The following is a 72,089-nucleotide window of genomic DNA, read 5'->3' on the forward strand; positions in this document are numbered from 1 at the left end:
GACACTAGATGAGGTCTCATGGTAACCGTTTGATGGTTCGGAGATGGTAGAAGGAACAACGTACTCCTTAGGGGTTCAAAGGCAGTGCCCCCAATTTTGGGGGTCTCACGGCAATGCCCCTAGTAGGGGTTCAAGGGTAGCATCCTTGATGGGGGTGTGGGGGCAATGCCCCCAACGGCAAGGTTCGGGGCATGTGCGCGAGCATTCGCGTGTGAATTTGCTTACGCATGCTGATCGATGGTCGATGGTCAATGGTCAATGGTCTTTGGCCAGTGGTGAAATTCAAGCAAACATGTGCCACCTCCCTCACACTTAGTCACACAATGTGCTAAGTCAATATGCATGTGCCACTACCAGCCCACCAATGTGGTGGAATTAGTCTACTATGAAGGGCTATATAAGGAGGCCACTTCTCAAGCCTCAACATCAAATGCCAGTACCCCTACCTCAAGTCCTTCTCCATCTAGAGTGCTAGATGGAGATCGCCATCGAAGCTCTACTGGAGAGCATAACGGTGGACAACACCATCAGTTGTATATTATTTAGTGATACAAAATTTTATTCTTCTCTATTGTGTTTATTTTTTGGTTAGTGTACTATCGTTGTCAAATGATATCTCCGCTACATCACATTTTTATAAAACAATATGCCCACATTACTACATATTCATATTCATATTCAAAACACAAGTAATGTAGGATTAACCATGAAAGTAAACATGCCATATTTGACAAGCCCACTAAAGGACAACAAGAACACTCAGGCATGCCACATCCAGCTAACTCCTATTACAAGTGTTAGTTAATAGAGCTCAATTTGCTATTCATAGATAGCATAAAATGAAAACTAGTCTAAAATTCCAATTAATATAATAAGGACTTCCTTCATCCATTAAATTCTTCAATTCTCGTACCACAGTAAGATGCTAGATGTACTGTACATCCCTCTATTAGAACTAATTAAAAAAAACTGCCAATTTTATTAAGTACCAAATACCAAGAAGATAATTTCAATGCTCTAAAGTTTCTCACACATCTTCAAATAGACTCTCATCTTCTTCACCCATCAGATTTTCAAGTAGTTGGCTAACATGAAATATTGGATGTTCGATTGAGAAGTCTTGTACAGTTTCTTCCTCAAGCCCTACAAACATTAGTGCCCTAGATTGTGTTGAGGGTAGGAGCATAGGAATAAAGGGACAGTATGAGTAAAGGTATGAAGGCAAGGGCATGTTGCCTTATGTCAAGGAAGCATTGTCCCACATTTGAGTAAGCAATGCTTTTTGTCCTATTACTACTCTCTACAAATCTTGAAAAAGTAGTAGGTTTGGTGGCTTCCATGCATGATCATGGAGCTCGTGCATGTTCCATCTCATGGGGAGGAGGGGGGGTGGAGAACAAGGTGCTCCTATTGGTGGATCCTACACAACAATCATGGATCTTTGTGATTTTTGCAGAGGTTTGGGGAGGGGAATAATCCTACACAGTGTGGCGGCACATCAGAGGCACGATGGGCTCAATGGCTACCTTTTGGGCCCACTTCATCATGAAGGGAACATTTGCCCCCAACATGCTATCACACTGTTGTAACGTCTAACATGTAGTTAGAGAGAGTTGAACCTCCATCCCCACCTAGAGCACCACTACTCATAAAACTAGTCCAAGTCTATATAATGGTGAGAAATCCAACTACTCTTGTAAAACCAGTAGAATGGTGAGAAATCCACTACTCATAAAACTAGTCCAAGTCTGTATACCAGTGTCCCCGTGAGTAATCCATACCCTACCCTGAGGTCCCAATCCCTCCTCCATCCAATCTCTCATCATGAGATCAAATAAAACCAAAGTCTACTTCTAGAAAAGAAGACCGAATAGGGATAGTTGGGGGAGCCAATAACCCCAATGGAGCCCTGTTTTTGGGTCTACAAGAACATTGTCATCATCTCCAGGGTGTAGGTATAATCATCAAGGATACCAAGGTAATTACAGGGACCAAACCTCTAGAACTCCCTTGGGAGCAAGATGAGGCCTTAAACCAAGCAATTGAGATAATGAGCCATTTGCCTCTGCCTACTTTATAGGAGTTGCTTGCTATGGGCTCTGACTGCAAGAGGAAGCCTGTGGTTGAGAGGACGAAGCCTCTACCTTGCCCTTTCCCAAAACCTTAGGCATTGTAGGAGGCTTAGAATTTGGAAGGGAGGGTAAGAAGAGGAGGAAGAGGAGACTACTGTGGAGAGAGGGCAGGGGGGGGGGGGGGGGGGGGCAGTTGAGACGAGGAGGGCAGGGGGTAGGGGTACGTGTGACTGCAATAGAGGAGGGGACGGAGGTGTGAGGAAAGTGAAGCAGGAGAGAAGGTGTAGAGGGATCCAAGGGGGAACTAGGGGCATGGGTAGCGCTGAGGCCTATTGAGGTACAGAAGCTTAAGAAGTATGGACCTCTACATTGGTGGGTCCAATGGTGCAGAATACCTCATGTCAGGATTCTAGGGGCATTTTGAGGGGGAGCTATCTAGCCTCTCCCTCTAAGGAGGGGACGTTGTTGCCCACTTTGTTGCCTCCCACTGTTTGAGTCTAGCACACCACCTATGGTTTTTCACAGCCTTCTTCTTCTTCAACCTAGTTCACATCCCCTCTGATGGTTCTCCACCCAGGGGGTCTAGGAATTCTCCCATCCTAGGAGGATGTTGAACTATATTCACCTGAGGCTCTCTTTGTTGCTCTTGTCTAGCCTAAGGAAGGGGAGCCCGTCCCTTCCACCTAGGGAAAGCATGCACCAAATGACCCATCTATCTGCATCAAAGACACTGACTTGGTAGTCTAGAGACCTCAATCCTATGACAAACTCTCCCCCATCAAGGGTCTCGAGGGTAATCCCCTTCAAAGGGAATCTAGACTCTCTACGATCATCCTTCAAAGGGAATCTACGATCATCCTGAGTCGAGGCACCCTATCATTTACCACAATCGAGGCTACTGAAATTGGTAGGGACTCCAACCCTATGCCTAAAGCTTTTTTTATGAAAGAGAGGATGGTTTGTTACTCCCACAAGGTCCTCAAGAAGCGAAGCATCATTAGGAAGCAAGACATGTGATGTGGCATGTTTATCTCCTCAACTCGAAACCCATGATACTAGGGGATGAAGTACAAAAGACTAGGGATGAGAAAGCTCTGCTCCACTAGGGCCTGTGTGGTCTCAAGAAAACTCAGCTAGAGGAGAAAAAATCCCTCTTGAATGTGGCCATTTGCCAATGCTAAGACCACCTAGATCCAATCGCACACATGGTTCCTCATGGGAGTGAGTCCAACTGTCTTGCCCACCACTGCTCTATCCTAAAGTGACTGGATTGCATTCCTAATCTACTACTTTTCTACCAGAGAAAGTAGAACCTTAATGCCTTGGAGAGTCAAGGGGGCTACCATGTAATCTCCTATTGCAATGGTCACCACCAAGATTTGTCTTCAGGAATTACAAAAATACTAACATTGCACTGCCAAAAGTGAAGGGTGGCAAAAAAAGGGAGAAAAGAAGATGTGAGACAAGACCAAGATCCTCACAAAGGCTTGCTGGAAACAATCATCACAACAAAAGGATCTTGTAGCAGAGAAAAGAAGCTCGGGCCTTCCAAAACGCTACAAACAAACTGGAAAAGAAACCAAGTTCAAAAGATCACTTGGCAAAGGGCTACTCCCAAACAAAATAAGCTCACAAATTGATAAAAAGCCCACAATGGCTGCTCCCAAAGCCAAACAAGAAGCATCAAAATGCACCATGAGAGACCAAATCTTCAATCAAATCACCAAGAGAACCCTAGGCTCAAAACTTTGTTGTTTAGAGAACCCAAACAAGTCAAGGAGATCAAAAAGGAGTTCATACAGTAAGTGCAAAGAACCTAGTGGTTTCAAGGGATCAAATGCAAGCCACAAAAGACACCAAATGATTGTTCGTGAGCAACCAAAACCTTAGAGATAGTCAATCATGGCAATAGAATTAGATATGCTAGCCAACTAGGGACTCTGGCCATGTCCAAAGAGCAGACCAAGGGCTAGCAAGGAGACCAAGAAACAGCTACGAATAGGTGTGGCTTCAAGGAGTTGTATAGTTGTGAAAAAGATGAGTCACTATTCCAAAACTTCTTGAATGCCTAAGGGGCTAAACATAGGTCCAAAGTGATGGCACACTTAGGAACCAGCTCAAACTCATGAACTCTAACAATGGGTAGCAAATCTAATAGGGGAGGCTCACACAAGATTTTTGAGTTGTTGGAATGTGGGCAAATTGCTAATAGCCTATTCGAGGGGAGGGCAATTGAAGAGGAAGGAGGAAACTAAAGAGATCAATGTGTCAAAATTGACAAATCAATAGGATGCTTAAGTGTTAAGGAAAAGAATTTTGTGAAGCTAGGTCATTACTCAACTAGTTCACAGCATTTTGGTATTGAACTCCACTCTATCTTTTTAAAGTTTGTGGTGGAAAACGGCAATGGGAAGACAACTTATAAAGTAGATGCAGAGAGTTTGAGAGGGGGGTTGAGACCTTGAGAGTCAAAGATAGATGGAAATATTATATGGAAGAGAGCAAGGATGTGTGGATGATATCAAGCCTTAAAGGAGGGCTAACAAGATCATCACTATACATGTATGGAAAAACTTTCACACTTCTAGTTTTTACTGGAGAGTCCCGCCTCCTTTAGGCTAACATGGCTCCTAGTAGGATTGATAAGTGGAGGTCAAAAATCATTTAAAATCATGTGAGTTTTGAATTCTTTGTTAAAGTTATGTGTTTTGGTGATGTTGTTTTTGTAGCTATGTGGGGCTAATACCAATGGTATAGGCTCTGGTATTTGCACCGATATAGGACATGGTCATTGGCATCTATTTCGATGGTAATGTCGACATCTATACTGACACTAAGACTGCTAAAACATTTATGGATGTTGAAAGGAAAAAAAATATAAAAATGTTGTGAACTACCACACCCAAGTTGTGCAAGTCAATCCCCTTGGCATAGTCTATCGTAGTAGCACTTTAGGTATCGAGATGGATGCTCCTTTTTTTATCATTGCTTTGTAGGCCTCCCATAGGGATTCAAAGCACTAAAGGAGTGAGGAAGTGCTCCTAATCCCTCTAGGTTTGTGGCTTTTATTTTCTCTTGGGGTCTGGAGAATTCAATCCTATAGGTGTGCCAAGTAGCATGCTCACCCCCATGGATAGGATCAAATCACCAACTACTTTCATGTGGGCTATTGAATTTCCAACTAGTTCCTTTGATTTTTGTGGACACTTAGAGTAAAATCGTTGATTAAACTTTCTCCCACTCCATTCCTAGGAGGAAAACCATCGATGTTGGATGACATTAGGGACAATTGTTGATCCTTGGGCTCTTCCTCATTCAACTCCTTGATTTTGACCATTGACATTCGATGCTCTTGTAACCTGCACTCTAAATAGTTTGTACATACTACCCACGAAGATTCAATGACCATATCATCTTTGATTTGGGGAGATTGTTCATATATCATAGAATTTTTAGGAAGATGATGATTGACATTAGCTCTCTAAAGTTGACATTAATAGTGATTTCCTTTCCTCCTTAGACCATGCTCATTATTTGTTTTCTCTGATTTTGCAACTATATATGTGCAGTTGGTCTTGTTTAATCTCTATGCTTTGGCTTGACCATTTCCTTTGGGGTAGCAAAAAGTGGATTCATGTGGACTAACAAGAACTCTATTATTTGATAGTGGATGGCGCATTCACCAAATAAGCGCCTTTATCGCTCACTATCTCCAAATGACAACAAAGCCTTACAAGGATATTTTAACACACAATTTGGCGGCCCCATTTTATCATGTGCTTTGCCGTCACAACTATGAATATCTAGCTTCGGTGCCTCTAGTTTCCAAATGAATCAGTCTTACATATTCAAGATCCATTTCTGAAACAGTTGCAATGAGATGACTAGATTGAGGCAATCTGTCGCACAATAGATAAGATGTCCTTTGGCAAATGTCGCACCTCTTAGCATATTCATTAGAACTCCTATATCTTACAGGCCACCAAATTTCTTCTTGTAGTATATGTTGGTGTAACATTTGTGGCAAAACAGATGGCCTACCATGCCACACTAGGCCATCATATGTAAGATTGGTTCCATCTCATCTTCCATGATGTATCTTTTCCTGACATCATCTTTGCTTTTGATATAAATGGCTTTGGCTATTAAATAATAGGGGAAATTTTTCTTTATCAAACTACTAGCTTCTAGCTTATTGAAATTTTGTTGTAGCCAACCAATGATCATGAAGTCAAATACATCTTCACACCACATTAGAGAGTAAACTAGTTTGAAAAGAGAGGTCATTTACAACTCTAGTAAGCTCTTCATGTATGGTTAGGTTATATAAATGATCATCCATCTAATGTCTCTTTCCTTTGAACTACACAACTATGAAGGGATGAACTCCATCGAGATAAATGGCCGTCTTGAAATGCTTCCAATGTTACATGGCTTATTGGATAAATAAAGAAAGTCCTAAACAGCTTATTAGAAGCTTGATCTTTTTCTATCTTACAAGGCTTCATATTTCTTATATAGTTCATGTTCTGAGTTGGTTTATGTAGAATCTCAACAAGGCTCATCATCAAGAGTATTGATATATTTAAAAGGCATTGGTATTGTAATTTGAAGTATGATAGATTATCATATCTTGATTTCTTTTTCTACACCAATTTCAATTGGGCATGTAATATATATTTAAAAGGCATTGGTATTGTGATTTGAAGTATGATAGATTATCATATCTTGATTTCTTTTTCTACACCAATTTTAATTGGGCATGTAATCTTGATTATAAAAAATGCACAAGTGGTATAAATTGATCAATCATGGCAAAGAAAAAAGGTGAACTGATATTCAAAAGGAGTTGAATACAAAGGATCTACCAACTTTATCATCATATCATTCTCATTTAGTATTCATGGTAAGTCAACACAAGATTGGTCCACTGTTCTTTGGGTTGCTCAACTCCAATTGAAAAGGAGTTTAAAATGTGAGCCAAAATTAATGAGACATGTAGGATCGATGGCTAAATTCATTAAATACAAGTTTGCATCAATTTTCAACATATTGATACATTCTATAGTTTTACAAGTGGCTTGCTTTTTTGACATGCAATCAATGAAAGATTGCTCAACTTGCAATATATGCTTTATTACTCTCTCTTACTAAAATTGGGAAGTCTTATTCCATAAATGCAACCTCCTCACAACTAGTATAAAGCTAGGACCAACTATAGCATTTGACCCTGAATGGTTGGCCAAACACCATTGCCACATCCCAATACCCATCTCATGATATCTCCCATACTATAGCATTTGAACACGAATGGTTGGCCAAACACCATTGCCACATCCCAAGACCCATCTGATGATATCTGACATGCAATGCTTTCTCCTTGACACAAGGATTTTGTAGCTCTTAATTGCCAACAAAAATCCCTCACTAAAATTTTGATGTTATTGAGCAACTAAGTAATGTACTAAAGAGAACCATGTAAATAAATGCACTCCACATTTCATTATGGCATCTCGCAGGCAAGTAGCATGCAAAACCAGTTATACTTTCACTTGAAATTAAGCTTTTACTTTAAACACTCACTTTGTAATGTTGAGAAGAGGCAACAAAATCAGAAAAGGGCTAGGTAGGGATACAAAGGATTAAATCCAAACCTTTTCTAGAAAAAAAAAACGATAATGCTCAAAATGCCAAGACTACAAGAAGAGATTCGAGACAATTCATCAATGAATGGAAGAAGAAACCTAGGAAAAATAAAGGATGTAGATTTCTTATTTACATCCATCATAGGATAGATCTTAAATTATATGTAAAGCAAAACATTTCAATAGCCAATGTAGTTCAATTCAACAATTTTCATAATCTATATTGCTTTCTGACTTTTTTACAATCTTTAATGTCATTTTTGTTCATTGTTTCATTTTTCACTAGAATAGCAAGTAGCAAATCATAAGTATGTTGCAAAGATACTTTCTACAAGGAGTGCTTCTTTCACTCCAACCCTAAGACTTCACATTCTACAATACTTGATATACACGGCGGAATGCAACCATTCATGATTATTGCATATGCATACTTCCTTTTTTTCTAGCTTGCCTTGCTTTCCAACACCTTTTGCTAATCCTTCTATACAATTTTCATAATCTATATTGCTTTTTGACTTTTTTACAATCTTTAATGTCATTTTTGTTCATTGTTTCATTTTTCACTAGAATAGCAAGTAGCAAATCATAAGTATGTTGCAAAGATACTTTCTACAAGGAGTGCCTCTTTCACTCCAACCCTAAGACTTCACATTCTACAATACTTGATATACACGAAGGAATGCAACCATTCATGATTATTGCATATGCATACTTCCTTTTTTCTTAGCTTGCCTTGCTTTCCAACACCTTTTGCTAATCCTTCCTTGAGGTCATAAGGAGGGAAACGTAGACCATCGAGGTCCTAAAGTTCGATGAGGGTTATAGGAATCAAGAATGTAGATGATGCCATGGACTTAATGATTTCCACACTAACAATGCACATATTGCAAGATCTCACACAAAGGAAGAGATGAAAGTACAAGGTGGCATTGGGTATCAAGAAAACCAAATAGCTAAGTAGCAATCCAAGTAAATTTTGGAAAAATAAAAAATTATCAATCAGCCAATATTGTGGACATTACACCAAAGCATATGAAGGCATGTTATAATAAAATGAAGCAACCAAATACCCATAGTCAAATGAGATGTCTATAGATGCCCACAATGTCAACAAAAAGCATGTGAAAAGTACCAAACCGCAAGGGTCACAGAGCTACAACAATTTTATGTAGAGATGCTTCTACGGGCAAGGATAGAAGCTTCTCAAATCTGCAACATATCTAATTCAATTATGCATTAACTAAATCAAAGAACTGGATCCAGTGACTCCATAGAGCAAGAGACAAAAGCATTCTATGTAGCTAGAAAATCATTTTCGCTACAAATGATGACCAAGCTATTTGGAACAATAAAAAACATTTAAAGCAACCAATGGGATTAGAACAATTAGTACTACGAATTGAATAAACACTCATTCGATACAATTCATCACAGCTATGCCATTATATGGGTACGTGGCTTGGGAGGGAAGCCTCTCACAAGATACCTAGAATGAGATGGAAAATTTTTTAACAAGGTTTTTGATGAATTTCTGGGAGTTGATGAAATTATATCATACTCAATCCTCCTATCGAAGACTAAAGTCTGCCTTTGGAGGATCTTGGATGGAGAGAATAGTCAAACACGTGTGAGATGCACTGACATCCCCACTATAAAGATAACTCCTTGAGCATATACCTAGATGAATCCAAGAACATTCCCAAACTCATCCTCTAAAAACACAACAGTGTGCAGTTTCAATCTCATGATAGTCACAAGGTTGAAAACCATAAAATCCATCATGCATAGCAAGGACTAGCTACTATGACATCCCCACTGACATCATCAACGCCCAACAGTGGGTGTAGACCATAGTATAAAATATGCTCTCACACATACAAATCCACACACCCACACATACTTGAGCATCCATTTATACAAAGTCTTCGTACTGAGTTTCTATCGGCACTCCGGAGGTGAAGGGCAAACTCAGCCATGATGAAGGCTAGCACTAAAGGAGAAGGCTAAACAAAAGGTAGTCCAAATTCTCTTCATTCAAGCTAGAACTGCTTGTGAAGTAACATTTTCATTTTAGTCTCTCCCCAACGAGCATCTAAATCTAAATCTACCTGATAGGGCAACGCACCATTTAAGATAGAAAGAATTATCACAATACCAACAGGCCGCAACTTGGACGAAAACTTCACCAGGTGAAATTTGCATGTCCACTAATACGGCAGAAGCATATACCTAGATGAATCCAAGAACATTCCCAAACTCATCCTCTAAAAACACAACATAGTGCAGTTTCAATCTCATGATAGTCACTCACAAGGTTGAAAACCAAACTTCATCATGCATAGCAAGGACTAGCTACTATGACATCCCCACTGACGTCATCAACGCCCAACAGTGGGTGTAGACCATAGTATAAAAATATGCTCTCACACATACAAATCCACACACCCACACATATACTTGAGCATCCATTTATACAAAGTCTTCGTACTGAGTTTCTGTCGGCACTCCGGAGGTGAAGGGCAGACTCCTTGAGCATCATCATAGCGACAAGGGTTGCTTTCGTTTCATTTTCATTTTCTTATGGTTGCAGAAAACTCCTTGAGCATCATCATAGCAACAAGGGTTGCTTTCGTATCATTTTCATTTTCTTATGGTTGCTATTTTACTGCTGTTTTTATGGTCCCATAAGTTGCATAAGGTCTCCAATGGCCGTTAATATGACCATCACCATCATCTCTCTCTCTCTCTCTCACACACACACACACACAACACACACACAAAGAGTCAAAACTTCTATCTCATTTTGCAACACGAAGAACCTCACAGATCTTTAGAGTGATCAAAGGCAATTCAAATTGCATCATTTTAGATGAAGACCTACCTCCGAAGACGGGAAGAACCAAACAATAGATGCTTAAATTTCCTTTCAAAATTGACTTAACCTCAAGGGAGAAAGAAATTAGACCCACAAAGCCTGCGCTCTTCAAAAACCGATTGTCTACCTTGAAAGTTGCTCTATAGCAAGGATACAATTGACACTAACAAATGAAGAATCATAAAATGCCCATCCGATTTCAGCTGCAGAATTTTTTTCCCTTACATCCCATTCCACTATTTCAGTAGCGACCTTGCCAGATGCTCCCTTGCCGTGGCAAGTGCTTGCGAGATAGTCTGCAGGAAGAATTTCAGGTCAATAAAGTAAATCCACAGATTTTCCTTAGTCTGAAACATTCAATGATACAATCCTTGCTTTACATATAAGGACCTCCATCAATTGATTAGAAAAGGTGCATTTGGCAAGATACAGCAACCTCAAAACACCTTTAACCATACAAAGAGGAGAACCCATATTGCTGAGGATAACAAGACATTCTCATTTGCAAACTGCTTCCCATCAGGGATGAAGGGAACAGAAAGCAAAAATAAATGGAAAGACATACGAAACGTATCAACACAGCCATGTGGAATTTTGACATTTATACTTCATAACATGCACACAATGCACATGCAAATAATAGGGGAGCAAGAATATGATCACAACTGGTCATAAACTTCAATGAGCTCTCTATCTGTTCTTAAACCTCTACAGCTATAATAGCACAGGTCCCTCTCTGAGATGATAAAAAAAACCAATGGGTTGTTCCCATTGGTTTTCTTACTCAAAGGACATGTAAAGAGAAACCAATGAAGCAATGATGCACTCAAGAATCTTTTTCCACATTTTGGTTATAAGGGGTTTAGAGTCCAGAGACTTCTGCTAACCTCAGTTTTTGAAGTTTTCATGTGGCCTACACCACCCAACAATGCCTGTGCCCAACCCCAACGCTTCAAAAACACACCCCTCCTTTTAGTGATCATTAGGTGTCTGCATGACACACTGACTCTTGCCAGAAGAGCTCAAAAATTAGTTTTAAAAAGCATCTCCAAAGGTTTAGGCAAGTATCAGTGTGAGCTTTGCTGTAGCTATCGTCTATCATACCTTTAGTTCTGTTCCAAATTATCTGTAGCAAAGACTCCAAAATGCTAGAAACTCTATGCCAGAATTAACTAGCCTAGCAGCATGACATCTGGCCTGCCTCGCACACATTCATGAGACATTTGCTTTTGGATTTCAACCAACACACCCATAAATAATACCTCAGGATTATAAATGTAGTTTGTTTCCCCAATGTGAAAGGAACAGAGTAGCAGTGCTTCCTTCTCTCTCTCTCTCTCTCTCTCTCAGACTAGCAGTGCTTCCTCTCTCTCTCTCTCTCTTGTGCCCACGCCAGAATAGTTCAAAGTGGCTATCAATCACTCAGAGAAAATCTTGACCCACACCTTGATGGACCATTCAATAGAAGAATTAACAAAATGGTGAAGATACTGAACAAGGTTCGCATTCCACATTCTCATCATATAACCTGACTCACACTTATATTACAAGAGAGTTTAAATAACAAGCTTCAATATGCAATGTGCATTGCATGGACGACAGGGCCTAGACTGTAAAAATTAATCCTTTTCAAATTGACAAAAGATGCTTGTTAATAAATGCACCACTAAAAAACAAGAAATTAGTATTATTATCAAACAGTTCTCAAGAAACAGGAGACATAAAATGATAAACTAAAGAAGGGATTATTGCACCTGCTCTGATAGTGGCACATCTGAATCAGCACCACGCATGGCTACCTTTCCAGCTATCACATTGGCCTCGGTTTCCAGTATAATTCTACACACCAAACCAAGCATACAGGATGTAAGTGAGCAATTCTCTGTCTACTTCCATTGACAAAGAAGCCTTAGAACTACTTTAGAATAAGCAACTACCTCTTCTTGATCAACAGCATTGATTCTCAGGGCTCAAACAAAAATGAGAACAAAAAATTTGACAGACAAATTTGTATACAGACTCATTGAGGAAAGAGGTAGCCTCTATAAAAGTTGAATAGGAGGAGATAGTGCAGGTCTAAACTGTCCGGGAATAGGGCAGCAATAGTGCAGGTCTAAACTGTCCGGGTCTAAACTGTCCGGGAATAGGGCAGCAACCCGTAGCTCACCCTTGCACGATGAAATCTCACTTTCTATGTGCTCTAATCCGGAAATATACAAAAACATAGGCCGGCCAAACAAATTGTTGTGACCATGCTCCAAAATCATAGATAAACCTAGTACAAAAGTCTCCTCTAGTAGGCAACCAAGTGCTGTGCTACCAACAGCCCAGAGTGCTGCAAAACTGAGCTACTCCAATTGTCCAACACTGCTGCTTTACACATATACCTAGATGAATCCAGGAACATTCCCAAACTCATCCTCTAAAAACACAACATAGTGCAGTTTCAATCTCATGATAGTCACTCACAAGGTTGAAAACCATAAACTCCATCATGCATAGCAGGGACTAGCTACTATGACATCCCCACTGACGTCATCAGCGCCCAACAGTGGGTGTAGACCATAATATGCTCTCACACATACAAATCCACACACCCACACATACTTGAGCATCCATTTATACAAAGTCTTCGTACTGAGTTTCTATCGGCACTCCGGAGGTGAAGGGCAGACTCAGCCATGATGAAGGCTAGCACTAAAGGAGAAGGCTAATCAAAAGGTAGTCCAAAATCTCTTCATTCAAGCTACAACTGATCCCTCCTTCAGAGACTTCAACGAAAACTGATAAGGGAATGGACAAATGGCCTATTCTCAAGAGAATCACACTCCCCGACATGAAAAATCGGTACCACACCAGAATGGCCCCAAGTTCCAACATTGGTACAAAGTCATGTTGGATGACCAGCCCAACAATTGTGCTATTCACGTGGTTGTTATACAGAAGGAAGACTTTGAGTACGTTCGCAATTTCAGCCAGCACTAATTCATGCAGCCCACAACTCTATGATTGGTAAAGATTTAAGAGTCCATATCTCAAAAAATTGGAAGAAAGTTTCTCTAGCCGCAACTTTCAAGTGTGAGGTAGATCAGTGTCTCTCACTACCACATATCATGGGGAGCACCCTAGTTTGCTACCAACCCTTGAGATACCAGACCATCTTTTTAAGCAAGCAATATGGATTTTGTCACTTATTTTCTGACTACTTTAAAAACCAGGAACAGCATGTGTTTGGTCATAGTAACAAGATTTAACAAGTTTGTCATCTTGTTTCATAGAAAGGCACAATTGGCACTCACGTTGCAAGCCGCTAGTTCAATCAGTTGTTGGTACCCTATGTGGAACTCTCAAAGTCACAGTGTTAGATAGAGACTCCAAGTTCACCAAAGTGTTCTGGAGGGCTCTTTTCAAGACCTTCGTTACAAACACAAGATTTTTCAGCAGCTTCCAACTGCACACCAATAGTCAGATGGTTAGCTAGCATTTGATGTGATTGAAAGCTGTGTCAGTGAGACACAGGCCTGGTGGAGTAATATCTTCCATTGATGCAAGGCATTTTGATTGACATTCATTCAACGTTGGTAGGAAGCAATATTTGGCAAAAAGTCAAAGATCAAGTTGCTTCTCTCCAAGACTTCAGAGAAGGTTTACGAAGTGGATCATGGACAGAGTATGGAGTTTAGCAAGGAATGATTGCTAAAAGACGGGATGCCTAACAGACCCCATGTCACGGGCATCCACAGCAATGGCATGACTTCCTTTGCTGACAGCTCTGCAGCAATAGCCATACGTACAGGCTGATGTCAACAGTCACAGCTGATGCAGCATGTCATCAGTCACAGGTGCCAACATCAGCAGTTGCAAGCGCCACTTCAGCAGGCAACTCACATTAGCAGTACTTGGCCATGTGGCAGATCAGGTCAGTTAACTGGAACAGTTGACCAATCGGATCAACTGTCTGAGAAACCTATAAAATTACATCAAATTTGCAGCCAGGCACAGCCCTCAGCCAGCAGCAGTTCCAGCCTTGTCCAGCAGCACGGGGAAGAGGTATCAGAGATTCAGCTTTGCTTTGCTTCATTCTCCACCCACAGGAAGGATCAGTCCTTCACTAAAGGTATATCCAGCCTTTGGCAAACTGTTATTCAACCCCAACAGTTGTAATTCAGCCCGTAGTCTTTAGCCCTAAACTGCACATGTACCACTGAATCTCTGAGCGCAAGCCAGGGAGGAACTTACTGGTTTGTCCTATTTCTCCCTTTGCAGTTGAATGGCTGCCTGAGTGAATCGGCATGATGCCTGATCAATTTGTTGGGGCCTTGGGGGAGTTCAAAGAATTGACTGTACAAATGATCCATTGTGGTGGAAGGAACTGGGACGTGATGTCCTTGATGAACTCCATCCAGCTATATTGTGTGGTCTCCTAATCTAGATCATAGTGAGCTTTGTGTGTAAGATGCATATAGATGCTAGGCTGCACTTCTCGTTGTCTTTGGTGTCGACCATGGAGAGGCAGCTCTCAAACTGATCAAGCCATGTGATCAACACCACTGGTTCAGTCTTGCAAGAGTGCTTGTGAGCTTTCTCTAATTTCTTAGCTTATTAACAACAAGGGAGCCTAGCCAGGTGGTGGACAAGTTCGAGGTCCAACCCAACTACCAAACCAAGGGCTTGGATCTCACCATTCCAAACTATGGCACAAAGTTTATTCCTAGGCTTCCCCCCATTCCAAACTATGGCACAAAGTTTATTCCTTGGCTTCCCCCGTCTTTGATTTCAACCATTCAGGTGAGCAGGGAGATCAATCCCTAGGTGCCCACAAAACATGGAAGCTACAGACAATGCGATGAAGACAGGCGTTTCTGCAGTATAGGAAGATGATACAAAGAATGTGGTTGTCGACGCTCTCAAAAGATGAGGCATGGTGACTTCAATTCCCATCATTCAAGAGTCTATGCTCACAAACATGCAAAACCAGTACCATGACTATTGCCACTTAGCCCTGGTATGGCCTTGTAGGCTAGTTAAGAGTAGTTAGGACACTTAGTCCTATAAGGACATCTAGTCCTATTTCACTTAGGAAACTTAGTCCTAAGTTGAGTTTGGGCGCTATATAGGCCACCATTTGTATTTTCTCAGCTCACTTCAGTTCCTTCAGCTTCTTGTCTCCTCCTTGCATTCCAGCTTCCTCCCATTGCTCCACGCATCCAACAGTGGTAGCAGAGCATGGTGTCTTGCTCCTACTTGCCTCCCCCGTGCTCATTGCCCGGCCCAAGTTCCTCTATTGGAAACAAACGCTACAGGTGAAGACGGGAGCCGACCTGAGTTTTGGTCAACACTGTTGATTCTGGGGTTCCTTTGCATTCAGCAAATTAAATTTGCAGGCAGATTAATAGTGACATTGTTTGGTACAATCACATTTGGGACTTCTTTTCCATTTGCCCTCTTTTTGGTGCAATTTGCCTCAAGAAATTGGGCTTTTTGACCAATTCGCAGTCAGATTTGGAAGTTGAAATTCTGCATTTGCGCTTCATTTGGCAAACTTGCCCTCTCAAAATTTGGGGCTTTTGCTCCATTTGGCCTTGTGCCTTTGTGGTTCTTTTACAGGTACCCACTGTGCAAATTGCAGCCATATGCCCTTCATTTAGTAGCTTGGACAAAGTTTTGCATGGCAATGTTTTCGTGGATAGATTTTTTGCAAGAAACCTTTTGGGGACAGATTTTTGCAATTGGCTCAGTGTTTGAACAGACCATTTGGCTTTCACATTTGCAGAGTATTTGCTCTCATTTTTAGCCTAACAATTACGGATTTAGAGCACCAATGAGCAAAGTATGTCGACAGCCAGTCTGAGCTCCTGCGAGCCCTCCTCCCCCTCTCCGTAGCCTCTACCTCCCTACCTTCCTCCGCCTCACCTACGCCCTCGCCTCGCGCCCCTCGCCCCTCACCCTCGCCTTGCGCCCCCTGCCGTCGCCTCGCGCCCCTCGCCACCACGCCTCGCCTCCGCCCTCGCCCCTCGCCCTCGCCTTCGACCTCCGCCCTCCACCTTCGACCTCCGCCCTCGCCCCGACCTCTGCCCTCGCCTTCGACCTCCGCCCTCCGCCCTTGCCTCGCCACGCCCTCGCCTCGCCCCCCCCGCCTATACCCGCCGCCTTGCCTCATGCCGCCATCGCCTCCTCTTCCTCCGCCCCGCCTCGCTTCACCTCGCCTTATCCTCCTCCGTCACACCCAGGCTCCATCCCTCGTCTATCTCCCCCCCCTTTTTTGGTGGCAGCCTCTTCCTCATCGGAGGTCTCGCAGTTTGTCTTGGCGGTATGGCGGCTCCCTGCCCGGAACCGGAGGCCCAGCCGAACCCTCCCTCTCCAGATGCCTACCGCGTGATCTTGACAGAGCAACAGTCGTCTCGGGTACAACAGGTTGCCAATGACTTTGCCCTCACTTCAGTCTATGGCAGAGTCATTGGACACTCTCCCTCCAGACCAGCCATCAGGGATTGGCTTCAATCCACTCTTATGCTAGAGGACAGCCACATCGAGGAGGTGGCCCTTATGGGAAGAGGCATCTTCTGGCTTAAACTCTCCACTGCGAAAGCTGCAAGCAACCTGATTGCTGGTTCCCCCACATCTGTGGATGGAAAGATCATCATGATAGTCCCTTGGTACCGAGGATTCAGCGCAACGGACTTTGATGCTCGTTTCCGCATACCTCGCCACCCAGTGACGCTAGTTTTCCAAGCCTTGCTGCTGAGTTGCGTCCGATAGTCAGGGACCTGGGTTCCCACTTTGGCTGGGTGATGCATGGCACTTTCGTCGACGCGGTTGCTGCGGCAGGAGCTCCCAGAGTCCGAGTGGCTATGGCAGACCCTGCGTCCCTCCCTGCAGTGATTGAGATTGTGACAGATGCTGGCAGCATTACTCAGAGCATGGTAGTCACAGGACAGCCAGGCCAATGCCTGAGGTGTCACGGCTTTGGGCACCTGGCTGCTGCTTGTCCACACTTCTCCAGCTCCTCTCGGCCCCCCCCGCCCCCCCCCACAGCCCCCTCCCCCTCCCTCCGGGCAGCCACGTCAGGAAGAGCTGAGGCAGCCGGAGTCCGGTCCAGAGGTGGCTGGCGGCTGGACCGAGGTCAGAAGGAAAAGAGGAAAGAATAAGAAGACTTCTGACAAAGGCAAGGAGACAGAGGTTACCCAACCTGCAGCAGCGCCTCAGAGACCTGACAGGCAGCCGCCCCAGGGTCCTGGGAGAGCTTCTTCTTCGTCTGTAGCCCGCCCTCCGCAGCCTCAGGTCCCCCTCTCTTCCGATCCCCAGCTCCCTTCCTCTCAGCCCCAGCCCTTACCCCAGCCGCAGCCCCCTTTTCCCGACCCGCAGCATCAACCCCCGCCTCTTCCTCTTCAGCCCCCTTCTCTTCCTCTTCAGCCCCAGCCCCAGCCCCAGCCCCATCCCTCCTCCCCCGCCCCTCTCAGCTCCTCCGCAGTGTCAGCTGCACCGGTGGTTCCTTAGCCGCGTGCAGCCCCCACTCCCCCTCCTCCGCCCCCCCCGCTAGTCGCTTCCGGGGAGTCTGAGTTGCCTACCCCTCAGCCTCCTTCCCCTTCCCCACCCCAGGCAGGGCACCCTGAGACTGCACCACCCCTGGAGCAGTCTTCCTTGTCTGCTAGCCCAGCCCCCTCAGTTGCAGACTCTGGCGGGCCTCAGCTCCAGGAGAGAGAGCTTTCTCGCGACTTCTACAGGTCCGGTCCCTGGGATTACTTGGATGTGGCCGACCTCGGGACCTTCCCAGCTTGCCTCGACATCAGTATCTTCCTGCTCCGTAAAGGGGCCGATGGGAAGATCGCAACCTTGGCCCCGAGGGATGGCCCTAGCTTTGCTTTCACCTTTCTCAGCGACGGCACCGAGATTTGGACAGACGACTCGGTCTGGGAGGCTCTCAGAGAGCAGACGCACGCTCAGATTTGCTCTTGGATAGGCCCGTTGGGTGGACAACTTCTCGAGACTCAGTGGTCCGAGGGTGACGTGCGCCTGCGGTGGCATTGCGCCGCCAAGCGTTTCAGATTGATTGTGATCCTCAGGCCCCCTCTGTCGTGGCCCCTCCCCCAGGATGTCAGAGCCTGGACTCCTCAGAAACTTCGCGCCTTCTACGGGATGACTACCTCAGAGATCTCGAGTTGGCTCGAGAAAGCGTTTGTCCATGGTAACAAAGGCCTCACGCCTTTGCTAAAAGTTTTTAAGAACGGGCAGGATGACCCCGCCTCCCTCTCCAAACCCTCACAAAAGCGTTAGCGCCTTCATTCCGAAATACCAGCCTCTTCATCGACCTCAGCCGCGAGCAGACAGTTGTTCGCAGCCTACCAGTCCTCATCATGAGCTTACACCTTGTCTCCTGGAACGTGAACGGGTTTCATTCTTCTGGCACCCGTGGTCCTAGGAAGCTCATCTTGAGACAGGAACTTCAACCAGCAGTGATTGGTCGCTTGGATATACTCCTGCTCCAGGAGCATAAGCTTTCAGTGGCTCATACCCGTAGCTGCGGGAAGATCCTCCCTGGGCGCTCACACTTATTGGGAGCCCTCGATCGGTGCACAGGGGAGGAGTGGCGATGTCTGCACTTCCGTTTGCGAGTCGTTTGCCCAGGGAGTTTTTGGCCATGTACGTTGATCCCAGGCCGTGCACTTTGGGTTGGCCGAGAGTTGGAGGGCTCCAAAATAGGAATCCTCAACATCTATGCACCCACAGACCTCTGATGCAGAGCCACCACCTTCTGGAGGACACACACAGAGATTCTCCTAGACATGGATTCGTGGATTGTTGGAGGTGACTTCAACAATCTGGAGTCTTTGGAGGACCAACAGGGCAGAGGACCAAAGTTTACAGGTATAGCTCAGGCACAGCAGTCCGCTTGGGACTCCTTTATCTTCGCAACAAGAGGTAGGGACAGCTGGAGAGACCCGTCCTTCCGCCGATGGCACGGGAGCTTGGACTTCTCGTGGGGCTGCCGCAGGGAAGGAGGCAGACTCCTGGAGAGACTGGACAGATTTTATGTCAGTGATTGGGCCATCAGCAGAGGTGGACAGGTGGGTGTAGTGCCAGGGACGACACCCTCCGACCACGCGACAGTGCTCTTATCACTAGACTCGGCAGCTCAATCCCTTCCTCCCCGTTCGTGCAGGATTCCTGATTCCATCTTCTCTAGGGAGGAGATGCGCAGTAGTATCGGTAGCCTTTGGGACAGAGATTGGGGCGAGTGCGTGGATCTGGTAGAGTCGGTGGCGCAGGCTCTGCAGGAGTCCAGCCAGATTTGCCAGCTCGCAGCCCTTCAGGTTCGCCAAGAGTGGTGGGGCAGAGACAGAGCTCTTCATAGGGACCTCGCCTCCATTCAGCGACTTCAGCAGGCAGCTCCGGGTTCGGAGGAGCTTCGGATCCAGGCCCTTCGAGCCAGAGCCCTTCTTGAGGAGACTCTCCAGCGTCGCTCAGAGTTTTCTTATCACGCCTCCCTCTCCTACTGGGCTCGGAAGGGCGACCGGATGAGCAAAGAGTTCTTCAGGACGCATGGCCAGAGGGCAGCACGTGACCAGCTCCGGAGTCTTAGGACAGCGGAGGGGCACATCGTTACCGACCAGGAAGAGGTCTTGGGGTTGGCTACGGACTTCTACAGGACTCTTTTCCAGCAGAAGCAGCTTGCCTCCCGTACTAGACGTTCCCGCGAGGAGGTGTGGAGGCACATTCCAGCCCTTGTTCAGCCTAGCATGCAGACGACGTTGATGGCACCGTTCACCACTGTCGAGATGCAGGAGGCCTTGATGGCCATCAATGGGCAGAAATGCCCTGGCGAGGATGGGCTCTCTCGCGCTTTCTTCACCTCTTTCTGGGATTAGATCCATCAGCCCCTCCTAGCAGCCCTCCAGAGGATTTCCAATAGCGGACATATGCCAGAGAGCCTCTCTTCGGAATTGATTTGCCTCATCCCGAAGGGAGGAGACCGACAGGAGATCTGTCAGTGGCGCCCGATCACTCTCCTCACCACTGCCTACAAAATCCTTGCCAAGATGATCAGCGCCAGAGTTCGGCCACTACTTCCTGACCTCATTCATGACACTCAGACAGGCTTTGTCCAGGATCGCAGTATCCTGGATAATGTCTTCACCTTCTCAGAGGCGACGGAGTGGGCTCAGCACAGCGGGTCGCACTTAGCCATCCTACTTCTCGACTTTGAGAAGGCCTACGATCGAGTGGACTGGTCCTTCCTGGAGGGTGCTTTGGAGAGACTTGGAGTCCCAGTAGGATGGATTCAAGGTATCTCATCGTTATACAGGACAGCTTCCAGCAGGGTCATCATCGGCGGCAGGCTGGGAGAGCGATTTCGATTGGAGAGATCAATGCGTCAGGGTTGCCCCCTCGCTCCTTACCTGTTTCTCTTCTTCACCAAGGCGATGACATACTATCTTCGGGCGAGGTCGACAGGGATCCGGGGTGTTCGCCTTCCCATCAGGGAGGACACGGAGCTCCTGGACTCGGAGTATGCAGATGACACAGCGCTGTATGTTCAAGATGATGAGATGATGCTGGAGAGGGTGAGGCTGGCCTTAGAGGTCTTCTGCTCGGCAGCCGGTGCGAAAATCAATTGGAACAAATCAGTTGGTTTTCTCACAAACCCTGGGGCATGCTCACAGTGAGGGAGGTTTTTGGGTTTCAGATGGATCCCGTGAGGGCAGACTGCTAGATATCTCGGCTTTCACGTCGGCCTGGACATCACGCCAGCTCAGCAATTTCTCCCGGTGCTAGATTCCATTCGACGAAAGCTGGCTTTCTAGAGCATTGCTAAGCTCTCTCTTGCAGGTCGTGCTCTTGTAGTCAACCAGGTTCTCCTGGCCACGGCCTAGTATGTGACCTCTTGTTGGTGCTTCTCGAGATCCTGTGTGGCACAGCTCAGGAGGATGGTCCGGAATTTCCTGTGGTCTGGGGGGGATGGTCTCAGAGATACCAGAGCCAAGGTAGCCTGGCAGACAGTCATTCCTTCGCAGGCTGAGGGTGGATTGGGGGTCATTGATCCTGAGCTTCAAAGTCAGGCCCTGCTGGGCAAGTTAGTTATCCGCGGTTTGACCCCGGGGGGGCAAACGTGGAAGATGTAACTTCAGCAGGGGATCAGTTCTTGCGTCCCGCGCCAAGGTGGAGAGTGGCTACCGTCCCTCCGGTGGATCTTCACCTCTGCACCGCTTACTCACCCCCGCTCCCCGCTCATTCGTAGCCTTCTCACGGTTTGGAGGCGACTCCGTCTCAGTCTCCTCCAGTCCCCTCCTAGCAGTCAGGAGGAGATCGACCGCCAGCCACTCATCTGGAACGATCAGGTCAGAGATACCTTGGGCCTTTAACTGGGGGAGAGGTCACATATCCCGTGGGACGGCTGGATGCGGGGGCCAGCCCGGTCCCTTCGAGTTTGGAGAGACACTTACAGACACTTGGAGACCGTTGCTCTAGCAGCCGCAGCCGGAGGTGTCCGTGGAGCTCAGGCGAGACGCACAGAGATAGACGGAGCGATTCCTGCCGATTGGTTGGCTCCACCCGAGATTCAGATCCTCATGCCTGGTGATGCCCGTTGGCTTGGACAGTTCACCCCCCGTGGCATCCCACTGGTGGTTGCACGCCGGATGGACGACACCTCTGTATCCTTCGCGGTTTTGGGGGACGGCCGACTCAGGAGAGAGGGTGTGCTCATCGACCCCCTTCTCTCGTGGCAGAGGGTTCGTGTCGTAGGCCTCGTGGGAAAGGTTTGACGGATCGATCCTAGTATAGAGCAGGATCAGCTGCAATTATGGCGACTCTGGCTTTGGGAGGAGCGGGCCCTGTCAGAGCTTGATTGGGACCCAGGTGAGTGGAGATGGCCAGAGGTTGTGGCAGGCCATGGGCCGACCCCTTTCTTCGCTTACAACACGACATTGGGCAGGAGAGTTCTCGGGAGGATGTAGAGCCGCCCGCCCACCCAGCGGCCCAGTTGGTATGCTCAAGGTATCTCCAGGCTATTTTTGCAGGCCTTCTGGAAGGCCTTGTGGGAGAGCTGGCGGCCGCGGAAGATTTCCTACTTCCTTTGGCTACTCGCCCACAAAGGTCTTCCAGTGGGGAGCTGGTTGCGGCAGATTGGTCAGGATGGACTTTGTCAGATTTGTCATGAGGACGAGGAGTCACCAAAGCACTGCCTGTGGAGCTGCACTCGCGCCTTGGAAGTGTGGAGGTGGACCTTCGGGATCCTTACTCGCGCAGCACCGGAGTTAGGTTTGATCACCTGGGGCGCGTTCTGCTGGTGCAGCACCACACCTGGCTATCATCAGTTGTTCAAGGCAGGCCCGCAGGATCCCATGTTCCTTATCACACAGGGGACTTGGGGGCCGCTTGAGGGCATCCCGCAGCACTTGGCAGAGGCGGACATAGGATCTCAGGAGAGGCAGCCAGTCTGGGAGATTATTAGCAGCATCGTCGGATGGCACATTCGGACCTCGCGCTGCGTGCAGAGCCTCGGTGGTACCTCTCTTTCGACTGCCCAGGTCATGGCCGACATCTGGAGCGAGATTATCCACACACTCAGAGGCCAGTGGGACCAGATACAAGGGGATTCCCGGGCTGGCCGGGAGAAGCGGAGACGTTTCCTCCGAGATTGGGATACGCAGGGCCTCTTCTTCGAGCATACTTCTCAGGGCCTTCGGTGGCGCTATTCACCGCCTCTCTGGCTGTTTATTCACACCCGCCTGATCCCTCCGTGAGAGAGAGCTTTTTGTTTCCACTTAGGGCTGCGTCCGATTCGTGAACGCAGCCCCGTCAGCTGCAAAACTGACCCCATGTATCTTGTTTTTTCGAAGTAATATAATCAGCACTGTTTTTTCGGCAAACAATTACGGATTTGCAGACAGATATTTGGGCAACCAGCTTGTTGTAGTGATAGCCTTGAGGCTTTACACTTGCAACCTACTTTCTTTTTGGGGATTTTTGCAATGGCTAACAATGAGTCATAACTTGCTTCGAATGATGTCCGCTGAAGACAAGCTTAATGGTACCAACAATCCCATGTGGTCGTACATGGTGTGCCACTCGGTGGTGTCCAATAATTTCTGGTGTACTGTAGCTGGATCAGAGACTAGACCTGTCTCTCCGGTGCAGGCACCTGCTACCACCACACCCACTACGAGCGGGGTGTTACCACTGCTACTGCCTCTTCTGGTTCATCTACCAATGGCTAGCAATGAGTCATGACTTGCTCAGAATGATGTGAATGATGTCCGCTGAGGACAAGCTTAATGGTACCAACAATCCCATGTGGCCGTACATAGTGCGCTACTTGGTGGTGTTTAATAATTTCTAGTGTATTGTAACTGGATCAGAGACTAGACCTGTCTCTCTGGTGCAGGCACCTGCTACCACCACACCAACTACGAGCGGGGTGCAACCGCTACTGCCACTTCTGGTTCATCTACCAATGCTACCGCAATGCATCCCACGCTGAAACAGATACACTAAGATCAGACAGATGCACAGGCACATGCCTTGATTGCAATGTCTAGCAAGAGGATTATAATACCTCACATTCGGTCTTGCAAGATAGCCAAGGCTATTTGGGACACTTTCGCCAACCTATATTGGATTCAGAATGAGGTCAGGGTTTCCTGTGTACGCATGCAGCTAAACAAAGGGGACAACATTGATGCATAATCACCAAGTGAAGGAAGCACATTGCTTCGGAAAAGAAAAAATAGTAGCAAGGTCTTGCAGTTACAAATGCGCTTGTTGCCTATGAGCACAGCCATGAGGTATCACATATGGCTCATGATGAGTGGGCATTTGGTGTGCCTTGCCACTACAATCCGTCAAAGTGTGATGCAGCTTTGTCTGTTCCGAATTCCATGTCCGATTGGCTTTTTGATAGTGATACTTCTAAGCACATTACATCCTACAAAAATCTATTTCATTCCTTGCATAATGCACCCAACGGGGTAATTGTCACTTGTGCAAACAATCCATCTTGTCATAAGAGGGATTGGCCAGGTGCCAGTATCAGGGGATGCAGTGACACTTTTGGAAGTGTTATATGTTCCATGTATGAAAAAGAACATGCTTTCTATCTCAGCCATCTCCACAAATGGCTCCAGGGTTATTTGCTAGGTATAACAACCGGCATGATAACTGAATAGTAGTTACTGGCACACTTTCTAGAGGGCTGTACCATCTTGATGCATAAGAAAAACAGGCTATTATAGGAGCAAATGGAACTGCTAAATCTGAAAGATCCGAGACATCGCAATTATGGGGGTGAGTATTTGTCCCATGTATTTTTAGTTTTCTTAGCAGCCGGAGCATGCCGTACACTCTACAACAGAACGGATTTGCAGAGCGGAAAAATAGCACATTGATGGAAATGACCAGCTGCATGCTTAAGAGGAAGTCTTTGCCGAATAAATTTTGGTTGGATGCAATTATGTTTGCCAACTATGTGCTCAATAAAGCACCCACGTGGACATTGAATGACATCACTCCTTATGAAGCATGGACAGGCCAAGTCTGTGATGTCACACATGCAAGTGTTTGGGTTATGTACATGTTCCCTCTCAGCTCAAGCATAAGCTGGAAGATTAAGGCAGTCAAATGTATTTTCATTGAGTACAGCACACAGAGCAAAAGATACAGGATGTATGATCCATGCACAAGCAAGATTATTATCAGCAAAAATGTGGTTTTTGCTGATAATGCAGCTTTACCTTGCCTGGACTGTTAAAAACATCCATCAAATACACATTTTGTAGGATAAAAAGCCCAATGCTTCTAGCTGTTCACAGCCTCTTCATGATGCCAATGTTCAGCCTGATTTGCAATCACTTGATGATCATGCTATAAGGACTGCAAGTCCAAGGGTAAGTCTCAGGATCACGACTCGTCGTCAGACTCTGACCACTCAGGAGGTACCAAGGCAGCTGTAGCAAAGATTGCCTCAGTCCGCAAGATAAAACCAGCTCTCTGACAGTAAGAAGTCTCCCCCCACGGGTCACAGCCAGAGAGAGCCTGTGGGAGGGAGGATGGGTTGCTTCTGACCCTATTCAGTTGACAGTCTGGCAGGCATAGGAAACAGTGTGGAGCTATGGACCAGATGTGATCGGGGTTCATTGTACTGACTATGGACCAAGGAGCTCGAGTTCATTGTACGGGTTTTTTGGATGTGATGAGTTCACTGACAGGTTAACGGACGTGGTGTGTTCCACAGTTCATCTTCCTCCATCGGGAACTCATACAAAGCACATAACTTTTTTGGAGCATCAGGTGATATTTCTTCAAGTTACCAGGGGAGCTATTATCCAGGACATTTCCTGCTGGAGAGTTCATGGTGGCATCTTCATCGGCCGGCTCCCTCAGATCATTCTACACCATGAGCTGCAGAGAGGGTGTTAGAGTTAAGGGCATCTCAGGAGTAGATCTAGTAAGACAGGGACTGCCCGCTCCCTTTCAGGCTAGGCTAGGGAGAGAGTAGAGGGCTGGTAGGCCCATTTCAGTGGGCTGCTAGGGGCAGCCTTGGGGCAGACCCTAGGCACCCTGGCAGACCCTTTATAGGGGCTGGTCCTCGCCTGGGACAGCCGACCAGCTGGTCGGCCAGACCTACCACTTGGGTCGGCCATATCAAGTCGGCCTGCAGGCAGCCTCCCCCTTTTCTGGCATCACTTGGAGCAATTCCCCTTCCCTCTTTTGGCTGTCCCCCCTTGCTATATATACAGTTTTCTTCACCTCTCTCTCTCTCTCATGCTTCCGCGCATTTCACACTCACAGCAGCAGCAGCACGTAGGCATCTATAAGCACCAGATCTGGTAGACCTATTGTGGGACAGATGCAGTCACTAGATCTCAGCAGGCTCCCTCCGTTCTAGGACAGATGCAGTCACTAGAACTCAGAAGACTCCCTCCTTTCTGTTGGGTCAATCCAGAAGAGAGAGAAGCCTTTAAAAGGCCTGCCCAGCAGCTCTTCAGCCTTCATTCTTCATCAACGAGTAGCCTCTTCAACCCCATACCTTCAGCAGGAATAGGATAGGAAGAGGAGCATCCGCCCCTCTCCACTCACTCCACACTCAAAGGACGGCCTGTGCCTTCACCATCCACAAACCTTCATCTAGAGTTGTATACACTCACCCTTTTGGCTTAGTTACCAGATAGCCTACAAAGGGGGGCCAGTTGCACCAAATATTGAGTCACCCCACTTTCACTCACTTGTACACATGCAATTTCGACCCTCTCCCTGTTTTAATTAGTCTATTTTAGCAGGTATAGGCTTGTGAGAGAAGATCTTAGCTTCCACATGTCTGCTACACTGGCCAACCACAAAAGCCATGAAGCTGCCTCAATGACCAGTCAATTAAACAAAATTAATAATTGATTATCTCGTACAAATCATGTCACGTAAGGTTGACAGTGCTGCAAGTCAGTTCTAGATAGAAACACACACAGGCATTAAATCTAGTAAGACAAAGTACATTCTAGTCTTATATCATCTTTCAAATTAAATTTTTTGTAACAAGTGAAAGAAAGAGGACAGGAGACAAGGGAACAAGAGTTTTTAAGAGACATAAAGCATTAAATCTAGTAATGCAAAATCCCCAAAAAGAATGACAGGCGAAAAAATGTTTACAGGTCCATACAATTGAAAGCAGACTTGGCCCTAAAAATGCAGGAGTAGAGAAAATAACAAGGCACATACCCTCCATCCACAATCTCATCCAGACAAAGAAGAATAAGGTCCAGGTTCTCCAAAACAGTTTTCTTGTCCACATTGTTCCTAATCACACACCAAGAGCTCCGTCAGTGCAACCTGATTGACATGTGGGACGAGTTTGGGTACAGACCAGAGTCCACACAAGCACAACAGATAAGTAAATGATATTTAAAATTCACTCATTTGTTAGTAGATAATGCAACCATCAAAAGCCTCCTACATTAGGTGGCAGGAAAAGAACCTGAGCAAAAGGGAAACAGCATCAAAAAAACCCTGCAGAACTGTTGACAAGATAAGCTCATTTTCGTCATCCCCTCCAGTCGCATAGAAATGAAGGTCAGACACAAACTTGTAGACAACAATGTACCCATCAAACATTCCGATCTCCACTGTCAAAGCAACAGAGTATCGTTATATACTAGAAAAAAACAGTCATCCTCAACTGCACCTGTATGCATGTAAGTACACGTATATGAATATGTATATGTTCACACGAGTATGCACGTGCCAGAGATCATGGTGATGATAATAAGGCTTATGGGAGGGAGGGAGCTAGTGAACGTGCACTAAAGTAAATTTCCAAAATAGAGAACTTTCTTAGGTTATTTTTGTTTAACGATCGAAAGGTGACTCACACAAGAAACTTAGATTTGAGAAGAACTTTGGCAAAAAAAACGAGATATTACTAATATATAAGGTGCCTGATCTCTGCTGACCTATGAATACATATATTACTGCGGCTCAAGCAGGGAAACAACATACAGAAAAGGCCTTTGGATTCAGATGGCATACAGCTAGGAAGGCCCAAAATGCGATGGTAGTAGTTACCAGACAACACACACAGATCTCGAGACATAAATGACTGCCATCAAGCATACTAAACCCATGTTACGATGCCTTTCTCTTCTTTTTCGAAGCAAATGGGGCGGATAACCTCAAATGGGGCGGATAACCTGTACACGAGAGTTACCTTCTGACCGAGCGTTTGTTCGTTGAGTTTTGGTGAAAACTGATTTTTCAAAAGCTAGTTTGGAGGCGAGATTCGGCCATTCATCGCAGTAGTACTTCACAGCCACACGCTTGCCTTCAGAATCCAGCAGCAGTATATTTTTGATCAAGGGGCATGAGAGCTGCAGACATCCTAGTTCAGGTATTTGGGACGTATCTTGCCATAAACACTTTAAGTTACTGGTGACTAAAACTGTCATACTTTGCTAATCTTGATCCCAACCATCCACTTCCAAATTCCAACAAAACCCCACGTTCGAGCATGCCATTACACGCAGTTTTATGCGACACAATGGTCGAAATTTTCCTTCGCTAAGATGCAGTTCTAGATCCCGAATCGTGCAACTGATGTAATGCTTCAAATTCGTGAGGCCTCAATATTTCCATAAAACTAAGGCGCAGCTAAAATATAAGCAAACTACAAGCAGTCGCATCCGGATCACTGTCACGTTAATAAAAAATCCCGCAAAGCAGATCAGAATACTTGATCGTTTACAAAACCCACTGCTTCCGATAGGCAGATGCGCACTGATATGTAAAGAATGCGGATCTACAAAGAGTGAACGTGAATTTCAAAATCGCAAATTGAAGTGAGGCTAGCGAAAGAGGTACCTCCATGAGGTGTCGAGGGGCTGTGAGATGATGCGTGCAGGCGGATAGAGACGATGGATCTCACAGCGCTCGCTCGCTCTCTCCCTCTGTCTCTCTCTCTGTGTCTCTGTTTCGTTTCTTACTCGAACGTATTCGTCCTTGCTCTTAAACCGCAGGTAAACTTGGTGTTGCAGTAACACCATCTAAACCATAGCTAATAACCACAACGACCCTTCACTCCACCCTCTCCTCACACCTCGGACACTCACGCACACGTTCAACCATCACCGCTCAGCGGGCACACAAAGCCCTCAGTCGTGATCGAACACACGCACACACCACCACCAAGCCTGTCCCCTAACCAGCACTAACCCTTGAGGATTTGAAAAACTATTCACTAAACCAAACCTTACTTTACAAGAGGCATGCCAAAGATGGGGTAATTGACAAGGTCTAATCTAACAATGAAAATTGCCCTTAACTTATGGATGTGCATCTTGGATCGAGGTCCGACTAGTTGATAACTTCCAAGGAGGAAAGCCTGGTACCCCACAAGGCACATACATTGTGTAACCAAATCACATTGCTTGAGTGCCAACAACTCTTCACTAAAGCACTCTTGTATCAAGAAAAGGGTTATGTGAAGCATTGAGACTTGTACACGCATGTAGGGGCCAACTAGGGCATTATAGACCATGTTATGTATCACCATATTTACCTACCATTGCAACAGTTAATGTTACCTTTTACATGTCACTAACACCATAGAGGCCTACACTTCGTTCATAGGCATCTTCCTATTTGCATGCTTTCTTTCTCACTTGTGCTCAATATGCTTGCTCTCTCTACCACATTGAGAGCACATCCCTACCTCAACAGCAGCTTACCTCATAATTCCACAGGTATTTCCATAAGAAGTGGGTGCATGCATAAGTATCAACCTTGAAAGCACTAATGCTTGTTGCACATGACTGGAATCAATTCATTGTATCCTAATGAGGTTCAAAAAGTATGTATTGAAAGAAATGACAACACAAGTGATTAGCAAGAGGCACATGCATAAGCATCAACCTTGAAAGTAATCATTCTTATTGCACATGATGGGAGTCAATTCATCTATCTTAATGTGGTTCACAAAGCTTGTATTGAAATAAGGAGAGGCAAACACAAATGATGAGTAAGAGGGCAACAACATTGGTGATATGCATGAGACAACTTCAAGGTATGTATGTTCCGACAAAATGTTGAATGTGACATGTTTGTTTGTTAGAGGGTCAAAATGGGATGGACTATGGGCAACTTTGTGTGTTCTCTTTTGTGTGCATGTGGTCACACAAAATAAAGCATAGGATGAGTATTAAGGGACACTGAGACATTTGGGTAAAACACCAAATCACAATGGCATAAAAAATTATCACTTGAAATAAGAGACAGGGAATATCAATGTTATTGCTTGAAAGAGTGCCACTCAATTCCCATATTTGGTTTTGCACGTGTTATGACATCGATCGAAGTGATACAGTTGTTGCATCCACATGCTCTTCCATCCCAATTTCAAAATAACATGGACACAAATACAATCTCTAGCAAATCACATGGCAGCCCTGTGTATGTTGATAAATGTTACTTGCAGAGGAAATGTCAACATAACATGGAGACAAATGCAATCTCTGACTAATCACATGGGAGCTATGTGCATGTCAATAGATGTTACTTGTAGAAGACATGGTTGATATCACTACCTATCAACAAATATCAACATCAAAAACACACATTATTGGCCTTGTAATTTTTAAGAGATAAGTCCAAAATGGCATGATCAATAGTGGCTTAACTAAATTTTTTGAAACGTGAAGGCACTAAAAATGCACATCAACGTCCATCCAAACCTCCATGTCTTGAACTGAAACATAATTCAACCAATTTGAAAGCATTACTCGCCAAAGCCTTTTAGCAATATGTCACCCTACACAACAAAAAATTATTACTCATGTACCCGATTACTTATTCAAGGAGGGGATGATAGCTAGTGAAAAGTGTGCATTTTTTTAAAAGCTTAGGCACCTACACATAACTAGCCCCTTAAGTGAAGGCATCCTATATAGTTTTTCACAATCCTCTCTGCCAATTATTCTCGCAATCTTGGATGGAATATGAAAGACCATTTGAAGGTGGAGGTGGAAAAGGGTTTCCATCAACCTCTATCTGCATACTATGGCAAGGCTTGCCTCCTTCAAAAATCCATCTCCCTTCAAACATATGGAAAGGCCAATGCCAAAAGTTAAAGTTATATTCCCATGTTAATTCTCCCACCGTGTTTTGCCATACTATTCCTTTATGTCCCCTTCCCCTCTTAATAGTACTTCTTGCATTTTCATTACATGGACACTTCTAGACAGGCCCAGGGTGAAGCGAAAGAAATGCAGTAGAAATGTCCTAAAGTAGAAAAGGCAGTGTGCCAGGTAGAGACAGCGGAAGAGGATAGAGAGTGAGGCTACTCAGTTGTTGCAGGAGAAGCAAGCTCCTCCCCAACCGAATGGCAAGCGGGCAAAGGTGACAAGAGAGAGCCTCCCAAAGATAGGGACCCTAGCAGCCCAGACAATTTCTTTGGCTACACCAGCAGCCAAGGGTTTCTAGGAGTAGATGGGGCAGCACGATCAGAGGGCTTCAGCAGTGCTAGTGATTATAGAGCCGGCGACCTCTTCCTCTGCTCCTTGAGGATCATGATGGCTCCCATGCCAGCTCCCCTCGTAGCCTCCTCCCCCTCCCCACCGCAACCTCCTCCCCCCCCTCGCCTCCTCTACCTCCTCCTCCCACTTCTATCACCTGCCACCCGCCCTCAAGTTGTTAGCCCTCCCTCTCCCCCCATGCTCCCCCTCCCGCTGAGACAAGATTAGCAGCTTCTTATTCATCCTTGTGCCCCCCAACTAGGACCCTAAGCCTCTAAGAAAATTATCATTCTCAGGATACGGCTTCTACGGTGGAGCCCTAGTTTCCCATTCCTCTACTGGACACAACCGCATCGTAGAAGGCCTCTCCAGGGGATCATCTTAGATCTCAGGACTAGTGCTTCACCCTAGGAAGCCCTTGCTTAGGGACTTTTGGAGGATAGGTCCTTGGAACTACTTGGAGGTACTTGATGCTTACCCCCTTATTTTGGAGGTGATGGTTATGATTTTGTAGCCCTGCAAAGGGGGCTCAAATTGAGTGGTTGGCTCTCGCACTCAACCTTTCTCGGGTTTCGACTATGCGACAACCGGTAAAGAAAGATGGACCCCTGCAGGAGCAGATTTGCAACATGATGGAGGAGTGGATGGGTCCACAGGGGGTGGACAAATGGCTCAACAATGGCAACACAACTACTTTTTAGCTTGGTTTCTTGCCTCAGAGACCTGGCATTGGGTACGCTATAAGCGTTATCCACCTTGGACTAGAGATTCACTACTCATAGGTCACGCATTGGTCTTTACACCAATGTGCAACCAATATGGGGATTGATATGTCCTTCACGATGCAATGGGCCCTCAAGATTGGCATGGAGCTTATTATGCCCTTGATTCAGTGGTGTACAGACGTAGTACAGACGTAGATTACTCCGCATCTAAACCCCTTTAAAGTCTCAAAAGTCAAATAGAGCCATCCAGACTCCTTAAAGAGAGCTCTATTTCCTCAAGCCTCTTCTCCATGAAGTTGGCCATTCATGAGTTGGAACGTGCATGGACTACATGATCATGCACGCGTATGTTTTTAGTAGCAAACATCTGTCAATGCGACCATCTTCCACCAAGGAGGGGCCTAGAGGTGTGGTTCCCCACAGTAGGCAAGAGTGGGGGAGTTTGCATTGCAGTGTCACAAGCATTGTCAGCAGATGTTTTTGGCCAGGGAGAGTTGATCATGTGTAGGGCCGGATCATTGTTGGGGACTCCAAGATAGGCATCTTGAATGTCTACGCTCCTAGTAGTGCTACCCAGCTTTCTGGAGAGATTTTACAAAGTGTCTTTTAGATGTAGACTCTTGGATTGTTGGTGAGGACTTCAACTTTCTAGAGCACATGGAAGACAAGCTGGGAGGAGCGTCCTATGCAGAGATGCCTGCGGCAGAGAGGGGCACCTGGAAGTTGTTTATCTTCATGGTGTGTGGCAAAGATCCTTGGAGAGAGGAAGTGTTCTCTAGACTTCTAGACAGTCTCAATTTTTTGTTCGGTTAGTGCAGACATTATGGTCTCTCACAAAGGCTTTACTTTTTTTATGTGCGTGATTGGGCTATGCATAGAGGTAGAGTCACGGGTATCGTGGTAGTACTACAATGTCATATCATTCCCCTGCAATTTTGAGCCTGATCAACCCAAAGGCTCCCTGAGAAGGAAGTGCAAGAGGCAGGCACAAAGATATGGAGATAGCCGGCTAATAGCCCAGAGAGTGGATAGGCTGTGTGGGCAAAAGAGGCCATCCAGAGGAGCAGTGAGGAGTTGCAATCCCAAACCCTACACCACTGGGGACTTCTACAGGCACAGGAGAGAGCCTTGAGATTGGGACCTAGCCTTGATTGAGCAGCTTAGAGAGTAGGACCTAAGATTGCAGTGGTTGGCAGACAGGTATTGCACGCATGGACCTCCAAGATATGGAGATACATCAGGGCTGAGTTCTCTTATGACTCCTCCAAATCATGCTAGGTAAAGCACGGTGACGTGAACACGCCCTAGGTCCACAACGATACAAATGTGGTGCTTAGAGGGCACTATGCACTCGAATCCCTAGTAGATTCTCGAGATGACCACTGAGTTCTATCAGAGTCCATGCCACGTAGAGGAGGAGTCCCCCCAGGTGATTGCTACTAGGGATGCTATCTGGAACCGCATCCCGTCAATGGGTGCCACAAAGCATGAGCAAGCAACTACAAGTGCCGTTTACTAATTGGGAGCTGTCAAAGACTTTGTGGGCAATCCCTTTGCAAAAGTGCCCAGGAGAGGATGGTTCGACACTTTCTTCAAGTGCTTTTGGGAGCACATATGTACTTCCCTCCAATAGTACTTCCAGGAGATCTTTGACACCGGCCTTCTTCCTCAATCCTTGATGCAGTTGCTTGATCCCAAAAGGGGCTAAAAGACCGCACTAGTGGAAGCTGATCACCCTAGTGGGCACAACCTACAAGATCCTCGCCAAGGTCTTGAGTCTATGCTTGCAGCCTCATCTACTAGATATTATTCACAACACTCAGATAGGGTTCGTCCAAGAACACAGCATCTTGGACATCTTCACTTTTCATGAGGTGTCCTACTCTTTGATTTCGAGAAGGCATATGACAAGGTGAAGTGGCCTTTTTGGGAAGGCACTATGCAGTGAGACTAGAGTTTTTTGACAAGTGGATAAGAGGTTTCTTGGCTATGTATGTAGGCAGTTCAAAGAAGATGCTCATTGGCGCACAGGTGGATAAGAGATTTCTTGGCTATGTATGAAGGGAGTTCAAGGAAGATGCTCATTAGTGCACACATAGGCAACACCTTCCCTCTTTCCCGTTCGTTCAGCAGGGCTGTCCTCTCGCCCTTTCCTCTTTCTCTTTGTGGCAGAGGCCTTGGGCTATTTCTTGCACCGAGGGCTCACATAGATGAGACTTTCTATTTGATAGGAGGAGGAGCTACTGGACTTGGAGTTTGCAGATGACACAACACTTTATGTGGAGGGTTCTTTAGATAGCCTAGAGGCAGCCAGGAGGGCTTTGGCTACATACTGTACTGCTTCGGGTGCCAGAATCAATTAGGCCAAATCAGTGGGCTTTCTTACATCCATTGTGGAGGCTCAGGAGATTCAAGATTGTTGGGTAGCCTTAGGCTTTCACTAGATTTCACAAGGGCATTTGCAGAGCAGCAGATAGCCACAGTACTAGAGAGTGAGCGATGCAAGGTTCGCTATACTGAAGGTCAGCCAAACTCTCTCTCGCAGGGGTAGGGCCCTATTAGTGAACCAGGTACTCCTAGCCATAGCGTGGTACATTGCATCTTGTTGGTGTTTTCATAGAGGCTGCATGGGGTAGCTAAGGAGTTCGGTATGCAACTTCCTTTGGGCCAGTTCAGACGGCATCCATAACACCAGAGCTAGAGTGGCATGGCAAATAATGATTATGCCACTAGCCCAGGGAGGCCTCAACATCATTGACCTAGAGATGCAAATTAGATCCCTCTTGGGCAAACTGATAGTGTGAGGTCTTACTCTAGGCTCAGAGCCCCATAAACTATTGATGTAGTGCGGGTTACTCATGAACATCCCGCATATAGGTGGTTTGTGGCAATCGTCTTTCAGATGAATTTTCTCGCATGCGCCTCTCACAAGGGAGGGATCCCCCCTTGATGAGAAGCTTGTTTTGAGTCTAGAAGAGTTTGTCGATTGTTTTTATAAGAGCTGGCCCCACTTGCAGAGAGGAGTTTAACAGGTAGCCATTGCTATGGTACTTAGAGGTCCGAGATCAAGAGGGGCACATGTTGGGGCAACGGACACAGTGGGATAGTGGCCCTACGCGCTCCTTTGAGACTTGGAGGTAGCTTCCCTTAGAGGAGGAGGACAAAGACCAGGCATTATCACATTTCATAGGAGCCAGCACCAGGGCGGCTAAGATAGAGGCAGTGATACCAAACTCCTACTGGTAGGGACTGAGCACCACCTTGACCCCTCATTGTTGTTTTGGATAGTTTTCACAAACATTGGTGCCTCTCAGGGTCTAGTTGTTCAAACAAACTCTTTGTCATTTCCATGGGAGGGGTGTCCACTTAGAGGCGTTTAGTGGGATCCAAGTGAGTTGTTTTGGCATGCTCGTGTAGGACACTCAGGCAGGGTGGAGGAGGTGGCCTACTCTCGTACGCAACACATATAGGTCGTCGATTGTAGTTGGAGGCGATAGCTTGGACCCCCTCGAGGGAGAACCGTTGGTTCACGGAGGAGGTCTCTAGGGAGATTATTCCTTGGTTCTAGTCACACCTTTGGTCTAGCTTGCACGATCAAGGAAGATCCCCTACTTCTTCTAGATGGTAGCACATGGGGGTTTACCCCTTGTTTACCCATGGGCCCCTACCTGGAGCAGATGAGGGTGGATGGTAGATGCCATTGCTGCATAGATGGAGTGATAAAGATGATCTCTCTTTGCCTTTGGGGATGCCCAGCAACATAGATGGTTTGGTCAGCAGCTCTCAGGATAATGGCAAGTACCTAGTACATGGAGAGGGTTTCACGATAGTGGCAAGTACCCAACACATGGAGAGGGACTTCACTTGGGGGATGGTGGCTTGGCTCACAAAGGGGATGCATGCATTCTCGATTGACTGCACCTCACCATTCTTCCAAATTCATGGATAGACGGTGACCAAGATCAAGGCACATGAGGCAATTTCTCCCAATCGAGTGTGCACTATACCTTTGGCAGAGGACAGTGTGTGGGAGACAGTGGCTAGCATTACTGCTTTCACTGTAGCTGGGTGATGGGAGGCCAACAGACCATTTTGGCACCCACCTTGGTTGCCATCTAGTAGGACATCATCTACACTCTACGTGCTATTTGGAAGTGTTGGAATCCGAGATCTAAAGTAACCACCAAAAGGTGTGCGTGCCTTGCAGAGGCATGGCCTACAGGCTCCTTTTATAGTATGAGGAAGAGAGGTATCCGTTGATTGTATAGCCCACCATTGTGGCTATTATCCTATCCTCTAGTCTAGAGACCCTCTACGTAGTATGCGGGGAGCTCCAAAAACAGGATGGCCCCTTTAGATGGCTTTTATTTTTTCTTCTTTTCCCTTGATCAGCATCCTTGGTTTTGTTGATTTGTAAGGTGGTTTTTTCAAGAATTAATAGTTCTTTTATGGAAAAAAAAAAAACTAAACACAACAAAGGACTAGAACAATGCATACATATATACATACATGTGTGTGCGCAAGTGTGTGTGTGTGTGTGTGTGTGTGTATGTGTGTGTGTGTGCATGCATGCGCATATGTATGTACATATGCATGCATGTGTGTGCGTGTGTGCGCGCGTGTGCGTATGTGTGTGTGTGTGTTTAGATATAATAATCCCATCATAATTGAACCATATAGTTAATTCAATAAGTTGGATAACGTCAACAATGTACAAACAAACCAATATTATTGAGAATAAAAATATTTAAGGATTTGAGAACTTGAATAGAAGAAGATTATCCCAAGCCATCGACATCACAGCAAGAGAAGTTAAACTGGCACAAATCTAGAAGAATTCAACACATGTATAGTAAGAGAATAATTGTCCATCATAATCAGAGAGTAAACATAAAGTCCAAGTGTCAAATCCATCCACAAGCTTGAAATCGAAGGTCGGGGTTAACTTACTTGCCACCATCTAGATAAAATATAGTGTTAGGACATCACAATTTCATATGGTGCCTATTACCCCTGGCATGTTATTGATTTACCTAGGATCTAGACAATCCATCAAAATTCAAGAAAACTAGAACAATCCAAAGGATTATGAAATTTCAAATTATTGAGGTTCTAACATAAAGCATTTTTAAATTAAGCTACCTATAGCAAAAAGAATATTAGTGGGCATAACATGAAATCAGTGCATTTTTTTAAAGGGGAAGTAAGGGTATGGTACATGGATCACAATATTGTGAAATATGTGTAGCTCTAAATAGTAAAATATACATTTAAAACACTTGTATACATATGTTATGGATTTTAATCATGAATATATCTATATGTAATCATAACTACTATAAGGGAATGGAGTAATTATTAGTAAAGGTGCATGTTTGCCAATAAAGGTTTAATGCTACATACACACACACATTCTACCTTTGGTTTCAACCCTAGCTCCCTTGTATTCCCACCTTAACCCCACCCTGTTGAGAGTTCACGCTCAACATCATGTGATCATGTGTGCATAGCACCATCACGTGATCATATGTGCATAGCACTAACCTTATAGAGTGCAATAAAGGAAAGGGTTAGATCCCCTAACCCTAACCCTAAAAGGGTTTGTATATATTCTATTTTTTCAACTAAATCTAGTGTACAGTTAGTCATTTGTGGTGTGCTCTCTAGCTGTGCCCTCTCTCCTCATCTCCACTCTTCTCCTCTCCCCTCTTCATATTTTGCCATGGTATCAGAGCATGGTTCTGCCTTCCGCTGAGGCGCCATCCTTCTTGTGAGCTGTGCCCTCTCTCCTCATCTCCACTCTTCTCCTCTCCCCTCTTCATATTTTGTCATGGTATCAGAGCATGGTTCTGCCTTCTGCTGAGGTGCCATCCTTCTTGTGAGAGTGTGAGAGAGATTGTGAGATTGAGAGGTTTCTATCTTTCATTCCGTTGATGAAAGATTTCCGTTCATTGGAAGAGTTTTTAGTCCATTTCCTCCATTTCCATTCTTTGAGAGTTCTCATTCCGTTATGAGATATATTCCTTGAGAGATTTCATTTCTTCTTGTGATAGTTTGCTCTTTAGGGAGAGAGAGAGACTAGTAAGAGCCTAGTTATTCACTTAGAGTTGCCGTGGGGATTGTCAATTCTCTATTTGCTTGTTCGCTCTTTACGCATCGCACGTTCTAGGCTTCTCTAGCAAGAAGGTTGGCCTTCGACAAGCACACAGCCCTGTAGCAAGCAAGGGCTCTACTCCTAAGGCACATCTATCCTCCTCTACAATGACTTTCAACAGCTGCTTTGTCACCTGCAATGACCTCGGACATCCCCTTGTAGGTGACTAATCGAGCTTGTTTTGACTTTCCTCGAGGAGACCGTTCTTGAACATCCGTCGAAGTAAGGCCTCGCCTTCAAAAAATATGCAGTGGGCTCTTCTCATCAAGAGAGAGGAATCTCGGCCTCGCCAAAGGCTATGGCGATGGCAGCAGCTCTGATGAGAAGATGAAGAAGAAAAACTGCCAGCTCCAAGCTTCGTCAACGGCTCCTCCATCTGTGCACTGCTACCTCTTGCGCCTCCTACAACGAGCAACAAACCTCTTCAACGAGTTCCACTCCAAAGGCTCAGCCTACCGACCTCCAAAGCCTTCACGGCCGACCAAAGCCACGGCAATAAGCCTTCCCAGCCTCTGAGCAGCCGTAACTGCACGCTTCACAGCACGACAGCTCGTCCCAACGGCTCCATTGCCGATAGCAGCCGCTCCAAAGCTCACAGTAGAGCATCGACTCCAAAGGCCAGCGCAGCCCAATGCAACGCCTCTATTGCCATTTGCTTTCAAAGCAAATGACTAGCAGTAAGCTCGTAGCCTCCAACGAGCTCAAAGCTCACGATTGATCGCCATAGCTCCAACGAAGGGCCTCCATCAATAATCTGTTGCATCTAGCTCCACGCACACAGGCGACTCTTCCACAGTGCCAACCATCGAGTTGTCCACAACAAGACGGCTCCTCGCACTGACGATAGGCGATTCAGCTCCAACAACCATCCACGGGAGCCAACACGACTCCATCAACGGAAATCTAGAGGCCAATGAAATCTTTTTAGATTCTGTCAGAATCTTTCAAAGATTCCGATGCCCAACAGTCAAACACGTGGCAGATAGGATAGAACCAGGGTCTGGTGAAGATGACCTTGGGTTAACTGGGTGATCCACAATTTAACACGTGGCACCTTATCTTCAAGTGCCACATCATCTCATCTGACACATCAGTAGCCTCGTGAGGCTGCCATGTCATCATCGACTGTCACATCAATAGGCCACGTCATCTGTGCCACATCAGCAATCCACATCATCAGTGACATGTCATTAAGCCACATCATCTACCACATCATCAAGCCATGTCATCACTAGCACATCACCTCTGCCACCTCAGCAATGCCACCTCAGCAGTGCCACATCATCTGTGCCACCTCAGCATTGCCACCTCAGCTGTCCAGTCAGCACTGACCCCTGCAGGCACAGTCCCCTGCCAGGCACACTGTGCACACACTACATGTGCACACTCCTGCCACCTTAGCACATAGCTTCACAGGCACACCTCTTGCTAGGCACAGTGCCACATCATCACTGCATGTGACTCACAGTGACACATCATCATTGAGCACCATTTGCACTCCTTTTGCCCCTCTACCTAGATCAAGTCATATTGATCCAGGAAGAATTTGAGGGTGCTCCAAAAAGGAAAGTCGCTCGTTTTTTCGTGCTCTACACGCTCTTCACATCACATGCACATTTCGACGCAAGTTACACTCACATTTGAGCCTCGCCGGCAAAACCACTTCCTTCATGCACATTTGCCTCTACATCGACGCATCTGACCCAGCACTTAAAAAGAACAAAAGAAAAGGAATTATTTGCTGTTCTTTCATCAATCGACGGTTGGTTTAGATCTAAATCAGAGTAGACTAGATCGCCATAGAGGGGACGCTTTGAATTCCCTAAGTTGCCAATCTAAGCCATGCCTGAAATTCCTGACTAGTACCTACTCGGAGTCAGTCCATACGCTCACATCTGATTTCACATCATTACATTACCTGAAACCTTACGTTCATCAGTTTAGTGAGCAGACTTCAGAGTTCAGAGCATTATAGATTGATTCAGTGGGCAGATAGCATTTGATTTTACACACACATGCCACCATTGTAAAGCCTATTCGGCTATCTCACAGCATCGTGCACATCATTTTCAGCCTTGTAAAGCCTCTTGGCTATTCCTGGCATCATTGTCACAAGCCTTGTAACACAAATCAGATTTTATATACTACAGTTCTATCTTCACCGACGGTACAGAGATTTCACTTGGCATCTTCAGTGTATTTGCAGTTGATTCATACAGAGATATTCAGAACACTTTTTGAGTACATTTCTTGCACCATGTCGACTAGCAACCTCAATCTGGAGACATCTGCTAAGTTAGATAACTCCAATTACGGTACATGGAAATACCGAATGGAGACCATTCTTGTGCTTCAGGACAAATGGGAGTATGTCGATGGGTCTACACCTAGACCATTGGCCGATCCAGCCACCAGTAGCTCTACTTCATCTGTTGTCACAACACCAGCAACGGGATCTACATCGGGATCTACATCTACACAAACAGTTTCTGCACCAGTAACAGATCCTGCCATTGCTCGAGCTCAAGCAGAATGGGATAAGAAAGATAAGTATGCCTATCACCTGATCAAGCAGAATGTGCAAGATGTCATCAAAAGAAGCATGGGATATGTTGCAGCTCTCTACAAGTCCAAGAACACATCTAGGATTCTCACCCTGAGAAATGAGATCAACCAGAGTTTCCGCAACAGCAGTGAAACCGGTCATGCTTATGTACTCCGCATCAAAGACTACAACAATCAACTTGCAGCAGCAGGAGAGACTATGAACCCCGCAGAAATGGTTCAAGTCATTCTAAATGGACTAGGAGAGGGATATAAGAATCTAGTCCAGGGTATTGCCATCCAATGGAAAATTCCAACACTAGAAGAACTTCAGTTAGTTCTACTTGGTGAAGAACTCAAGACTCATACCATTCAAGCACGTAAAGGTCATTCTAATGATCAGGCATTCACACCTTCAAACAGAAGCAGAGGCAAAGGTAGAAATAGAGGTAGATCATACAAGAAAAGTGGTCATCATCAACAAAATCAAAGTCAGCATCAACATCAACATCAGCATCAGCATCATCCTCAACAAAATCAGAATCAGCAAAGAGGAAATCATTCCAACCGAGGAAGATTTCAAGGACGAGGGAATGCATCCACCAATGTGTCAAACATTCAGTGTAACTACTGTCACAAGTTTGGACACTATGTAAGAGATTGCCGCAAGAAGCAGTACGACCAAGGCAATCAATCTAGCAGTAATCGAGGGAATTTCCGAGGAAGAGGAAATCATCATGGTGGACATTCTAGTCACAGTCATTTTGCAAATGAACATGGAAATATGTTTCTTGCAAGTGAGGAATTGCATTAGACTGATACAATGCACCTAGACACTGATTTCAATCCCAAAGAGGATTACAGTTATCAAGTCGACCAAGTGGAACAGGATCCTTGGTACATCGACAGCGGTGCATCATCTCATATGACAAATCATCAGGAATGGTTCGCAGAGATGAAACCATTAGAAGGACAGAAAAATGTCATCTACACAGTAGACAATACACCGAATCCAGTTCAAGGGACAGGTGTTATCTCTATGAACAATTTCACTGGTACAAAAGGATTAGTCAAAGATGTGCTCTATGTTCCGAAGCTCAGCAAGAAACTTTTGTCAGTAGGTCAAATGACGGAACACAATTACAAAGTCATCTTCGACGGTGATGAATGCACTATCAGAGACAAATCTAAAAGATGTCAGGTAGTCGCAAAAGATGTCAAGGAAGGACGCTTATACAGAATGCTAGCTACAGTACCAGATAAGCATGCCATGTCAGCTCAAATGCAATAGATGCCACTATCTGCAAAATGGCACAAGAGATATGGTCATGTCAACTTCAAGTACTTGTTAGATCTCAGGAATCAGAATATGGCAATTGGGATTCCGAAGCTACAGTTTCTTGGAAAAGTTTATGAAGCATGCTACTTCGGCAAACAAAAGCGAACCAACTTTGTCAGAGGTACCTCTCGTGCACGAGGTATTCTTGATTTAATTCATACAGATGTATGGGGTTATGCCCAGACCTGCAGCATGAATGGTTCACTTTATTACTTGACCTTCATCGATGACTACAACAAATATTGTTGGGTCTAAAGCCATGGTAGAAAACCAGACAGGCAGAAAGATCAAGGTCATGAGATAAGACAGAGGAGGTGAATACATGTCTTCAGCATTCATGAACTTTTGCAAAAATCACGGCATACGAAGACAATTCACATGTGCAGATACTCCTCAGCAGAATGCAATAGCTACAACAAACTACTTGCTTAATCGGCTTCCTACCGAACCGATACAGGGTATGACTCCCTATGAAGCAACTGGACACAAGCCACGCATTGGGCATCTCCGCATATTTGGTTGCATAGCATATGCCCACATACATGATGATCATCGTAGGAAATTGGATGCGAAGTCACACAAATGCATCATGGTTGGCTACAGTGAAGAAAGCAAAGCATACAAATTGTATGATCCCATCAACCGCAAAGTCATTATCTCTAGAGATGTAATCTTTGATGAGGAATCAAAATGGAAAACCTCACCTACACAGGAGATAGAAGCATTGACTTCACAATCATCTACACAACAGGTTGATGAAGAAGGGCAAGAATTGCCAGCAACACCCCAAGCAGAGCCACAGCGGCTCAGACGGTCTACTAGGGAAAGCAGACCACTAGCCAGATTGACAAATGCTCAGAAAGGCAAAGTAATTCAGGCAGAAACCACCAACTATGCTCTTATGACTACCATCATGGCTACAGAAGAGCCAGTGTACTTCGAAGACGCAATAGACAAGCCAGAATGGCAAACTGCTATGAATGAAGAAATGGATGCTTTGTATAAAAATAACACTTGGGAATTATGCGACCTTTCACCTGAAAAGAAGGCCATAGCAAACAAATGCGTATACAAAGTGAAGTACAATCTAGATGGTAGTATTCAGAGATACAAAGCCAGATTAGTTGCAAAAGAATTTGCACAACAATATGGTCAAGACTATGATGAGACTTATGCTCCAGTAGCAAAGATGGATTCCATACAGTTCTTGATATCACTAGCGACACTCAGCAAATGGAATGTGTATCAGCTTGATGTCAAGAATGCATTTCTCAATGGTTATCTAGATGAGGAAGTCTACATGCAACAACCAGCAGGTTATGTTGAACCAGGAAAGGAGAATAAGGTTTGCCATCTCAAGAAAATTCTCTACGGCTTAAAACAAGCACCTAGAAGTTGGTACAGCAGAATTAACAAGTATTTTGCTGATCTGGGATACATGAAGTCCAATGTAGATCATACTCTCTACTACAAAGTTCAAGGGGAAGACATAACTATTGCACTTTTGTATGTAGATGATCTGATTGTGACAGGAAGCAAGGATAGCTTCATCAGAAAACTAAAACAAGACTTATCTGCAGAGTTCGACATGAAAGATCTTGGACTTATGCACTATTGTCTTGGAATTGAGTTTTGGAGAGATTCAGATAGCACATTCATGAGTCAGCTCAAGTATGGTGACAGTCTCCTGAAGACGTTTCATATGGCAGATTGCAAGATTGCAACCACTCCCATGGAACAGAGTTTAAAACTTACTAAAGATTCACAAAAGCCTACAATCAATGACACATACCACAGGCAACTCATCGAATCTCTTATATATCTGACAATCACACAGTCAGATATTTGTTATGCAATAAGCTCACTAGCACAGTTTATGGCAAATTCAAAACAGTCTCACTGGAATGCAGCCAAAAGAGTCTTGAGATACATCAGAGATACAAGACAGTTTGGGATAGAATACAGAGGAAGTCATCCACGGTTGCATGGATACTGTGACAGTGACTATGTTGGAGATCATGAGACCAGGAGATCAACACAGGGATATGCATTCTTCCTTGGTCAAGGTGCTATATCATGGTTGTCAAACAAACAGCCAACTGTTTCTTTGTCTTCGACTAAAGCAGAATATAGAGCACTCACTACAGGTGCATGTGAGGCTATATGGCTCAGAAGACTATTGTCAGAAACAGATTACTTTGATGAGTCAAAGCCAACAACAATATACTGTGATAATCGATCGGCTCAAGCATTGGCCAAAAATCCAGTATATCACTCCAAGACAAAGCACATTGATGTTAGAGAGCACTTCATCAGAGAAAGAGTGTTACTTGGTGACATCACTCTGCAGCATTGTGATAGCAAAGAGAATGTTGCAAACATCTTTACCAAACCACTCGGTAAAGAGCTATTCGGGAAACACCGACTAGCTCTTGATTTGACGCAAAGGAAGGACATTCCCATTAAAGGGGTGTGATGGAATGTAATGCTCAGTCTTTCTTCGATTCCCCAGAATCATCATCTTGAGGGAGGGCTACTTTATGATGTTGATCTTGAGGGAAGGTGTTGAGAGTTCACGCTCAACATCATGTGATCATGTGTGCATAGCACCATCACGTGATCATATGTGCATAGCACTAACCTTATAGAGTGCTATAAAGGAAAGGGTTAGATCCCTAACCCTAACCCTAAAATGGTTTGTATATATTCTATTTTTTTAACTAAATCTAGTGTACAGTTAGTCATTTGTGGTGTGCTCTCTAGCTGTGCCCTCTCTCCTCATCTCCACTCTTCTCTTCATATTTTGTCACAACCCCCCCCCCCAATCCCGTACTTAGCTCTCTTAATTTTCCCTCATCCTTTATAATTCTATTTTTTGCTCTCATTTTTCTTTATTTTTTCCTTTTTTCCTTCTTCAATTTAGTAATTTTTTCCTTGCTATCCTTAACCCCCTCACTTTCTTTTTTAATGATGTCATCCTTATCCCTTACTTTCCCTTTTTTACTATCCTAATTTTATCAAATTTTAGTTTCTTTTTTTAGCCCCCCCCCTTTTTCCCTTTTAAATTTTTACATTCAAATTTATCCCCTTTAAATTTCTTAAATTATCTTCCTCTTCTCCAATTTTTTCCTTTACCCTTTTTCTATTTTTTGTTTTTTATTTTTCTACTCCTTTTATGTCCTATTCTACTTTCCTCGTTAAATCTTTTATTCTAAATTCTAAAAATAAAAATTTATCTCTTCTAAACCTATTTTATTTCTCAAATTTATCATCTTTACGATAGGCAACCTCACATGTCCCAATTCTACGCCCTTGATTTATGTTTGATCTAAAGGCCTACAACACTCCTTGTAAAAATGAAAAGCTTTTCAGACGAAAAGCGTAGATTGCTGTTTGAGATTCTTCCTTCCTTGCCTCATCTCATCCATGACCATCAATACAGAGCCATCGATGCTTCTTCAAGGTATCTCTTCAACCTCAGAATTGATGTTGCTTCCGTATAGGCTATTGGAGTTTTTCCATCCCTACTTTCGTTTTCCTTTAGCTCCACTTGATCGCATTACTTGGCCATAGCTTTAGCTTCCTTCGCATTAATTCTCCATTGCTGTAGTTATCGATATAACCGCTCCGGTGATTCACAACTTGCCACAATTTTTGTTTTCAAGTTACTGTACTCAGCCACGATGAGGCGCTGCAACAAACAGTAGTGCAGGAAACTCACTTGGAGAGAGCTCGTGAAGAACCAAAGTAGAAGACAACCTACGATGTAGAAGAATATCATAGACGATCAAGTGTATAAAATCTCGAAAGGGGGAGCAAAACCAGTAGGAAAAGGAATCTCAAAGTGAGAAACAGAATTTTCCTTCAACAATTTGCCTAGCGCACGACCTTCACCACCCACGGCAGCCTTCATCGTGGGGGTCGTCTTCTGGTTGTGGAAGGCCGCTCTGCTTGAAACAATCATGATCCATGGGCAGCAGCTTCTTCACTTTCATCTCCCTTTACATATGGTCTGCTTGTATCTGATGTCGAATACGAAGCCATCGACTTATGTTTGAGGTAGTTAGTTGACCCAGCTGGCATTTTCTTCCGATGCCTTGATTTGGAACAGTTACATATGGTCTGCTTGTATCTGATGTCGAATACGAAGCCATCGACTTATGTTTGAGGTAATTAGTTGAACCAGCTGGCATATTCTTCTGATGCCTTGATTTGGAAGTGAAAACTATTTTCCGGCCCTCATCAATGGCGGGGCCCAGCATAATCGAGAGATAAGTTAATTCTGTACCAGCTATGACTTTGAAACAAAAAAATGTCGAACGTATATTTCAAAAGGCACCGTAATTCAGCTTTCTTAGCAGCATTCAGGTATGATGATCTCACCAAGATCTTGCACCGAGGTATCACGATAGTACTTCTCAGGAAAAAGTCCCCTGATATAGGTGATCTTGAAGATCGCAATGCGCAAAAGATTTCACATCTGTGAAACAATCTATGTCTCAGAAAGCGGAAATTTTCATACTTACAGGATAACTGGCAACCATTTCAATCATACAACGTATCTTTTCAAGAGGCGAAGTAATTTACCAATCCAAGAGCATGTTGCTCCGTTATCTGACTGACATTTCTCACGGATTGCGCTTGTACGTGCAATACACAGACACGCAAGTCTCACGAGACGAATCTAAACCTTACAATCAAAATACCAGTTAACTCGCAGTATCGCAGCAGTGAACTCTCATTGTGCCTATCTCTAGAACAAATCGAAGAAAGCGTACGATAAGCAGGATGTATGATCTCCGGAGTCTTAGAGACCGCATTTTAAAAACGGAGACTGACTAATTGCTCTCATGTCTTGCATCGTCTTGGATGAGCATCCCGGTTCGATCATTGTTACTGATGCACGAACTAGTGATGGCCTTAGTAAATTTATCTCACAGAGCGAGGTGGAAAACATTGTCTTTACCGAGTTGGGTATCGCAATGTCATCAACAAAGGATCAAGCTGAACAATGTTGGTGCGGATTCACAACTCCTACAGTCTGCTCCGCAGCCCCCCATGCTACATAGCCATCCTTTGCTGGCCGCCTGTCCGAACTCCGTGCTGCACTAATTCATACCGGAACCCAAAGCCCTCTGCCAGCTGCGCCCTCTGCCCCCTGGCCCGTACTCCGTGCTCCGTGCGCTGGTTTTGCGGTACCGTCATCTGTGCCACAGTTCTGCTGCCCAAGCTCCGTGAGCCCGTCTCTATGCCATCGATGATTCGCCCGCAATTCTACTCGGTGTGCCCGTCACTGTTCTGTCATCTGCGACGCAGTTTTGCTCCTTCTGGCACGCCCCCGCCCCTCGATTAACGCTCCGCACGAACCACCATGGACTCACAGTTCCCATGCTTAATCCTTTTGCCTTTTATATTATATTTATATTTATGTCCTTCCCGCCCCCTCCCCTTCTCTCTACGTATTTTTCCCTCCCCTTCTCTTATTTTATATGCTTTTTAATAACCCCCCTCTCCCCCCTTTTTCTTTTCCCCCGCTTTTTACTATATTTTCTCTCCCCCCTTACAATTTATCCCTTCCTCTCCTTCTCCTCCCCCTTAGTTCTTCAACCTCCCTTCCCTCCTTGGTTACCTTTTTTTAAAAGCTCCCACTTAGGTTAATTATTTTTTTCCTTCCCCTTTTTTGGGTTTTTAAAAAAAACTTACTTTATTTCCCTTTGGTTATCCCTTGTCTAAAATGTCAACCTTTCTAGTTAATAAAAACCCAATCTCTCGCTTGTCTTTTGACCCTTTTTTCAATTCCACCCACCTTACCATATCTCCCCTCCCATTCCTCACAAAATGCTCACTCATTGGAACCACTTTTTCAATAAAGTTGTTTTCAAATCCTCATATCTTCATGGTTTCTAAAACCTCTTCCCCCCAACCTTGCTCTTAAAATACTTTTTTAAATACCTCTTCCTCACCCCCCCTCTCCACCCTTTTTTAACTAATTCCTAAAAAATTTAACCGTCCTTCCTTTAAATCTCCCATGTTCAATGTAGCACTGTACGTAATTTTTTATATTTATGTGCTCTCCTATTAATCTTAGAATAATTAGATGCTCACATTGATCTCCTTTTTAGATTTCCTATCTTCCTAATGCTTACTTTAAAAATCTTTACATTTCACATGTTATCACTAGCTTGATTAGTGTGAGGCTAAGCGTTAATTTTTATTGTGACCCCGATAACAAGGGAGGAGTGTTTATGACACCTGTCTTCCCAACTAAAGCTAAAGCTGATTCTTAAAGTTTTTCTTGTTGGATGGTGACATGTATGTAGATTCTCCTCTTCAATAAAAGAGATTCTTGTTAGGACTTCACAGGCATTACTTTTGTTTCCAAATATTTTTTGCTAAATATTATCGGTATTTCTTATCAATTAAATGCTATTTTTCTATGTAGCACATCTATTTTACTATATGAAAATTTTAGCTACATAGGTATAGATCCTAGCATGCTATGAAGCACTACTAGCTAGCTAACTTTTGCTACATAGACTAGTAGTAGTTCTTGATAAGCAAGTAATAATTATTAATGCTACTAAGATCCATCAATGCAAATCTAGTGATGGAAATTAGCATAGAAAAACACCGAGAGGGTTGAACATAGGATTCAAGGGGAAAAGAATAGGAGAGGGAAAAAAGGGGGTGGAAAGGGACAGGGGGAGGGGGATTAGAAAGGGGAAGGGAGGGGGACAAAATAGGGGGGAAAGAGGTAATGTAAGGGGAGGCAATGGAAAAAAGAGGGTGGGAAGAGAGGGAATGGAAGGGGTTGAAGTGGAGAGGGAAGAGAGAAAGAGAGAGAACTATACGGGCATGATGGGAAAAAGAGATAGGGTTGATCGAATGAAGGGGGGGAAGGGAAGAGAGAGAGGGACTAAATGGGAGCATTTGTAAAAAGGGAAAGGGGGTGATGTAATAAAAGGGGGGAGGAGTGAGGGGGTTTGACAAAGAAAAAGGGGGGAGGGGAGAGACAAGAAGGGGGGAAAGGGAAGCGAGGAGGGCAAATGGACAGACAAACTCGGTGGGAATAGATGGAAGAGCGAGAGAGAGAGAGAGAGAGAGAGAGAGAGAGAAGGTAAGGAAGAGAGTGGTGAAAGGAGGGGAATGGATAGAAAAGGGGATGGAAGTGAAGAAAGTGGTGGGGGGGTGATGAAAAAAGAGAAGGGGGGTAACAAAAAAGAGAGGGGGACGGGGGAAAGGAGAAGGGGAAGGCAATAGAAAGTGAGGGGGAAGATGACAAAAATGGAAAGAGGGAAAGGTGGGAGGGTATACCTTGAAGTTTACAAAATGTGGAGGAGGTGGTGGAGGAGATAGACAAAAGGAACGGTGCTGGAGGAGATAGGTGGAAAAATTGGTGGTAGAGGGGAGGAGATCGACAAAAAAAGTGGTGGTGGAGATGATGGTGGATGGACAAAACTTGGAGCAGGAGTGAGTCAAGAGATTAAAAAATAGAGGGGTTTTTCAAAAGTGACTGAGGAAGAATTGAGGGGTAGGGGTGCTACTTTTATAGGATGTGATGGTTTATGGTCACTTGTTAATTTGCTTATGCAAGCCAACCGTTTCCAACGTAAAAATCTCATAATCTAGCAAAAATTGGAAGCATTCTCATGCTCCTTTTCGTCGTAGGATGTATTGTTGATGGTTTTCAAAGGATATTCTTTCTCAAGTGAGCAAACACGTGATTTGCTTTTGCTTTATACACTAACCTCCATGGCAGCAATGGTGCCAAAATGTTGTCATTTTCCCTCTCATTTCCAAGTTGGAGGGCTAATCACCTATAGTTATGTTGTTGCACATTGTAGCATAGGTGTTCACAAATGTAGCATAGGTCCTTGAGCCATATTTCATTGAGAGGTGTAGGCTAAAGCATAGAAAGAAATTAGGTGAAAAAGAAGTGTTGATCACAAGCTTTGATGAAAGTTCTTACCTCCATAGATTTCAAGGGGTTAGGAAAGCATTATAGGGCTTAGAAGGATAAAAGGGTTGAGAAATCTATAAAGGAGTTTGAGAGAGGTTGCAAGTTCAGGATTAGGTCAAAGTAGAGGAGTAGAGGGCTAGTTTCCTTCATGGATTCATGGGATTTAAGGGTTGAGGAGGACTGAACAAGGATGAGGAGGAGAAGGAAGGAGGGCAGAGGGAGGAGGGAGGAGAAGGAGGAGGGAGGGGGAGAAAGGGGGAGGAGGATAAGGAGGAAGGGAGAAGGAAAAAGGAAGAGGGAGTGCAAGAGTATGGGTTGCAATGGTGAGAGAAAGCTAGAACATGTTGATAGTGCCAGGACATCCATGCAAAAGTGAGTTGAACATTGATCCCCAAAGAGTGGGATCTTCTTTCCATTGAGAGATGTTTATCCATGTTATTATTTACACAAAGTATATGGGATGTTCTACACACGATTCATAAGGATGATCTATACACGATTCATAGGGGATCTCTTGGGGTCTCTACACTTTTTGTAAGGGACCTCAAAAAGAGTAGGTTTTTAGTATTTCTCTCTCTAATTTTAGTATTCTCTCTCTAGAACTTGATTTTGCCAAGTATGATCAGATCTCTTCTCGAGATTATTTTGGTGATCCCCATGATATTAGATTCATCAAATATTAATCCTTCCAAATACATTGTATATCCACTAGTGACATTATTGTGAGGCTTGTTTCAACCCATACAACGCCTTGTCTTTTTGAGTCTACATGCTATGTGGACCTAGATCTAGAATATAGGTGGCTACTCCATGTAGATCCTCATTCAGGAATGTTGACTTGACATACATCTAGAAAATCGACCACTATAACTATGTCGCCAACCCGATCATCATCTAGATCATCTCCATTTGTGATGTGGGAGCAAACCTGAGTCATAGTTGAGACCCTTCATATATCCAAGAACCTTGGCCACCATCCAAGCCTTATACTAGTCAAGCATCCCATCAAATCGATACTTAACCTTATATATCCACTTGATTGCTATGACATTCCACCTAGCCAATTCTGGAACTAGATCACAAGGATGGCTCCTCTGGAAGCCATCTCCTTTTCCATTGCAAATTGGTAATCTAGATTGCACTTTTCCCTTCAAAGGACCTTTATCCTTTAATCAAATTTAACCTGAGCCTTAAGACCATAGTTCACAATATGCACATTTTGAAGTTTCCTCCACTAACTACTTTTTGAGATGCCAACATTCTAAAGATTTCTAGTGTCCTCACACACCAAACCAGTCTCCTCTTCTCCTTCACTAGAATTTCTCTATTCTTGGGATCAGAATATGGATTTAAATTTGCATATCTTGATTTAGGATCCAAATCTAGTATTGGAGACAATTTCGGTTCTATATTAGAGTGTGATCACAGGTCTCCTCCACTATTTAGGGAGTCAATCCTTTACAAGACCACTAGTCACCAACTTTCATGTCATCAAAGTATATAATTGATAGGTCTTGGATTCTTCACTGTAGTGAATAAAGATGGACCCCTTACACCTTTTTGCACACCACTTCCATGGTGATCATCACATCCCTCATCTTGAGCCATTGCTCCATCACATGTGCACTAAAGAACTTGGATCCCCTAGATGCGCAAGGGGTCCTCACATAATATTCTAATTTCCTCTCAAAACAGTGCATCAATGTCCTTAGATTGTAGATGCACCAATGTTTCTCAACAATATTCTGACCTCCTCTCAATATGGATCCATGTGCAACTACTTGGTCTTGCAACATGCTTTTCTTACCTCCAATTGGTTCTAGAGTTGGTAATATTCATTCTTTACTTCATAGCTCTTGGGACTCTAATGGTATTTAACGGGCTCCTAGTGCTTCAAACTCCTCACCCTCTCATAATGATGGTTGTCCTTGATCATCTTTGTGGACTTTGATAATGATTTCATCTTATGACTTTGACATCCTCCATGTAATAGCTTCCCTCACCACTATCATTCACCATCCTAATTAATGAAAAGTAGACAACTTATAATGATCTAATGATGATCTAATCTAAGGTATTTTCTTCTTCTTCTATTTCTCTTCTTCAAATAATATTAATTAATTAATTAATTACAAATAACTACAATCATGCTATAAGAGTAGCAAAAATGTTGCATAGAGGTTTACACAACCAATAAGAAGTAAGAGATAGGAGAGAGGAGAGAGAGAAATGATAGAGGGAGAGGAAGAAGGAGAAGGAGAGGGAGAAGAAGAGGGGAAAGGGGAGGGGGAGAGGGGAAATTTTAGGGGAGGAAAGGGGAAAAGAAATGGACAGAGTGAAGTTAACTAGAGCAAGGTGTTGATTAAGGATAAGAGGGATGAAAAAAAGGCACTCAAAATAGAAAAAGAGAAAGCAAATGAAGATCATACATCAGTTATAAACTAAGGTCTAACGATGATAACATGAAGGATAAGGCCCAGTCCAAGAAGTCACTATTTGCTCCCTTAGTAGTATCTCATTTTGGTAAGACCATTAGCTCTATCGAGGGCAAGGAAGCTGCCCAAGTGACTAAGGCCACAAACATGGACAAGGTAGCCACAGACCTTTTGAATCGAGTAGCCCAATAACTCAAGGGTAGGTTAGGCAGGGAAGACTCGATGCACTTGTTCCCATGGGGAGACAATTTGTGGTGTGGGATATGCATAATCCACCACTCGACGAATGAGTGCCCTCATCTAAGGGCAAGGCCATGACTCTACTGCACTCATTGTGCTATGCGGAAAAATCATGAAACTTTTTTTCCCCCAAAAAATGAGGGTTTATATTAAAAAGCTAAGAAATACTTTATACATCGTGATAAGTTTTCTCCCCTAGAGAATAGCAAAATAGAGGAGAAGTGGCTTTCAAAATCAATAGAACAACAATAGAACTCAATGATCAGTATCTTGTGTCTCTTCTTTTGGGACCACAGGGGTGATAACTTTAATAACAATTGTTCTTGGCACACAAGGGTAGGGGCACTGGTTTTTTCCTCTGCGCTTCTTGGTATTGTCTCTGGGCTATGGAGTAGTCCCCGCAACCCTTTGTAGGGATTCCAAAAATAATTCTTCAAATATCGAAGTGGGAGATGGGTTTCTTAAAAAAGTGGGATGGGGGGAGCTGTTGAGAATGGTGGGGTGCTCAAAGTTGAAGTGGCAATAGGGGGGCATCAGTGCAAGAGGGCGGAGTAGAGCTGACAAGAGGAGAGGATCTGATAGGAGGACCAAGGGGGATCAACAAGAATGGGGGGAGCAAAACTTATAGGGGGCACGACATCTTCTCGAGTACCCTGTGGAAGCTATGTTCCCAGGATATCCACCACAATTTGAATTTGGAGCAACATCAAACTTTGTTCTGTAACTTGCTTGTCTTCTTCTTTGCAACAATCTTGTATCTGAGCTTGGAGTTGGCTAAGCTATTGGAAGTTATCGCGCATTCTTGTGATCAACCATAAATTAAAAAATAAATTTTTATTTTCAAAATCAACGTCATTGAACACCTTAGAGAATCTTTGATGGCTAGTGGAACTAGTTGTAATTGAAACTTCATGTGATTATCTATCTTTTGAGACATAATATAAAAATCTTTCTTTGCTCCCAAAAAAAAAACAAGGCACTCAAGTTAAGGATTTAAAATTGAGGAAGTCAAAGAAGGCACTAGAGGAGAGACAAGGATAAGCTAGTAATGAGTTGTAAGAAGACAATACTTTGGATATTGAGGAGTAGGATGAAGATGGGATATCTTTTAAATGGTTGATAACACGCCATGTGAAGAAGAATTGGAGATGTTCAAGAAGACCAACAATAATAAAAAATAAGAAAAAGAGAGCAAATAAAAAAGGAGATTATTACTAACCAAGAGGAACATGGGGCTAGCAAGAAAAAGGTTAGCAAGAAAATTTGAAATTATTAGGAAGACAAAACATTGAAAACTCACAAGTAGGATTACATTTGCAAATAACAAGAGGTTAACAAGGTTTAAGGGGGAGCCAAGAAATGGATTTTTTAGAATAAGATGAAAGAGGAGAGAGCAAAGTTATATGTATTAGTAAGAGGCATGCATAAGCAAAGTCTTGAGTGGAGTCACCAAGAAAAATGGGAGAGGAGGAATGAGATTCGTAGAGCAAACAACATAGGATCTACACAAAACTACACTCTTGATGATAGACAAAAGTCATACCAAGCTGAAGTAGGTTGGTAGTGAAGATTGTCATACCTAGAGGTTGCCTACTTGGAGACTAGGTTGGTAGGTGTTCATACCTAAATAAGTATAATGGGGAAACATGTTTAAAGTAACCAAAATAAAACATGATTTTTTGTGTTTGATCAAGGGGGATGCAAAAAGATTTTGAATGATTTTAGGAACCACCAAAAGCATCCAAAAACAAATCTCTAGATAATAGAATGTTAAAATTCAAATGTATGCACTCTTCTAAAATGTTTTCCCTCTAAGTTTATCCTTTTAAAAGTCATTGGATTCAAAGATATATGTTCATAATATGATGTTACAGATTACATTCATAAATCCTTTTTCATAAAACCATATGATATGCAAAAATATATAAAACATACACTTGTAACTGATGGTGGGAAACTTATCATTCTAGACTCCACTAATGCCACAAAATTGAATGAACCATTAGAGAATGCATACTAATGTAAGACCATATACAACGTGGATATAGTATATATTATCCAACTAATGTGAGCCCATGTATAACAAGGCTATATTATACTAATGTAAGCCCATATACAACAAGGCTATAGTATACAATTGTAAGGCCATATACAGCATGATGACAATATATATTATGCAAACTTATGAGATTTAACATTTATATTTTGGCACAAAGTTCATGTAGCCTGTGGAGTACATGCCTAAAGAATGTATAGGGATCCAAAGGAGCATGAGAGGACATGCAATGGTTTCTATTATTCTAGATGGGGTCTAGTATGCGATAAATCTAACCCATGTAAATAGAGGGCTATAGTTAGCTAGAGAGGAGTGAAATCTCTCAATTATCCAGAGGTGTTTGGAAAAACTATGTGAAGGGAAGCAAATTTGAAGGCCAGTTGATAGAGTTGCAAGGAGATCCTTGGTGGCTGAACAAGTCCACAAAATATGTAGAGTTGTTTCATTGGGACAAGAGCAATGTAGACAATGCATAGGTGCAATACGGTGTCGGCTACTACGATCCCTACTAACAAAACCTCCAATAGACACCGCCACATGAAGGAATACCTTCTGCTGTAGGGGAAGCCCATTCTCCCATATGACACATAGGCATCTTGTCCACCATTTGAGAGATTTATTCAATTGCCAAAGCTCATTGGCATAATGTTGTATCCACGTGGGAGGGGGATTAGTAGCTGATAAACTCTTGTTGCACTCAGAAGGTTTTGGCAACCAGTTTCAATTCTTTCAAGTTTTCAATCCTCTAGTCAATCTTGCATCTGAAGACAAGGAATGGTGACAAATGGCTAAATCAAGTCTACGGCTTGTACCATATAAGCATGGAGTGCATGCCCAAAGCATAACGCTTATTTACTGAAAGTATCATCATTGTGAATAATATTCTATGCACATTTTACATGTTTGCATGTAAGAAAATATGCCTTTAGAGATTCTACCATAGCAAGAGGTGTAGGAAATATTTTGCTCCAATGTGTGCTCTCTAATGCCATACTATGTCCCATGTCTGGGACTAGCAGATGTATTGTGAATGACCTGCCAATCAGCACAATCGGTCAGCTCTAGAAAGGACTACTAGGGATGTATCCTTGAAAAGAGCTCATAATAAAATCCAAATGGTGGTCTCTTACTGAAAGCATGTATACAAATGTTAGTGCACATTTTAGCCTGCATTTTGCGTCCATGGCTCCTTTTGAGCTACAAAAGTAAATAGCATGGTAGCTTTCTGAGAAATCAAATGATAGTGTAAGTTTAAGATGTTGAGCCCCTCATGCATTTTTGGAGAACAAACTAGATCAACTTTTAGGAGACGGAGAGCTTTCTTGTTTTCCAAAGGTATTCCATTGCTTGTGACATGAAAGCATCAAAAGGTTTCTTTTCACATGCTATGAGCAGCAAGTGGAACTGTATATAAGCCATGATGATTGCTTATATGATGCACGAGTGCACATGTAGTGGTGGCCAAGCAAAAATCTTCCAGTAATCTAGCTTTTGTTGTATAGATTGCATCACCCAAGAAGCTTCCTCCTTTAAGGATGTATCACTAGCCAATTGGACATCCCAAGTGCCGTACTATTTGTCCTAGTTCAAAAAATGTGACTTGACGACAATAGCTTAGTCAATGGCAAAAGCTCAAACTTAAATTAATATGTAACACAATAGCCAATCCATATAATTCCAAAGAATCCATAATGAATGGTGTGTTTGATTGAGTGTTGTGTGGAAAGAAAAAAGAGTCATCTGCATATGCTTGGGTCACAAAATGCTTTCCATTGGGAAGTCGCAGCCATGCAAACTACCCTCTTTTGTAAGTTTGTCCATGTAGAGCAATAGTGAATGGGCAGTAATGGCATAAAGTAAAGCATTGAGAGGGCATCCTTTCTTGATTGATGTACCCAGCATCCATGGACAGGAATGGGCCTTTGATTTGACCCCAATATTGCATAAAAGAATTCCACTATAAGTCCAGGATTTCTATGCACCCAAAGAATTCCACTGTAAGTGCATCCCATCCTCAGGATTTCCATGCACCTAAAGAATTTAGAGCATCTTCTAGCTCACTTTGGAGAAAAGGCATATCCAAATTGAGAGCATCTTGGGGAAGCGCGATAGGCATGACCAGATCCAAAAAAAGAATTCTAGATTCAATCTATGGTGGAGTAAGTGGCAATGATGCTACAAAAGATTGGCTAAATTGGGCCACACATTCATTTTCCAGCTCAAAAGTATCCATTTTCCAAGTCCCATCCAATCTTCTAACCCAAGCAATGAATTGTTTTTGTCTAGATGTGTGCAAACTTTTGAAGAAGCTTTTTGATGAGCAACTCTTATCTGTAAAAGCTTTTTGTCTTGCACGAATTTGCAAATTTTGAAGCTTACGTAGGTCATTTTGTCTTATGCAGTTCCTAGCTGTAAGAAAATTCTTATGCAGTTCTTGGCTATAAGAAAATCAAGCATCTTAGCATTTTCCAATGGTCATAGTTGACACGATTCGGAGTACTCTTGCATTTTTTATTTTGCCATTGCCACATGGAGTCTTTGATCTCCTAAATATTATCAGCCATACTACTTAATGACATATTGTATCCCTGTGATAAAATAGTATTAAGCTATATTCATATCCTCACTAGCTTGCATGAGCAAAGGCCAAAGTGCATGCTTCACCATTTCTATAAAGTTTAAACTATTGATGTTCTAGATAACTATTATTAACAATAAGAAATATTTGCATGGGTAGCCTAAGACATCAATATTCATACCAAAATAGAGACCTATCCCAAAGTGGTGAATTATCAGAAAGAAAAAGTGAATGGTCCACCCACATGTCACATGTGAAATCTTTTCTTTAGTCAAGTCTGTATGGATCAAGTACAGTCGGCCCCAGTATTGAGAGTTTGCATTGTGATGAAATGTAAAGCCTTTATCTAAGGGTTCCATAGTTAGCATACCAAACCGATGCACTGTGTTGTCAATCAAAATTTGAAGCATTATTGAAATCTCCACGACGCAAAGCATGTCCAAACCATCAATATTATGACCATAGACGTGCTGTAAGGGCATAATTTTGTTGGGCATAAATAGATGCAAATTCAATACTTATCCATGGATAAGGCATTGTATTACTAACCATCTGCCATTGGGATAATTGAAAGCTAGATAGGGATTGAGATCTCGTTTGCACATCAGCTGCTAGGTCCTATTTGCTATAATCTGCCAGAACACACACACACACACAAATACTGGTTTCACTTAACCATTAAAACACACACACACACACACACACACACACACACACACAGAGATGCACTCACACACTCTTAAACACACAATCACACATTCACACACATACACACTATTGCTACTTGTTTGCACTCAACCAATTCACATTTGCAATGCTCATAGTCCCTTATTTATTATTAAGCTAATTGGTCGTAGTTGCATGTGCACACGCACATGCACACACACACACACAAACTTTTGTCTCATGTAAATATTTTTCACTTAATGCTATAACTCTCTCTCTCTCTCTCACACACACACACACACACACACGTGTGTGTGTGTGTGTGCACATGTGGTAGACAAGACAACCACCCTTTTGCATAGTTTAAAAGGCAAAGGAGTTAGGGAAGAGAAAAAATAGAACATTATAGGGTGAAAGGAAGTGCTCGAGTGAGTAGGTAAAACACCTACGAGAATGCATAAAAAAGTATTTAACTAACTATAACATATGTGTTTACCTTGCCCTTCTACTTGGCTACATTAGAGTAGATGGGAACTTGCTCTTAGCACTGCTAGTAGGCTACAAAATAGGGGGAGTAAAGCGTTTCCATAGTTATATTTCAATGAAGGGGAGGGCTCTAAATCTATTTATTCCTCTAAGTCAAAACCATCAAGCAGTTCAAAGGACTCATACAAGACGACTAATTTGTCTCAACTTGGAGGTCACTCCACAAAGTGGTTACCTCAAGAGATGCAAAATAGAAGGGGAAAGAATTTTTGCAATCATTTCATGAAGCAAGGATCCTTTGAGAAGGATGCATCATGGTTGAATATGATTTGCATGGTTGTGCATGCATATTTCTTTGTTTTTGACCATGCATCATGGATAGATGTTTAAAAATGTGCAATAGTGGGATTCTACATATGTGTATATGTTTGATAGGTATGATACTTTACAAAATCCTTAGTATGAATAACCCATGTGCACACAAAGCTTTATGTGAATTAGACACCATTCATCATGCATAAGTGTTTAAAAATATGCATCAATGGGCTCCTACTATATGTATATGTGTTCAATGGGTATGATACTATGTGGAGGCCTTAGTGTGAGTAAGATCCATGTGCTTAGTTTAATGTGGTTTGGTATCATTTGCATGTTAGGCATGCATATTTACATGTTTTCCACTATGCATCATACATAATGTGAAAAATTTGCATCAGTAGGCTTTCATCATATGTGTATATGTCTAATGGGTATAATACTTTACAAAGACATTAATTTGAGTAAGATCCATATGCATGCAAATCTTGGTTTGGATTGGATATCATTTGCATGATTAGGCACACATATTTTCTTCTTCTTCACCATGCATCATGCATATGTGTTAAAAAATACGCATTAATTAGCTTCTGCCACATGTGTATGTGTTTGATGGGTATGACCACATCGAACCTTGCATTCGTGGGCATTGATGTTTCCTTGTTTTTTACATGGAACATTATGCATGTGCTAAAATGTATGCACCCTATGTTTACAGGTCCATGGGTATGAAACCTTGGAAAGGCCATAATGTGAGTAACATCTAGCGACATCATGGGGCATGTGTGTTCCTTTTTTTTTCATTGTGCATCATGTATACGTGTCAAAAGTATGCATTGTGCATATCTCCTACAATAAAAAAACTATGCATTGGTGGCCTTCTACCATGTGTCTATGTGCCTGATGGGTATGATACTTTGTAAAGACCTTAGTGTGATTCAAATCCAAGTCCTTACAAAGTTAATGTGGGTTGAATGCCATTTTCATGGTTGGGCATGCATATTTTCTTATTTTTCACCATGCATCATGCATGTGTTAAAATATCTAGATTAGTGGACTTCTAATATATATGAATATTCCATACTACGATGATACTTTGTACAAGACTTTATGTGAGTAAAATCCATATACAAAGTTTTATGTGCATCAAATATCATTTTCATGGTTGGGCATATGTATTTTCTTGCTTTTGACCATGCATCTTGCACAAGTTTAAAAAAATTGCATAAGTGGGCACCGGGCTTCTATCATATGTATATTTATTTGATGCACATGATACTTTACAAAGAACTTAATATGGGTAAGTTCCATGGTCATGCAAGTTTTGATGTGGGTTGGATATCATTTGCACGATTTGGCATGTGCTTTTACTTGTTTTTCACCCAATATCATGAAGAAGCATTAAAAAAATATGTATCAATGTCCAATGTATATGATACCTTGCAAGGGCATTGTTTGAGTAAGATCCATGTGGTTGCAAAGTTTAATGTGGGTCAGATATCATTTGCATGGTGGGACATGCATATTTTTGCATTTTTCACCATGCATCATGCTTGAGCATAAAAAATGAGACCGAGAGAGATGCAAATTATATTCCTCCCTTGCAAACATGTAGTCACAAAGATTTAAGGAGCTTCCAGGGATGCTAGAGAGGAAAACAAGAGAGCACATGTGGAGCAAGAGGGTACATAGACAACCTAGGGGATACACATCATGGAGCTAGCATTCATGATGTAAGAGATGCGAGAATGGACGACATGATGGATGGAATTTTTAAAGGCACAACTGAGTGCATACATGTCATGTCTTAGTTAGAGGAAGTTATAATCAATGGTCCTAGATCAGAGTACACCTATGCCAAAACTACAACCTTGTCTTTTGAACCTAAAAATAACATATGGATAGTCAAACACATGTGTATCATCTTTATTGAGGTTAGTACGAGTGCTTTTAGAGCTGTTTATTTGTGAGGAAGATTGAATAATGGTAGATCTAGGAACCATTTTGATTGAAGAGACAATGGATCTCAATAACCAGTCATAGGCCATATATGAGGGTACACATATGTCAAAGCTCTATCTTACAAATGATATATGGAATGGGGATCTCAGCCAATTGTGGACCTTGAAGAGTAGATAAGAGAATGTAGCTAGTACTTGCATGACAACTTTCTAACAAGTTTCAAATTGAAGTTTAAAGAGTTATATGGTCAAACACATGTGTGATCTTTATTGAATGTATTTAAAGCATCCTATTTGGAAGAGATTCAATAATGGCACTTTTAGAAAGCACATTGATTGAAGAGGTAAAATGTCTTTCAATCTTACAAAACATATGGAAACAAAACTTGATAAAAAAGATTATAATAGTAATTTGCGTGGGGATCATATATTGGGTTATAATTAGAATAGCAGAAGGTAAATTGGTTAAACACATGTGTATTATCTTTACTGAGGTGAGTGCGAGTGCTTTTAGACCAATTTATTTGTGACAAGATTCAATAATGGAACATCTAGTACTTTGATTGAAGGGATAATGGCTCTCAATAACCAATCATAGGCCATTAGCAACTTACAAGAACAAATTGTAATCTACTTATAATCTATCAATGATGTCACCTAGGTGTCTATTTAAAGTAAGTTTTCCAACTACTATTAGAGAGGTTGTCTAGTGATTAGTAAGCTTTATTGAACACTTCAATTCTCTGGTCTTGGATTGCAACAATGAAAGATAGTTATGTGTAAATAATTTGATGTTGCAGATTGAGTGCTCGATTTACAACATTGGTGATTGCAATAACTGAGAAAACCATCGCCCTAGCGGGCACCAAACGCAATCCATTATAGGGACTAGCACGTTTTCATGCTTAGCTGTGTGGCAAAGTTCTCGGATTCGCATACTAGTAAGAATCGTGAGACAAGAAATCAATCTACAGTTTTGAAGGTGGGAGCGAGCTTGTTTTGAGCTTCCAGCTCCGAGCTCTAGCTCCCCCCCCGCGACTTGTCTCTCCGACCCTAAGGGGCCTTTCAGTGTCAGGCTCCATGAAAGCCAAATCCCTGTCTGACCTGCTATGAGGAGGGCCAAAAACGGCCAAATTTCTCGTGCATCTGACATGCACGAATCTGAGGATGAGGATGAAATGGTGGTTGTGGAGCACGATGACTCGAACTTGCAAGGTGTCATAGAGGAGATCTCCAGTGGCCTTGGGAAGCTTGCCCTGGGTTTGGATAATGATGCGTTGGTCTTTAAAGCATCCGTCTTGAGGAGCACGATTGCTAGGGAAGATGCAGAGCTCAGAGAAAAAGGCATCTTCGTTTACTTCATGTGGAAGATCTACCGGGAAGCAGACCTGAAAAGATGGAGGGCGAGTCCAGCCATGCGGATGATTCGGGATTGCCCACAGTATCCTATGTCGGATGAGGCTTCTATCTGCTCCATCTTTGCTCTACTGAAATGGTGGAAGAGATCTTGGACCAGGGCAACATCCCCTTCTACGGTTCGGTCGGTTATGCAGTGGCGTATCACACCGACTTTGACCCGGCAATGGAGCTCCACTCCAAAATGTCTGCCCGGTATGGATCTCATTCACAGGCCTTCCCTTCATGCTCAGACTGGTGGCTCATGAGGTTGCAAGGGAGCTTGGGCAGGTCATCTTCGCCCCCCGCCTCGGGTGGTTGAGATAAACCCCACCCCGAGAGTATGTATCCTGCGGGATATCTCTCAGAAACCACATGATGTGGTGGAGTTGGACTCGGGGACCTTCGAACCAATCAGGATGCAGGTCAAGTTCAGTCCCTTCCCCAACGCATGTTTCGCATGCAGAGATATTGGTGACTTTGCGAGACAACGCCCTCATAAAGCTACTGCAGGGAAGAAGGAGATCCCTCAAGGCGACATGCAGGTGGAAGCTCTAGTATGTGGCATGCAGGTGTAAGCTCGGGTACGAGACATGCAGGTGGATGCCCCACTGGTGGATGCGACACAAAAGGAAGGGCAAACCGGGAACGCATCAAGAGCAAGGCCCCCCAAAGACCTCCTGCTTCGGTGGTGGCTCCGCAGAGCTCCAGAGCTTCCTTGCTGGGTGAGACATCCTCAGCGAACCAGATAGTTCTACCTAAGAGACTTGGCCTTTCTGAGGAGGACATTCGAAGATTTTCAAAGAAAAATCCTCAAAGGAAACTGCGCTGGCAAGAGCAGCGGAAAGAAAGGTAAAAATGGTAGGCAGAACATGTTCGAGGTGTTGGGCAACTCTAATCTCTCTGTTAAGTATGCAGGTTAAACTACTAACATGGAACGTGCACGGGCTGGGCCTTAAGGCCAAGAGATGGATACTCGCAGAGAAAATACGTCAATGGAGGGTGAACATAATATGCCTTTAGGAGATTAAGCTTGGTGAGGAGGATGCTTTCTTCCTAGTAGCCCTCTTCAAAGAATTTGATATATTCACTGCATGTAGGAAACGAGGTGCAGGCGGGACTCCTATTCTATGCTGCAAAGAACTAAGGGCAAAGAGGACCTGCGATCATCCACAAGGCTCAGCAATCAGGGTCAGTTTGGAGATAGAAGGGGACACAATGTCTGTGTGCTCAGTCTACGTTCCAACCGATGCCATCGAAGGAGACCAATTTTGGGAGTGGATGAGCGATCTCGACCTCAATGCCAGACTAATGATCGCTGGGGACTTCAATCAAGGAGCAGGGCCTGGTCTAGGCTTGAAGAGTAGCTTTCGATGGTGGAAGCAAGGTAGCTTGGTATGCTTGACAGCAGGCTGACGTGGTACCGCAGAAGGAGCTCATGCATTCAGTCAGCCCTCCTGGATTTGTGTTGGTTTAGTGGAGGCTGCCCACCTTGGGAGAGCAAGGTAGACCGCAGGGCGAGGTAGACCGCTCACAAACGGTTTCTGACCACATGCCTTGCTTGGTTTCTTGTTATTGGAGGGCAACCCTCCAAGAGAGGTAAACAAGTCTTCAAGTTCAACGCTTCGCTGCTAAATGAAGAAAACTACAGGATCCTTCAGGATGCTTGGAAACAGGGTACCAGTGGTGTGAATGATCCAGTGGCTGCCTTCGACCAAGGGATTGAGGCAGTAGTGAGGGTGGCTCGCCGGACTGGGCAGACAGAAGGCCAGCCAAGGGAGGGAGACAAATTCACGAATTAGGGAGAGACTGAAAACATTGCGGTCTAAGCAGGATTTGGCTAGGGAGGAAGTTCTGGAGGTACAACAGTGCAAGGCCATTCTCAGGAAACAAGAGATGCACAGGGCAGAGGGGGCTAGGATCCGCTCCTCTGCGAGATGGCTGGCACTAGGCGATGCTCCGTCGTCTTTTTTCTTGAAGACCCTGAAAATGGACAAGGCCAGAGACAACATTTGTAGGATTCGGGACAATAGTGGCAATTGGTTAACTGAACCTTCAGAAATCAGCCACCACATCACCTCTTCCCTTGAGGCATTGCTAGGAGCCACATAAGTCGTCTCTGATAATAAGCTGGAAGCCCGTCAAGTCCTACTGGAATGTGTGGACAAGAAGATCTCAGATGAGGAAAGGTTAATGCTTGGTCGGCCCTTCACGGTTGAGGAAGCTGACGAAGTCCTCCTTCACATGAAGAAAAACAAGGCCCCCGTGCCGGATGGACTGACAGTCGAACTCTATCAAGCTCTATGGGGAACGATTAGAGGGGCCAATGAGGTATGGCAGAAGGAATCCCTCTCCCCTAAAGTCAATAAAGGCCTGATCAGGCTCATTCCTAAATGAATTCCCATATAGAAATTTGAAGATCTGAGACCGCTATCACTACTGAATGTCTCATACAAGTTACTTGCAAAATTGGCTGCCACCAAGATTGTCAACCTGATTCCTCGGGTAGTCTCAGCCCAACAATATGGTTTCGTAAAAGGTAGGCACATTCATGACAATGCACTCAATGTAATTGTTGCAATGGAGCATGCATGGTTCAATAGAGAGGAGATCATCCTTCTGAATATTGATTTCGATAAAGCATACGATTGGGTAGAATGGGGGTACTATATCCTTGCAGTGCTGCAGTCCATGGGGTTTGGTGACAGGTTTCTGGCTTTCATCAAGACACTTTTGTCGAATGCCTCGGCTGCAGTGACTCTAAATGGCTCTGAAGTGGGCTCGTTCAAGCTAAAGAGGTCAATTAGGCAGGGCTGTCCGTTGGCCCCCTCCTTTTTGCTTTGGTAAAACTGAACCTTTGCTGGCAATGTTCAGGAAGCTCATAGCAAGGGGCTCTCTAGACCCTATGAGGATCCCTAGCTCTAATGCACCGTTATTTGCTCACCTCTTTGTTGACGACTCAAACTCGATTTGTAAGGCTGATCCTGGTCAATTACAGCTAGTCCTAGGTCTCTTCGAGCCCCACTGTGAGGCTTCTGGCTCTAGAATCTAGTGGGAAAAATCTCAGGCCCTGTTTATATCCAGAAGGGAGCCGCTTGATTGGATGAGAGACATGGGTCTGCAGTGGGTCCCCAAAGGCCAGGTTATTAGGCACCTTGGCATCCCCATTGGTGTTGGGATTTCTATCAGACAGAGATTCATGTGGTGGTGGCCCAAGTTTAAGGCCAAGATAGATGCATGGTTGAAAGTTCCAAAGTGGAAGTGGCTCTCTTGGTCACTGTTGTGTGCCCCTTAAAAATTAGGAGGATGTGGTGTCCCTGATCTGAAGAGGCAGTCAACAGCCTTTCAGATGAAACTGTGGATTCAGTTTCTAAATTCAAGAGAGCCCTGGACTGAGTTTCTTGCAGATGCCATTCACAAGGCCTCTGTTGAGCACTTCCAATGTATGGACATGTGGAACAAGGTGTTCTCAGTTGCCCCATAGGGATAAAGGGAAAAACACTTATTTCATTAATTTTGGACTCATATGTCTACATTTGGACTATTCCTAAAACTCCTTCCCAAATGAAAAGTTTACTTTATGAAAATGTCGTTCGAGAATCAAAAGTTTACTTTTTGGCAGTGTCATTTCCACATAATAAAATTTAGAATATCTCTCTATAAAGTTGCACTTAATAATAATTTAAATTAATAATTTAATAGCAAAATATTAGTTTAATTACTCTTAAATTAATAAACGCAATTTAAATGTATGAAAAAATTATATGCATGCATGCATGCATGCATGTATGTATGTATGTATGGATGCATGCATGTATATATGGATGGGTGTATATATGTATGTATGTATGTATGGTCCATGCGACATTAATTTACCATAAGATTCCTATAAAATCTTCAAGATATTATAATGGTATTAGCAAACACCTTTTGAGAGTTTAAAAACTCTAAAATCAGGTAGATATGGAGTGATACACAACGTCGCACATGCATGCATAGAACGTACATGTCCTTGATTTATCGATCAAAGGCCATTGATACATATGGTAGGACCAGTGCGCTGCACTGTCCACGTGGCATGGGCATGCTCGTAAGACTTTCATATTTATATAGTTAAGGTTCATGTATGAGATTAATTTACCATTTGAGTCTTCTAAAATCTCCAAGACTTAATAACGGTGTTAATAAACATCTTTTAGAGTTGAGTTTTAAAACTCAAATCACCAAGACTTAATAATGGTGTCAATAAACACCTTTTAAAGTTTTTGTAGAAATCCTAGTATAAATTTTCATTTTAAAGAATCTTCATTTAAAAGTTTAACTTTTTCTTAACCTATTAATAACTTTAATAAATAAAAATCATTTAAATCCATGGATAAACTATATATGTGTGTGTGTGTGTGCGCGCGCATGTGTGTACATATGTATGTATGTACGTACGTACATACATATAGATATATAAGGTCCATGCATTAGATTAATTTACCATGAGAGTCCTCTAAAATCTCCAAGACTTAATAACAGTGTTAATAAACACTTTTCAGAGTTTCGGTGTCAATAAACACCATTTGGAGTTTCAAAAAGCAAAAATGGTATAACCTCAAAGAGCTTTATAATGGTGCCAATAAACACCTTGCAATAGTTACAAAGATTTTTTAAGCAAACACCTTTAAATGATGTATCTTGATGGAGGGGGAAAGGGAGGAAAATTGTTTTTTTTTTAAAATTAAAATTAAAAATTTTATTTTATTTTATTTTGTTTTGTTTTATTTTATTTTTGTCGTCGCCTCCGCGTTGCCGATCTCTTGGACAAGGGAGGGAGGAAGGAGAGGAGAAGGGAAGAGAGAGGGAGGAGAATGGTAAGAGAGAGGAAGAGAAGGGAGGAGAAAGGGAAGGAAGAGGGAGAGGGGGAACGGAGCGCAACGCAAGGGAGAGTTAGAGGGAGGAAGGGAGGGGACCACGATGGGAGCGAGAGTAGAAGGAAGGACTAGAGTAGAAGGGAGAGGGAGAGAGAAAGGGAGAGAGGAAGGGAAGAGTAGAGGAGGGAGTAATAAATTTTTAAAAATAAATTTAATTAGATAGGTAGGTGACGAGGAGGAAGGGAAGAGAATGGAGAGGGAAAGAGAGGGGGAAGGAATGAAGGTAAGGGAAGAGCGAGGGAAGGAGAGAGAGAGAGAGTCGCAGTGCCACGGCAGTGCGGCGGTAATTATTATTATTATTATTTTGACGTCACTCATCGTAGTCGCACTACCGCGGCAGCGCGATTCTCTCTCAATCTGTGTGTGTGTCACCACCGCACACTATAGAAGAAAGGGAGGGAGAGAGGAGATGAGAAAGAGGAGAGAGAGAGAGAGAGGGAGGGAGGGAGGAAGAGACAAGGGGAGAAAGACGGAGGGAGAGAAGGGAGGAGAAAGGAGAGGGAGAGGGAGAGGGAGAGGGGGAAGGAAAGGGGAAGGGGTACGCAACACGAGAGAGAGGGAGAGGGAGAGGGAGTGCAATGCAACGCAAGGGAGATGGAGATGGAGAGGGGAACACGATGAGAGGGAGGGTGTGATTGAAAAAGGAGAGGGACAGGTAAGAGTCAATATACTTCCCTTAAGGAATTCAAACTTCCCGCTCTAAAATTCAAACTTTCCTTTCCCATTCCCCCCTTCCCCCATTCCCCATTGCCCATTGCCCAATCCCCCCTTCCCCTCCCCCCTCTTTTCCCCCCTTTCCCTCCCCCCCCCTTCCCCCTCGCCTCGCCCTTCTCCTTTTCCCCTCCCCCCCCCCCCTTCCCCTCCCCACCCCTCCCCCCCCCCCCCTTTCCCTTCCCCCCTTCCCCTTCCCCCCCCCTTGCCTTTCCCCCCATTCCTCCCCCTCTGGCAGATCATGGAAGATCAAACTGTAGTTCAAGATGCCTTAGTCCAAGTACTGACAAGGCTCCTCCCTTTCCTCCCTTCCCCCCTCCCCCCCCTCCCCTTTCCCCCTCCCCTTCCCCCTCCCCTCCCCTTTTCCTCCCCCTCTCCCTTTCCTCCTCCCCCTTCCCCCCCCCCCCCTGCCTCTCTCCTCTCCTCCATTCCATTACCCTCCCCAAGATAAATTTTTAAGGGCGAATATTTTTCCAAATATGAATTTAGGAGCTTGTCCAAACTAGTATGGCTAATTTGTCAATCTTGAAATTTGATAAATTCGTCCAAAAATTATCATATGAGGTCCAAATTTAGCCCTCCAAGTACTCAAATCGATTGGCATAAGCCATCTAATGTCATCTGTAGGGTTAGAATTTTCAAATTCTAGCTTATTAAAAACCTGTGAATGAAGTTTAATTATACTTGATAAATTCGTCCAAAAATTAACATAACTTTATCGTATGAGGTCCAAATTAGCTCTCCAAGTAATCAAATCGATCGGCATAAGCCATATAAAGTCATCTATAGGGTTAGAATTTTCAAATTCCAGCTTATTAAAACCCTGTGAATGAACTTTGATTATATTTAAACCAAATTCATAGGCTAATATTTGTAGCATGGCTAATATTGTAACTCTACCCCATACCCTAAATCCTAAATCATGATCCCTATAGCCTAAACCCAAATTCCTATCTAGTAAACACTATTTCTTATAACTTAAACCCTAAAACCTATACCTTAAATCCTAAACCCTATATCCTATATCCTAAATCTTAAGCCAAAAGATAGTATTTGAGGTGTGTTATTTGACCGTGCATATAATCGATGGGCATGATTCTTTGCACATGCGTCAATCAAATCTATGTTAAAGCACGTGCAAAGTATCATATGCATCGGAGATGCTTTTAAAGATCAAAGTTCCCACAAATTTCATTTTTCACCAAGTGTTATGTACAACCATCAAAAAATAGTATTTGAGGCGTGTCATTCGAATGTGCACATAACCAATGGGCATGATACTTTCTATACACATGAATCCAATCTATGTTAATGGACGTATAAATTATCATACCCATTGTATATGCTTTGGATGGTCAAAGTCACCACAAATTCCATTTTCCATCAAGTGTTATGCACAACCGTCAAAAAATATTATTTGAGGTGTGCTATTCGTATGCACACATACCTAATGGACACGATAATCTTCACTTATGTCAATCCAACCTATGTTGAGGCTTGTATAAAGTATCCTACCCATCGGATATGCTTTGGATGATTAAACTTGCCACAAATCCCATTTTTCACCAAGTATTATGCACAATTGCCAAAAAACATGCTCTGAGGTGTGTTATTCAAAACATGCACATACTTGATGGGCATGATACTTTGCACGTGTATAAATATAATCTATCTGCAAAGTATCATGCCCATCAATATGCTCTGGATGGTCAAAGTTACCACAACCTCGTTTTTCACCAAGTGTTATGCATAACCATAAAAAAATACTATCTAAGGTGTGTCGTTGAATGTGCTCATACCCAATGGTCATGATACTTTGCACACACATCAATACAACTTGTGTTGAGGCATGTGCAAAATATAATGTCCATCGAATATTCTTTGGATGGTCAAACGTGCCATAAACACATTTTTTCATAAAGTGTTATGCACAACCGCCAAGAAATAGTACCAGAGGTATATATTCGAATGTGCTCATACCCAAAGAGTACGATGCTTTGCACAAGTAAAAATAAAACCTATTTTGAGGTGCGTGCAAAATATCTTGCCATCGGATATGCAATGGATGGTTAAACGCATCACAAACCCCATTTTTTACCAAGTGTTATGCACAACTACCAAAAAAAATAATATTTGAGATGTATTATTCAAATGTTCTCATACCCTATGGGTACAATACTTTTCACGTGCGTCAATACAATCTATTTTGAGATGTGTGTAAAGGGTTATGCCCGTTGGATATTCTTTGATTGTCAAAGTCGTCACAAATCGCCTTTTTCATCAAGTGTTATCACAATCGTAAAAAAATAGAGTTTAAGGTGTGTTATTCAAATCTGGACATACTGGACGGACATAATACTTTGCATTCATGTCAATCCAATCTATTTTTAGGTCTTTGCAAAGTATCGTGCCATCGAATATGCTTTGGATGGTCAAACGCGTCAAAAAATAGTATTTGAGGTGTATTATTCGAATGCTCTCATACCCAATGGGCACGATGCTTTGCACATGTGTTAATATAAACTAATTAGAGATGCATGAAAAATATTATATCCATCAGATATGCTTTAGCTCGTAAAATACGCCAAAAACTCCATTTATCACTAAGTGTTATGCACAATTACCAAAGAATAGTATTTGAGGTGTGTTATTCAAATGCCCTCATACTTGATGGGCACAATACTTTGCACACATGTCATACAAACATATGTTGAGATGCGTGCAAAGTATTGTGTCCATCCGATATGCTTTGGATAGTCAAGATCGGCACAAACCCACTTTTCATCAAGTATTATGCACAACTGCTAAAAAATAGTATTTGAGGTGTGTTATTTAATTGCGCACATACCTGATGGGCACGATATCTTTCAATCATGTCAATTTAACCTTTGTTGAGTCTTGTGCCAAGTATCGCCTTCGGATATGGTTTGGATGGTCAAACTCGCCACAAATTATATTTTTCCTAAATGTCGTACACGACTGTGCAAAAAACACGTTCTAGATGTGTTATTCAAACGTGCACACACCTGATGGGTATGATACTTTGCACGTGTGCTAATCCAACCTACGTTAATTTGTGTGCAAAGTATCATGCCCATCAGATATGGTCTAGATGATCGAAGTTGCCAGAAACCGTGTTTTTCACTAAGTGTTATCCACAACTACCATAAAATGTATCTAAGGTGTGTCATTCAAATGGACTCATACCTGATGGGAATGATACTTCATGCACACATAAATACAATATATGTTGAGTGACGTTTAAAATATCGTGCCCATCATATTCTCTTTGGATGGTCAAACATGCACAAACTCCAATTTTCACCAAGTGTCATGCACAACTGTCAAAAAATAGCATTTGAGGTGTATTATTCAAATGCTCTATATTTGATGGACACGATGCTTTGCACATGTATTAATCTAATATAATTAGAGATGCATGAAAAATATCGTGTCCACCGAATATGCTTTGGATGGTCAAACGTGCCACAAATCCCATTTTTCATCAAATGTTATGCACAATTGCCAAAGAATAGTATTTGAGGTGTGTATTTAAATGCACTCATACCCGATAGGCACGATACTTTGCACACATGTCAATCCAACCTATGTTGAGGTGCGTGCAAAGTATCGTGTCCATTGGATATGCTTTGCATGGTCAAAGCTGGCACAAATCCAATTTTTCATCAAGTATTATGCACAACCATAAAAAATAGTATTTGAGGTGTGTTATTCAAGTGCACACATATTGGATGGACATGATACCTTGCACTAGTGTTATTTTCACCTTTTTTGAGTCATGTGCCAAGTATCATGCCCATTGGATATGCTTTGGATGGTCAAACTCACTACAAACTCTATTTTTCACTAAGTTTCATGCACAACCCGCTGCCAAAAAACATGATCTGAGGTGTGTTATTTGAGTGTGCACATACCTGATGGACATGATACTATGTGTAGGCATCAATCCTAACATATTTTGATGCATGTAAAAATTATCATGCCCATCAGATATGCTTTGGA

The 72,089-nt window shown here is 43.5% G+C and overlaps 1 protein-coding gene across 1 annotated transcript; it reads right to left on the bottom strand.

The window, feature by feature from the left end:
• Positions 1–10,585: 10,585 nt before the first annotated feature.
• On the bottom strand, positions 10,586–29,124 carry LOC147885253 (coatomer subunit zeta-2-like). Its single transcript, XM_087397675.1, has 6 exons — positions 28,935–29,124; positions 28,285–28,444; positions 27,556–27,703; positions 27,300–27,377; positions 12,347–12,431; positions 10,586–10,888 (listed from the first exon to the last, which is right to left on the bottom strand). Exons 1-6 carry the CDS (start codon positions 28,938–28,940, stop codon positions 10,829–10,831), a joined length of 537 nt encoding a protein of 178 aa, XP_087253801.1. The 5' UTR covers positions 28,941–29,124; the 3' UTR covers positions 10,586–10,828.
• Positions 29,125–72,089: the final 42,965 nt, after the last annotated feature.

The sequence above is a fragment of the Dipteris shenzhenensis genome, chromosome 26 (assembly GCF_047967505.1).
Source record: "Dipteris shenzhenensis isolate YYH24624 ecotype China chromosome 26, Dip_SZ_1.0, whole genome shotgun sequence".
Classification (NCBI taxonomy): domain Eukaryota; kingdom Viridiplantae; phylum Streptophyta; class Polypodiopsida; order Gleicheniales; family Dipteridaceae; genus Dipteris; species Dipteris shenzhenensis.

Excerpts from the sequence above, each read along its gene's own strand:
- LOC147885253 (XM_087397675.1), bottom strand. Across the intron at positions 27,704-28,284 it reads AACAAACGCTCGGTCAGAAG|TGGAGATCGGAATGTTTGAT; the intron begins GTAACTCTCGTG and ends TTGCTTTGACAG. Across the intron at positions 27,378-27,555 it reads GCTGTTTCCCTTTTGCTCAG|GAACAATGTGGACAAGAAAA; the intron begins GTTCTTTTCCTG and ends GTGTGTGATTAG.